The sequence below is a fragment of the Macrotis lagotis genome, chromosome 1 (genome assembly GCF_037893015.1).
Source record: "Macrotis lagotis isolate mMagLag1 chromosome 1, bilby.v1.9.chrom.fasta, whole genome shotgun sequence".
NCBI classification, from domain to species: domain Eukaryota; kingdom Metazoa; phylum Chordata; class Mammalia; order Peramelemorphia; family Peramelidae; genus Macrotis; species Macrotis lagotis.
In genome coordinates this window covers 129,263,174-129,335,262 of record NC_133658.1, presented here as the reverse complement: position 1 = coordinate 129,335,262, position 72,089 = coordinate 129,263,174, and the positions used below count along the sequence as shown (strand labels likewise).

The window sequence follows — 72,089 nt, the reverse complement described above, 5'->3', positions numbered from 1 at the left end:
TATTTTTGTGATTCTGTATAACAAAAAATTGAAATCATTTAGCTATTCAACATAACATTGTATGTTGTCAGACACTACCTCACACTTTAATGTTCTTATCAAGCTAAGTAACAACAGTCTTTCCTCTGATATATCTTTGGAAACTTTAAAAACTTTTAACTTGTCTATATTTTAAATGTATTATCTTGCAAGTAAATGCATTCATAAAGAAACAATATATTATTATTCCACAAGTTTTTAACAATTTTGATAATTATATTGCAACATAATTGGTTTCCTTGTAATTTTTTTTTATGTATTTAAAGCATGATTCTTAATAGGGATCCTTAGGCTTCTCTCAACTTTCAAAGATGTCATAACACAAAAAAAGATGAGGAATTCTTATTTGAAAAGTTGCCAAGGACACTAAGAAACTGAATCACGCTATCAACATGTAGTATATCTTTGTGAGAGACAGGACTTGAATTTCATCTTTCTGATTCTATAGGAGCTCCTGATGACTACACTATTCAACTTTTAAGAATGCTAACTAATATTTATATGTTAATTACAATATGCTTTGCATATGTGTTCTCATTTGATCCTCATAATATTTTTCATTTGTTTTTCCAGATACACATAACAATAGTTTTCACAATCATTTTTTTACATTTTTCCTCCTCCCTCCCTTCCTTCCCCTCTCCCCCGACCCAAAGCAATGTAATTTAGACTCTTCATCTATAACCATGCTAAACATAGCTCCATTATCATTCATGTTGTGAAACAAGAATCACATCCAAATTGAAGAGAAAAAAATTAGAGAGAAAGTGACAATTCATAAGACAACTTTTTTCACATTCTTAACATTTTATTTGTTTTCCAGTTATATACAATAGTAGTATCTACCTTTCATTTTTTGTAAGGTTTTGAATTTTACAATTTTCCCATAAGACAACTTTTAAAAAAAATAACATTTTGAGGCAGGTGATAGTATTCTTATTTTGCATTTAGGAAAACTGATGCTGGAACCTTTGGATTTTTTGGACACATTACTGGATTGTTAGATTAGGGGAATATTAAAGATGGAGTTGACAGAAATTTGAGCAAGATACTGGACACAGGCTTTCATGACATTTTGGGGGACAAGACAGATTAATGTTAGCTGTTTGATGATTATCTGGATTTGTGTTGTTGAGTTGTTTTCAATCATGTCTTACTCTTCATGACCCGATTTGGGATTTTCTTGGCAAATATATAGAAATGGCTTGCCATTTCCTTCTCCAGTTCATTTTAAAGATGGGGAAACATAGGTAAAGAAGTTTAAGTGATTTCCCTAGTGTCACACAGCTAGGAAATATCTGAGGCAAGTTTTCATGTCAGGAATATATGTCTTCTTGACTCCAAGTCTGGAGGTCTATCCACTATGCCACTTAGCTGGATTTATATGTAGTTAAATTGCTTTACCTCAAGAATGACCATTAGTGGCTCACTGTTAATTGACACAGAATGCTTTACAAATATATGAACTTGGCTTTATTCTTTTCAACGTTTCTGTCAGTAACTTGGAGTAATCACTTGTGATGATAAAAAGTCCGAGAAACAGCTAACACACCAAAAAGATCTCCAAAGTCTAAAATATTGGAGATTGAATTTAATAAGGTGAAATTTACTTAAACAGAAACATGAGAATTCAGACACTTTGGTTAAGCAAAATTTCACAAGTGCAAGTTTTGGGAGTCATGGCTAGAAGAAGATCTGGGTATTTTAGGGGAGGGAGCCAGAAAAGACCTTTTTTTTTTTACTTTAATCAAATCACATTTTAAGTACTTTGCTCAGTTCCACAGTATTTTATTTTATTTTATTTTATTTATTTATTTAGGTTTTTGCAAGGCAAATGGGGTTAAGTGGCTTGCCCAAGGCCACACAGCTAAGTAATTATTAAGTGTCTGAGACCGGCTTTGAACCCAGGTACTCCTGACTCCAGGGCCGGTGCTTTATCCACTGCGCCACCTAGCTGCCCCATCCACAGTATTTTAGACAGAAATCAGCCAGTTGTAGAGAATGTAAAGAAGAATGATGAGGATTATGAAAGGTTTTGAGATTATGGGAGGTTTGGTTGAATCAATCGACAGTGTTAAATCAGTTAGGCATCGAAGCAGCTTAACTAGCACAAGAAATGACCTCAAATCCTTACTAGCTGTGTGATCATAGGTCAGTTAATCTCTTGCTTTGCTTTACTCATCTACAAAATTCGAGTAATAGCACTTCCAAGATTGTTATGAAGATAAAATGATCTATTTTTAAAGTGCTCTGCAAATTTTATTTTGTTTTTTTTTTTAGTTTTTGCAAGGCAATGAGGCTAAGTGGCTTGCCCAAGGCCACACAGCTAGATAATTATCAAGTGTCTGAGGTCGAATTTGGACTCAGGTCCTTCTGACTCCAGGGATGGTGCTCTAGCCACTGTGCCACCTAGCTGCCTCTCTACAAATTTTTAAATGCTAAATAAACATTAGTTGCTGTTGTTGTTATTGTTATTCTGGAAAAGTGAAGACTGGGCAGAAAGATAGCTATTTTCTTTTTTCTTTTAATTTCATTTAGCATTTTATTTTCCCCAATTACAAGCAAACACAATTTTTAGCATTTGTTTTTAAAACTTTGAGTTCCAAATTCTTTCCCTTCCTCTCCTATTTGAGAAGGCAAGCAAACTGATATGGGCTATATATATGTATAGTTATGCAAAATATTTCCATAATAGTCATGTTGTGAAAAAATAGACCCCCCCCCAAAAAAACAAGAAAAATAAAGAAAGCAAAAAACAAATAGTATGCTTCAATCTGTGTTCAGACAGCATCAGTACTTTCTGCAAGGATAGATACATTTTTCATCATAAGTTCTTCAGATTTGTCTTGGATCATTATATTGCTAAGAATAGGCAAGTCATTCAGAACTGATTAGCTTAAAATATTGTACTTTGTAATAGTACATTATACTTGCAGCTCATGTAAGTCTTGCTAAGATTTTTCTAAGAGCATCCTGTTCATCATTTCTTATGGAAGAATATAGGAAAATTCCATCATAATCACATGCCACGGTTTTTCCAGTCATTCCCCAACAGATGAGCATTCCCTTAATTTACAATTCTTTGCCACCAGAAAAGAACTGCTATAAATATTTTTGCACCTATATCGATCCTTTTCCTTTTTGTTTTTTGTCTCCTTTGGGATACAGATCTAGTAGTGGTATTGCTAGTTCAAGGATTATGTCCTTGGGCACAGTTCTAAATTGCTCTACAGAATGGTGAAGAAGATGGCTATTTTCAAGTATTTAAAGGTTGTGATTTGGAAGAATTAGACTTACTTATTCGCCTTGACCCCAGAGAACAGAACAATGTTAAGTTACTGAAAGGAAGATTTCATCTTAATGTAAGAAAACCCTCATAAAATTAGAACTAGCCAAAAATAGAGTGGGGATAATTAAAAATTTTCCCCAAACCAAGAACCCTTCAGATAAGGAGAAATTTGTTATAATTTAGGGAGAATTCTCAGCTAGGCATCTATTAAACTTGTTATCTCAGATGTCTCTTCAACCTCTGGAATTTTGTGATTCTTGAAGGACTACGACAAGCCAGCTTGCCAAGGATGGCCCCCAGAAGACAGACCATCACAACTGTGATTGTTTCTCTAATGTCCCAATAAGGAGATATTTTGACACATTCAGTTCTACACTTGGGTTACATGACAGTTTTTGTTCAATTGGGGTCTTCAAGTAGGTTGCTGTAGGCACTGACCCAAGGTTAAAGGATTTAGCAGTTTGTGATATTGGAGTAATCTCTGGCCACAGAGACAGAAGAACTTCCTACTTAGTAAATTTTCAAAGTTCACATTTCTCTCTTGATTTCTTTTCCTCTTCAGAATGTATGGTATGGAATATTCAAGGATTTTCTAAGGGAGGTTAGGGAGAAGGGAGTTTGTCTCAACACTCTCTGCCACTCTAACCCCTTAACTCTGTATGTTTGTGTGTGTGTGTGTGTGTGTGTGTGTGTGTGTGTGTGTGTGGTATACCAGGGATGGCAGCTGTTCGCCTATGGCAATGTGAACATATGCTGCCTAGGTAATACTGAACCTGGTTCTCAAGCCCCCAGTTACCTTTTTGTGTTTCTTTCTCTGAGCATCCTCTCTGTGATCCTAAGAAGGATGCTTCCAGCCTTGGAGTCAAATCTCACATGGCTTTTAGGCCAAGAGCTCCCAGAGTTCCTCATTCATGACTAAGCAGAAGTAGGAAGAGGTTTCTGCAACTATACCTTTCTCAGAGAAGATGAGCACAAAGAAATGGTGAGTCCAAATCCTGGCCTGGATGGCTAGAAGACATGGACTTTGAGAGAGTTGTTCAGACAGTGAATAACCAAGGTGAAAGACAATGTCTTTTAAGACTCAATTAGGGGGCCGCTAGGTGGCGCAGTGGATAGAGCACCGGCCCTGGAGTCAGGAGTACCTGAGTTCAAATCCGGTCTCAGACACTTAATAATTACCTAGCTGTGTGGCCTTGGGCAAGACACTTAACCCCATTTGTCTCGAAAACACCTTAAAAAAAAAGACTCAATTAAGTGTTCAAGATTTTAATATATCAAGGAGAGTATACTTCCAGTAGAATATAATAGGAGTTCTAAGTTACCACTCATATTTCAGTGCTTGCTTGTGAGTGTTTAGTATTTTTAACAGCTTCTTTTATGTAGAGGAAATAAATATTTTTCTGATTCACATTGTACTTAATTAAGGATCTTTCTGTTCTCCCTTAGAGGAAGTTTCTAAATAGGTCAAACGTCAGTATTAATTTTTGCAGAGTCTTAGGGTGGGGGATAAAGAGCCAGAGGGTTTGAGAAAAGGAACCTAACCTTACCACTAAGGGCCAGTCTCCTCCCCAAGGACTGACTCCAGCCATTTTATGCAAGGATTCAAAGTAGAGGAACCCTTAGTGGAAAGGTGCAACTACCTAGCCCCTTGGTTCTAGCTGTGGTCATAACTGTCAGACAGAGAAGAAACTGGTACTCCCCAATAGCATGGAAAGATTATGATCCAAACCATTCTCAAAAAACTGCAGAGTATTCACAATCAAATGAAAAAATGCTCCAAATCACTAATAATAAGAGAAATGCAAATCAAAACAACTCTGAGATTGTATCTCATATCTTATAAATAGAGAAAGATGATAAAAAATGACAATAGGCAATAATAGAGGGTTGTGGAAAGATAGGCACACTAATATTGTTAGAGCTGTGATATAGTACATTTTAGGAATCAATTTGGAATTATGGAAATAAAGTAACAAAAATGTCCATATTGTTTTAACCAGAAATTCCATTACAAGGTTTGTATCTCAAGGAAGCTATCAATAAGAGAAAAGTTCCCATACACTCTAAAATATTTATAGCAATACTTTTTTGTTAGTTAAGAATTGAAAGCAAAGCAGATATCTGTCAATTTGGGAATGGCTAAACAAATTATGGTACATGAATACAATGGAATATTACTATACTCTAAGAAATATGTGATAAATATAGAGAAGTATGGGAAAATCTATATGAACTGGTGCAGAATGGAATCAACAAAGTCAAAAAAATCCATATATATATATATATTATATATATATATATATACACATATAAACATATACATGTATACAGTAACTATAATCATGTAAATAAAAGAATTTCTCTAAAAGTATTTTTTGTTATTTGGAATAGTTTCCTGGGAAAGGGAGAAGAAATACATTTGATAACTATGGTGATGAAAGAAACAGAAAATATCAATAAATATTCATTTTTAAAAGACTGTGGTCCTATACACCAGAAATGATTAAAGTGAGAATTTACTTTTGTTTAATTATATATATTTGTTATAAGGTTTTAGTTTTTCTTTTTTTCTCCAATCGGGAGTGGAGAAGTGGGAGGAGGAGGAGGAGGAAAGAAGAAAGGAAAGGAAGTAGAGAGAAATGAAGGAAAATATCTAGGATGTAACAGACATTATGCTGCTGCTACCTTGCATATCATATTTTCAGAAATTCATCTTTTTTTTAAAATAGCATTCACTCTGAAGCTGAGCTTCTCAGTGCCTCCTGACCCTGAGGCTCTTACTGGAACAAATAGAGGGTGAACACTGGAGACTTCCTCCCAGATCCTCCATTTAAGGAAGGGTCCAGGAAAGTCAACTCCTAATTTCTCACCTGATTGCTCTTTTGGGCATTATCTCCAGAAATTCATTTTTTCCTGCAAGAAAATGAGAAGCAAACTCATAATTTCCTATATGGTTGCAGGATTTCATCATGACCCAGTGTTCTATGGTATTCTCTTGACCACCTCCTGATTTTTAGTTTCTTTTTATGTGTTGTCTTCCCTCCTTAGAGTGTAAGCTCTTTGAAGGTAGGGATTTCTTGTACTTAATGAATGCTTATTGATTAACTGCCAAGTGCTTTTCAAATATTATCTCATCTGATTCTCACAATAGTTCCAGGAAAAATTACTTTTATTATCCCATTTAATAATTGAGAAAACTGAGGCAGACAGAGGTAAGTGACTTGCCCAAGGTAATGCAGTTAGAATCTGAGGTTGGACTCAGGTCTTCCTGGCTCCAGACTTAATCCCCTGTGTCTCTGATAGACATAGGGTGGAGGAAAAAAGCAAGCAAGAAATTGAGTAAAAGTTACAGATTGAATTTATTGTATATTTAAATGGAAAAGCAAGCTAAACATAATAGAGATTTGCAGTTTCATAAAGAGTTCTTTTCCCTTTCTTCTGTGTATATGGAAAACTAATTTTAGTATAGTGTTTACATTCAGAAAAAAAATTTTTAATGAAAGAATATGGTCCTAAGGACAAGATATGAGGATGATTCAGGCCCACCTGGAAAGGCCATGAATTCCTTTCCTAAGCAGTAGGTTGGGGAGGAACCTTAAAAGGAGAATAAAGCTATCAACTACTTATGTGTTTGTGCATCCCTGATGATCACCAGAGACTCTTCCCCTGGTAGGGATCTATTTATTTGTTTATTTGTTTATTTATTTATAGGTTTTTTTTGCAAGACAATGGGATTAAGTGGCTTGCCCAAGGCCACAGGGCTAGATAATTATTAAGTGTCTGAGGTAGGATTTGAACTCAGGTCCTCCTAACTCCAGAGCCGGTGCTCTATCCACTGTGCCACCTACCTGCCCCTTCACCTGGTAGTATTTAGAGAAGGGATAAGTTTTTAAGCCAGTTTTGCATTGTCTGAAGTGTGTCTACTCTGCCCAGTTCATCCTCACAAGAGAGTCAATGTTTATCGTGCAAGAAAATAGAGAAGTGAATAGTGGTCGAGTCTCGGAGAAGTTAGCTTAGCTCAGTTGTGACATTTCTGCTTGTTTCTCCTGTCTCCTCTGCCTCCAGAGAAGATCGTCAAGTTCTTATGTGGGTCCCCCACCCCTGGGGACTTGTACCCTCACGTATTTCATGCAGAGTTGTATAATTGGTCCTTTTTCTGCTATAATACAATGGACAAAAATGTATGAACACCCAAGAGAGGATCTGAGCCTTGAACTGCAGCTACAACTTGGGAACTTCATATCTGAGACGTTATGACAGGGAAACATTGTCCAGTGTTGGGCAGTTTCATGGGATGAGCACCCATTCTTATCCATACTCATCTCAACTCTGGGCTTCCCTGCTTTTGGGTCTTGACTTAAATCCTATCTTCTTCAAGAATTCCTTTCTTAGGGGCAGCTAGGTGGCATAGTAGGGGCGGCTAGGTGGCGTAGTGGATAAAGCACCAGCCCTGGAGTCAGGAGTACCTGGGTTCAAATCCGGTCTCAGACACTTAATAATTACCTAGCCGTGTGGCCTTGGGCAAGCCACTTAACCCTGTTTGCCTTGCAAAACTCTAAAAAAAAAAAAAAAAAAGAATTCCTTTCTTGATCGCCCTTCCACACATATACATATACACATATGTGTGTATATATACATATAATGTGTACTTGTATCTTTGTGTCTCAGTTACTAACTTCCGTAGTTTTCTGTTCCACAGCCTTAAAACTAAGGGTGTCATAAGAGCAAATCACATCTTCCCTTTCTTTCCATGAGTCCCCTGAATGAAAGCCTTTGTACCATTTTCTGGGAGCTGACCTTTGAATCAGTTCCTCTCTTTCCAGAATGAGAAGAACTACAAATCAGTGATGTGCTGGTTGGCTGTTGTCCTTCAAACTTGAAGAGGACCAAATGGTTCAGAATAGATGCTTATCTACATCACCAGATGTACCTGAGCTGGTGGTTTCTCATCCTTCCTCATCAGAGTGCTCAGCTCATAAAATAGGGAGCCATTCAAAGTTTTCACATTGATTTGAGTTTTGTGAAAGGAAGGCCTGTTTGTGAAATAACTGAATAGTTAATGTACTTACTTGGCTTAGAGACCAAACAAGCTGTTCCAGGGCAAAACCAAAATTAAGAAAGCCCTTTCTGTTCTATTACACACCCAACACTACCTCCTAGTGTTGAACAGAAAACCTGCAGAGATGGTTCACTAGAAACTAAAGGCAAAAACCTGCTCTAAAAATGGGCAAAAAGCACCAGAATAAGACCTTTTTTTTCTTTTTAGCTTCAAAGAGGATTTAACTAACCCTACAAGGTATAGGTCACGGGATACAAAATAAACAAAGGAGCTATGAACTATATTTGCATTTGCCTATGTCCCTTTAAGCTGAGAATTCCTAATGGAGAAGAAAGTGTGACTGCAACAGACTGCTGAGCTGACAGGAGTTATTTTTAGATGAGCTCAATTTAAATAAGAACACCAAGCTGCTTTTATATAAAAGAATTTGGAAACAACCCTCCCCCTTCCCATTGCCACCACACAAACACACACCATGGGACCAACCTCTTCCTTTCAGACTGAGAAAGCAGACAAAGCCCCCTGATGTCCCTTTTTAGAAGTGTTAAGAATGTATTTTAAGATTATTCTGGTCTGAAGCTTAGTATGAAAGCTACACTTTATGAGATTTTCTTTTATGATCAATTCTGAAACAATTTCCCCCTCTATCTAAATCAGCTACAAGAATACCTCCTCCTCCCAAAGAAGTACCTAGCTGTGTGACCAACAAGGAGAAGGACCAGGGGACTTTGATTGAAACACCTATTTTGAAGGGATTAGGATATTAATCAGAGGGAGAAGGTCTCAGATTATTGGAGCATTTTTTTTTGCTAGACAATGGGGTTAAGTGGCTTGCCCAAGGCCACACAGCCAGGTAATTATTAAGTGTCTGAGACCGGATTTGAACCCAGGTACTCCTGACTCCAGGGCTGGTGCTTTATCCACTGCGCCATCTAGCTGCCCCACTACGCCACCTAGCCACCCCGCTCTTGGAGCATTTTGAGGAGCCTTGAAGACAGTGATCAAAATGGGGCTGAATGATTTTAGAGGACAATTGGAGACCCCCAATATTGTGTTTATTGTTCAATTAGATGAAGTAGAATTTTTTTTGGAGGAAAAAGTAGAATTTATTTGCAAGATAATATACAAATTAATTTTAAAGTTATTTAAAAAATCATATAAAATATAAGCTATATTGGGCGGCTAGGTGGCACAGTGGATAAAGCACCAGCCCTGGATGCAGGAGTATCTTGGTTCAAATCTTGTCTCAGGCACTTAATAATTACCTGGCTGTGTGGCCTTGGTCAAGCCAACTTAACCCCATTTGCCTTGCAAAAAAAAACAAAACACCTAAAATATAAGCTATAACTTGAGGTTACATATAAATAAAGTTAAGCACCAGAAAAAAAATTTCCTTACAGATAGATATCTTTTAGAAATTGGTCTCAGTTGGCTGATATCTTGTGGTACCTGTTTGGAAATTCCCAAAGAATGTTTGTTGAGAGTAATGCCAAAGGCAGAGGAAATTTTATGAGATGAACATAATATTCAAGAATTTTGATTTCATCTTGTACAGGAGTGACAGAATCACTCAAAGTCTTTGGAATCAGGATATCTAGAAAGGAAGTGGATAAAGGGAAGAGGAAGTTTATAAACTGGAAAGACTTCATTTAACTATAAGAATTGTTTTAAAATAATTAACTCTCTTCTTTCACAAATTCAGCATCATTTAGAATTTGTTTGTTATTCTGAGTTTGGTAAACACCAAGAAATAAAGATTTCCATATACAAAGATGAACAGAAAAAAGTGAACTATACATGAAACTATTAAAAACAAATGTAAAATACATTCAGTATGTTAGTAGCAAAGCTATTCTGCTTTCTTACATTTCTCTGGGAACTTCCACTTTCAAAAAATACTTCATCAATGTTCCTATCATTAATTTTTTTTGATATTGCTATCATCCCCCATCCCAATTCTTTTTAAAAACATTACCTTTTACCTAATGAGCACAGTCAAGAAAAATACATGTATTAGCCATTTCTGAAAATGTATGTCTCATTCTTCTTACTCATCAGCTCTATGTAAGCAAGTTTCATCATCAGTCTTCTGGAATCATGACTGAATAACTTTTCTTCTTAATTTTTAGTCTTTGTATAAATAATTCTGGCTCTGCTCATTTCACTCTGCATCAGTTCATATAAGTGAGTCCCTTTTTCCCCTAAATCAATCTCATTATTTATTTTTTTCTGAGTTTCATCATTTATGATGAAATAGAATGTTCACCCCAAATTACTTAACTATGTTTTACAAAATTATGAAATTTTCCAAGTTCAGGTTCTATCAATGTATCTTCAAAATGACAGAACAATGCTTGGACTAGAATGCTAAAATAATATTAAATAAAAATTGTCTGTCTAAAATAAAGATTATATTATTAATATTTTTCTTTCAAAAACACAAAAGCCATGAAAATTGCCGTCCTTTGACTTGACTTCCTATAACTAGTAATATAAGAAAGAGGCTATTTTAAGAAAATGCTAATCTCGTCTCAAGTTGAGAAAACGTTGCTTAAATAAAAAACTTATTGTTTGCCATCATTGATGTCTGAAACCAAAATGAAAACCAAAAGTTGTGACTTGTTTAGGACACAGAATTTACATAAGTAGTGCTTTCAAGTTTGCTAAATGCTGTACATGTTACCTAGTTTGATCCTCCCAACAATCCTGAGAGATAGGTGAATATTATTACCCCCATTTCACAGAAGAGAAACTGAGACCAAGAGAGGTTAAGTGACTTACCTAGGATCACTCAGGTAGGATGCTTCTGAAGCTGGATTTGATTTCAGATCTTCCTAACCCAAGACCAATCCTTCATCCATTGAGCCCACAAACACAGTGACTAGTATTTTTTATATCCAAAAAATGTGTTTCTCAAACTTGAGAGGGAGGGAAGTAACTCTTGGGGAAGATTGATGGTAGTTTTACTGGTATTTGTTGGGAGCCAGTGTCTCTAAACTGTTTGACACAGTTGCAGCAAGAAGACTCAAGGCAATCACACTGGCTGGTGGAACAACATTTCCTTCTTCAATTACTTTTAAAGCAGCCTGTAATTTATCTGTAGTAAGGGACCACTGCTCCACCCATACAGGCTCATTAGATTTCCATGATATTGGGTCAGCAGTTAATTTTGGAACAATGGCTCCCCCTAAAAAAGGAGGTGGGATTATAGAAGAGACACTGACAACAGGACTAGTCTTCTGGGGTAGAAAGCACAACTCTCATTTGAGACAGGATGTCTCTACCTCATAGAGAGGTGGATAATGAAGGAATAACATAAGGCAGAAACTTCCCTGAGTCATTATCAAAAAACCAATTAAGCATTTGTGAACTTTGCCCTGCCCCCATGGCTTGTCCAATTCCAATCAATTTATTGGGGGTAGGTTGGACTGGCCATGAAGGAGATCAATCTTTTCCAGCTATACAAGACACATCCTCACCAGTGTCTAAAATGCCTTGTATATATTTTCCATTAATCCTCAGAGTTTTTAATGGTCTGTGTTTTCCTACAGCTTGAATCCAAAAAGCAAAATCAGACGAACCAAAGCCACGATTTCCTCTATTATGTTTTGTGGCTGGGCTCCCAACCTTAAGTAAAGGTATTAAAAGGAGTTGCGCAATTCTCTGCCCCGAATGAATTTGAATAGTTTTTTCCTATTGGTGGGGTAAGCATGATTTGAATCTCTTCTGTGTAATCAGAATCTATCACTCCTGGGATTACTGATATCCCCTGTAAGGATGTTGATGATCTCCCTAAAATTCAGGTTCCTCAGACACCTAAGCCTCTTTAGAGGTCTTCCTCCTTTGCAATCTTATTTGTCAATGATATGCCCATTCCCCCAGCAATCCAGATTCTGTTTTCACTTCCATATCTAAACATCAAGCTCGGCAGAGTCCTTTGTAAAGGTTTCTAATAGGGTTCTTTTCATTCCCACTCACTCTCTAATTGGTTCTTTTCTTATCTCTTTCAGTCCTGTATATCCTCTACATTTCCCCCTAAAGTAATGCTTTATGTCATTCCTTCCCCTCCCCCTCCAAAAACCTTATTTTTTTTATAGTTTATTAATGCTGAATCAAAGTTTTACACACAACATAGAAACCAAAGTTTTTAGGGGTAGACACTGTTTTCTTTTTTTGCTCTCAAGTCCCCCAGGGTCCTCAACAACGCTTTACACGTAGGTGATTCCTTCCTGGTTCTGAAATGCCATGATCCCGTAAGGATTTTTAGAAGATGGGGGCTGGAGACCATCTTTGTAAGGTGAGGTGGTATGACCACACGAGAAGGAAAACATGGAAGTCAAGAAAGAAGGGCAGCAAAAAAGAAGGAAGAAGTCTTGAAGCAGTGCTACATTTTGGCAACAATTAGTCAGCATATTGAAGCTGCAGAGAACAAGGGAACTTGTTCACAGGGAACAAGTGCTTTTTTTTTTTTAATTATTTTTTTCCCCAACTACATGTAGAGATAAATTTCAACATTATTTTTTTAAATTCTGAGTTTTAACTTTTCTCTTTTCTTCCCTCACCTCCCCAGACAAAAAATACACTAAAAAAAAACCCAAAACATAGAATGTTTTTATCTTCAGGGAATAAGTATTTATTAGGCATCAACTATGTCAAGTAATGTGCTAAATGACTTTAAAAACATCATTTTGTTTGATCCTCTGATTAACCTGGGAGAGGCAGGCAGGTTAAGAGAATTAGCCAGGGTTACACCAATAGTATCTGAAGCTAGATTTAACCTCATTTTCCTGATTAGGACTAGTGCCCTGTCCTCAGCCATCGTCTAGCTGCCTAGACTCATGGTGCTGGTCTTGATTCTTTGATCCCAAGTTTAGACCTCTTCATCATTCTGTGGGTTTCATAGAAAGAGTGGCTACATGGAAATGAGGCAATAATTCCAGGACTTGATTTTGGAGGGGTCAAATCCAACCCTCCATTTTATAGTTGAGAAAATTGATAGCTGAAGATGACACTTTGCTAGTAACAGAACTTGGATTTGAACCCAGATTCTTTGCCTCCAAATTTCAGAACCCAGGTAGTTTCTTTAGAATACCAGTGGATACTGGCACACGCGTGCACACGCACACACACACACACACACACACACACAAAATATAATCTATCTGTCCATCACATGCCCCTCTAAGACCCACAAACATGCATTCTCTGGTTGAATAGCTCAGGATTTTATACAGATACATGCCTTGGGGAAACTGGCTAGAATGAGTCTGGTTTACTAGATCAATGAAGAATCAGCTCAGCCTTAACAGTAAGTTTTGAATCATTCGCTCCTTTTTCATGAGAGGCAGCTGAGTGGGGCAGTGGATAGAGAATTGGGTCTGAAGTCAGGACTCATCCTAGAGAATTTGAATCTGGCCTTGGATACTTGGGCAGGTCATTTAACCCTATTTGTCTCACTTTCCTCTTTGTAAAATGAACTGGAGAAGGAAATGGCCAACCAAGAAAACCTCAGATGTGTCATTTAGAGTTGAACATGAACATGGACAACAATTCGTGTATGGTTCCTGGGGCTGGCAGCATTAGATTGAAGCAAGGATTGAAGAGTAGAAGGGCTGTGTTGAGAAAAGAATAGTGGTTCCTTAGGTGAGTATTTTTAAGCCTGCCTTACAGACTAGATTTGAAGAAGGAACTCTAAATCTTGAAGTACTATCAAAACATCACTTGCTACCATTTCTGTTGAGTCATGCCCAACTTCAAGGTCCTGTGGATTCTATTGTTCATGAGGTTTTCTTGCCACAGATACTGGAAGGGTTTCCTCCTCCATCTGCTTCTACAGTGGATTAAGGCAAACAAATGTTAAATGACTTGTAAAGGGTCAAATAGATAATAAGTGTCTGAAGGTGAATGTAAACTCAGGTCTTCTATTCAGTAAGACACTTAACTACCTTCTGGGCAAATAGAGGTTAAGTGACTAGCCCAAGGTCACACAGCTAGTTTCAAGGTTGGATCTGAACTCAGGTCTTCCTGACTGCAGATCTCTAGGATGTTATCCACTGAGCCATCTAGTTGATTCTGGTTCGCATTAGAGAACAACAAATTGAGAATAACTTCCCTGTTTCTGTTGAGGGCACCTTGGATTACAATCTTGGACTGGTCCTTGACTCAACCTCCCTCACCCCACCCCCATCCAATTGGTTCCTGTCCACCTCCACCATACTTCCCAAGTCTGTCTCCTCTCCACTAAAAGGCCACTACATTCACTAAGTTCAGGTCATCCTTATCTGGACTAATCTACTCTTCCTTCCTACTTCCAGTTTCCCAATTCCAATCTATCTTCTACACAGCTGTCCAAGGTATAACATTGACTGAGTCATTCCTTTTACTCCTTCAACTGCTTTCTGTGGTTTTGGGGACAAAGTGCACTCTTCTGCCTGATATTTATGACCTCCTAGACTGGTCTGTTCTTTTTTCATCTCCCACCCTTGTATACTCTGTTACAAACTGGACTACAATGCTGTTTCCACCCCTTGGGTCTTTGTAGTTTCATTAGTCATTGCTCAAGTCCAAAACGTATTCTTTTCTAATCTCTGCCAGTCAGAATCTGTTATCTTTCTTCAAAATTCAGATCAGGGAACATTTTCTTGTCAAGTTTTCTCTGATACCCTCTAGTGGTTGGAGCCCTCTCCTCCAATTCCATTGTGCTTACTACTGACCATGATATTCCCTCCCCCTCCCCAGTAGAATGAAAGTTCAAAGACATTTTATTTTGTATACCCAGGGTCTGGCATTGTGCTTTGCACAAAACAGGCATTTGATTGAAGTGAATATTTTGGAGCAAAAGTAAACCAGGTATAAAATGCATTAATTTCTGATACATCCTCAAAATTGAGCACTCTGCCAAGGAAAGTAGAGCAATGGGAAAGATAGCAAACAAATTATGAATCCTCCTACTCTTTAGCTCTAGTTCCTCTTAATTCTTTTTATCTTAGGAGAATTTCAGGGCTTCATTTCACTATGATCAATAAAAGAGGGGGGAAAAAAAGAGTAGAATGCCCAAGACTAAAAACCAAATTTTCATTGTCTAGTATTTGTATTTAAAGGGTATTTGATGTTTATCTAAATCCTGAGTAGTCAGTCTTCTATGCAATTCCCTTGAACTCCATGCCATTTTATTTTTTTCCAACAAAAATCCAGCTTTCTCTTCTACCCCATTACACATTAAGAATAAAAGAAAAATGTTTTAGCAAAACATTTATATATTGACCATATACAAAAATGTACACACACACACACACACACACACACACACACGTCATTCTACACTGTCATTCACCTTTCTATCAGGAGGTAGGTGACAAGTTTCTCTGAATTATGGTTGTTCATTTTGCAGATCAGAATTCCTAATTCTTTTTAAGTTGTCTTTACCATATTATTGTTCTTTATAAATTATTTTCCTAGTTCTGGTTCACACCACTCTGAATCACTTCATGTATCTTCCCAGGTTTCTCTGAAACTATCTCCATCATTTCTTGCAGCACAATTGTATTACAGACAGCTATGTGGCTCTGTGGATAGAGCACTGGGAGTAGAGTTATGAAGACGAGTTCAATTGCAGCCTCAGACACTTACTAGCTGTGTGATCTTTCAAGTCACTTAATGTCAGTTCTACCTCTATCATATGGGGATAATGATGGCTCCTAGCAGCCCAGGTTGTTGTAAGGATCAAGCAAGATATTATTTTTGAAGTGCTTTTCATAGTAGGTACTGTATAAATACTATTATTATTATTATAGTATTACATTATATTTATATGCCATAACTTGTCCAACTATTCCTCAATCTATAGGCACTCAGATTCCTGTTGTCATTTTAAAAAGTTTAAATATTTTTGCACATACTTTAGTTTGTTAAGTTTAGGAATAATTCCTCTCCTAAATTATGCTGCCACTAATTTAATCCTCTCCATTCCTCTCTTTTCTTGGAGAGTATTTATTCTTCCCTCTTTTAAGTAATCAGATGAAGGTAAGGCTCAGGATCAGCTGATTCTACCTCCCTCTTCTTTTTGTTTACTTTGGACTATTTCAGCACCCTCATTATTTTCCCTAAACTTACTCCCCACCCTCCTTCCATTTTTTTAGATCAACAAAATATGAGACTCATCCCCAGACTTTGTCTAATTAATCATAGGGTTCTGAGGGGATGCTTATATCATTTTCTCATCATAGAATGTAAGCAATTTATCCACGTTTAGTCCTTTATCTTCATTCATGTTTGCCTTTTTATGCCTGTCAACTCCTCTGAAATTCAAAGTTTCTCTGCAGCTCTGGTCTTTTATTAGATGCTTGGAAGTCCTCTATTTCATCACAGATTTTTCCCCCCTTATACTAAGCATTATATACTGTTTTGCTGGATGTTATACTTGCCTGACTGTACTTTCTCTTTTGAAATATCATATTGCAAAGTCTTTATTCCTTTACATTGGCGGCTGCTACAGCATATAATTCTAAGGCTCCTTGATACTTAAATTCTTCTTTCTAGTTGATTGCAGTATGTTTTTTAAACTGGAAACTTTAGATTTTGGCTTTACTGCCTGGAAGTTTTCATTCATATTTTCCTTCTTGAGGTAACTGATGTATTCCTTCTATTTCCATTTTACTATTGGTCTAAGAGATTTGGGCAATTCTCTTTTTAAGATTTCTTGAAATAAATTGCTTCAATATTTTTGGCCATACTTTTCAGGTTGTCTAATGATTCTTAAATTTTTTCTTTTATGTTTCCCTTTTTTCTTTTTGTTTTAAGTTACTGTCCATTTTCTTCCATTTTTTCCTTGTCCTATGAAGCCATCAGTTTCTTTTGTTCACTCTAATTTCCATTGTAGTAAAGAGAGCCAAGGCTGGAGTCAGGAAGACTGCTCTCCAGAAAAAAAAAAACACTACACAATTAACATCTTACCCAACTAGCTTTCATCATAGATTGGAATCATTTCTAGTTGCCTTTTACTGAACAAGTACATCATATAGGGATGAGGAGGGCAAAAATGTAAATGGTTGTGTGGATATACTGCAAAGGCATAGTCACTGAACTTGATAATTGACTGGATATGAGAGATCAGGGTGGGAGAAAAGTCAAAAGAAAATATCAAGGTTTAATATAGCCTAGGAGACTGAATAAACTCTGGTGTCATCAAAAGAAATAGTGAATTCAGAAGGAAGAATAAGTTTGAGGGAAAAGATGGTACACTCAATTTTGAACACATTTGAGGTGCTGATGGGGCATCCAGATATATCCTTTAAATTTAGAGGTCAGGAGAATAGTTGGGGCTAGTCATCTGCACAGAATGGTAATGAATATGATTGCCAAGGGCGATAGTGAAGAGGAAAAAAGGATTAAGAACAGACAGAATCCTAGATAATGTCCAATTTAAGGGGTTGGAAAGAATGTCAGTCAATAAACTAGTCAGTCAATAAGCATTTATTAAGTGCCTACTCTTTTCCAGGCACTGTGCTACATTCTGGAGATTACAATGTAAGGCAAGAGTCCCTGCCCTCAAGGAGCTCACAATCTAACAAAATAGGCAACAAACAAAATATTACAAACTACATACAGAATAGAAAATAATCAACAGAAGAAAGGCACTAGAAAATTAAGGAGGATTGGGACAGACCTCCTTAGAAGGTGGGATTTTAACTAGAACTTGAAGTAAGTCAGAGAAGTCAGGAATTAGAGATGAGGAGAGAATTTCAGGTATACGAGATAATCCATGAAAATGCCCAGTCTGTGATCATGTAGTATTTTGGATGCCAATGAGTTTTAGAATGAGCATATCCAGAAGAAAGGGGTGATTAAAAGTGTAAAATGCTGCATTGTTGGATGATTAGAACTGAGGAAGGGGTAATTAGTAAATTATTGATGACCACTGAGAAGACAGTTTCAGTAGAGATGAGACTAAAAGTCAAATGACAGGGGATAGAAAAGAGGAGATATTGAGAAAGGAGAGGCACTAAATGTAAACCACCTTTTAAAAAAGTTTAGCAGTAGAGGGGATGAGAAAGAGGTTAGTAGCTGGATGGAATAAAAGTAACAAGAATTCATAGGATTAGGAAGACCTGAACAATCAGAAAGGAGGAAAGGGAAAGATTATATATCACAAGAGCAAAGTTCTAGAGAAGGTAGGAGAGGAACAAGGGTATAGGTAAGGAGCATTACTTTCATCAAGGAATAGTGATATATCTTCTGAAACCAGAGGAAAAAAGGAAACAGAGAAATGATGCTGAATTTTGAGGGGTGAGAATGCCAAGTGGAAGGAGTTACCATTAGATGTCCTTGATAAGGAGCACTTACTAAACTTTTACTATGTGTCAAGCCATTATGCTAAGCATTCACAATGCAAAGGCAAAAATCAGTCACTGTACTCAAAACAGCACACATTCTGGTGAAGAAAACCTATGAATGACTACGTACTTACAAGATATATACAGAGTAGATAGAAATAATCTAGAAGTGGAAGGCACCAGCAGTTAGATATAGAAAATTCTCTTTCAGAAAGTGAGATCTGAACTGTGTTGAAGGAAACCAGAAAAACTTTGAGATAAAAGATAAGAAAGGAAAATATTCCAGGCAGCTAATGCAAAGGAAGAGAGGAGATGGTATCTGGTGTGAAAAATAGTAAGTAGGTCAGAAAGGCTGGATCAATGTGAAGAGCAAGATGCAAGAATTTTCAGGCAGGAAGTGTGCAAATGTTCTTCCAAAGGAGTGTCCATTTAAATGAGCAGAGGAATTTATAGTGGATCCTAGAGGTAATAAGCAGTTATTGAACTAATTTAGGAGCAATAACACTTATGCTTTAGAAAAATTATCTTGGCAAGTGAGTAGATGATAGATTGGAAGAGACTTGAGGTACAGTGGTATATGAAAAAGAACTAGAATCCAACTACTAACCTTTCTCATCAATTAGAAGGCTATTAAAGGAGAGAAGTGATGAGGGCCTGAAGACTAGAGCTGTATGAGAGAGAAAATGGAACTCATAAGAAAGATATTACAAGGGTTCACAGTTGTCTGCTATAAAAAGAAGTGGGACCTAGAGATATGTCTGAAAAGATGAAAAAAAGATTTAAAATTTTCATTGAGGGAAATGAGATAAGAACCATTGAGATCCCATTTCCAGTCCCATCTTTTCTCATCAAACCAGTCTTTCAATAAATGAAACTCCAGTTGAATCGTATTTTAGAAAAGAAAGTCTAAAAAGTAGACTAAGTTTGCAGTGGTATCTATTCAGTTTTCAAGCAGACATGTACAAAAATGAGAAGTGAGGGTCAATAAATGAGAAAGGTCCTATGAGAAGAGTGTTAGAAAATATAGAACCAAATAAATACTAAATATAATGAAAATGGCTTTTAAAGTTATGTTAGGGAGAAGATGAAGATAGGGGAAAGGATCCTTGTTTGAATTTGAAAGAGAAGATAGTAACAAGTAACAATGAGAAGGCAAAAATACTCAGCTTTTATTTTGTCCTTGTTTTCTTTTCCAAGATCAAGTTCTTCAGACTAGGAAGGATAAAACAAAAAAAGGTAAACAGTGAATTAAAACAAAGATAAGTAAGGATAAGGTAAGAGAGCATCTAGATCCCTTTATTAAGTCCAATAATATTAATAGCTAGTAGTTATATAGTAGTGCTTTAAGGTTTGCAAAGTGCTTTACAAGTTAACTCATTTGATCCTCACAACAACCCTGTGAGGTAGGTGTTTTTATCTCCATTTTACAGATGTATAAACTGAAACAGAGATATAAATGACTTGCCAAGGGTCATTTAACTATCTAAGGCTGAATTTGAACTCAGGTTTTCCTGATTCTAGGTATAGCATCTTAAACACTGTTCCACCTATCTAAGGGAATTCAAAATTGTAACTGCTAAACTGTTATCAATGACATTTAAACTAGAATAGATAGACTTTCTGGGACATTTTCTGGGACCAAAAAGTGGTCAAATATCCTGGTTTTCAGAAAAGCTAGATACCTAAAACCATAGTATGGAGATCTTCATGTTGATCTTTACAAAACTGTATGATGGATTATAAAAGGCATATCAAGCATATGTTTATCATGCCAATATATCCTCATTTTTTTCTCCACTGGGTAGTGAGAGTAATAGATCCTGGGAATGCCATAAACATAGTATATCTAGATTCCTTCAATAAGGCAGGTGATAAAAGTCTTTTTTGACGTTCTTCAAGAAAGCATCAAAAGGCAGGGATCGATCATGTGGGTTTGGAACCGGTTGTCCAACTAAATCCAAAGAGTGATGTCAAATTAGATAAAGTCCTTAATGGAGCCATTGTAAGTCAACGTACCTGGACATCTCTTAAAATTTGGAGGAAGGGATAAAAATGCTGTATTTATCACATTTGTAGAAGGAAAGTAGAAGGCAGTACTAATGTACTAGACAAATGAATTAGCATTGAAACAAAAAGATTGTTGATAGGTTAGAACTGGATGAAAGAAAAAAATGAAATTAAGAGACAAAGATAAAGTTACTGACAAGTTGAAAAAATTAACTCTACAGGCGGCTAGGGGGTGCAGTGGATAAGAGCACTGGCCTTGGAGTCAGGAGTACCTGAGCTCAAATCCGGCCTCAGACGCTTAATAATTACCTAGCTGTGTGGCCTTGGGCAAGCCACTTAACCCCACTGCCTTGAAAAATCTAAAAAACTGAAAAATTACCTCTCCAAGTACAGAATGAATTTATATGAAAAAGAACTAGCATTTAACTGACTGAATGAGTTCAATGAGTCAGTAATGTGATGCAATAACAAAGGGGGTAATTTGATCTTAGGTTTTTTATATATAACAGCATAATCACTTTCAAAGCAAGAAAAGTATTAAGTATATTATACTTTGTTCTGGTTAGATTTCATCTTCATTATTGTGTCAAGTTCTGGACACCATATTTTAGAAGAAACACTAACAAATCAGAATGTCTCTACAGGATGTGTGAAGGAGCTACCATAAGATGTTCTCAGTATTAGTGAAGTGTGGATGAGGGAACTTGGTATCATATTTTGAGTGGTTGAAAGAATTGATGTTTAGCTTACCCAGCTTAGATTAAATATTGAATACTTTAGAATTGAGAAAGAGGAAACAAACTTTGGACTTAAGAGGGCAGAACAATAGATGGAAATTACAGGGGAAGCATATTTCAGCTCAAAATAAAAAAAATCTTACTAATAAAATGGAAAAGGCTATGCTGAGGGAAGGGGTCAGGTAGTTTCCAAACATTGTCTTCAAGTAGAGGATAGATAACTATTTTGTTGCTGAGTCCCATGTTTTTGGCAAGAGTTAAAGAGATGGCCTTTGAGGGCCCTTCCAGTCCTTGACTTTGTAGTTCTAAAAAAATACATACCAGAACCTCTAAAGATTGCATGGATCAATGTAAACTAGGAAAAATATCTCTATTGGTTAATGGCAAGAAATTTGTATTTGATTCTATCTCATTCAATAATTTTGATGAATGAATGACTGAGGAAGCACTAAGCACTGAGGGAAAACACTAATATACCAGATGACACATTCATCTTTCCAAAGTCCCTCACAGGCAAGAATCATGAATCTAAATTATCAAGATGAAATGTAAGTGATAAACCTATACCAAGATGCAAATTAACAATAGGATGAGTGATATCTATCTTACTGGCCACATGTAGAAGAAAAAATGGATTTTTTTTCACAGATTCACAACTAGTTAAGAACTTAGAAATATTCAAGTCTAATATCTTTATTTTATAGATTAGAAGACTAAGGCATAGAGAAGCCAAATGATTTGCTCATAATCCCACAGCTAATAATAAGTATCTAAAGTGGGATGTCTTATTCACTGTGCCATGATGACTTTAGTTGATTTTAAGCTTAGAAAGATATAATGGTGTGACAATTCTGGGGGGAAAAGGGTATAAAACCTTAGGCTACATTAATAGAATATATATTAAGAAAAAGGAAATAGTACAACTATGATCTATGTCAGAAATCTGGAGTACCATTTTTAGGCATAAGCAATCACATTTTAAGAGTATTGACAAACTGGAGTACATACAGAGAACAAGAATGGGAAGATGTAGAAATTACCAAAGAAAGAAATATTTAGCTTGGAAGAGTGAATTGTGATATACAACAGGAATATTTGTTTAAAATATCTCAAGGATATCAGAATGTAAAAGAAGGATTACACTCACTACCTTTAGAGGGAAAAATTAGGCAGAACTGGCAGAAGTTACAAAGTAGCAGATTTTGCCTCAATGTAAAGAAGAATGTGCTGTTTTGTTGCCCAAATACTATCTTCCAAGTACTTCAAGCTCTTAACTTTTTGGTCGCCATCCACTGATCTCTTTCCCTGTCTATATGTCTAGGTTATACCATGTTCTACCTTTTCTTCTTTAGCAACATTAATTCCTCTCTAGTCTTTTTCTTTTTTGTATTTTTGCAAATTAAGTGACTTGCCCAAGGTCATACAGCTAGGTAATTATTAAGTGTCTGAGGCTGCATTTGAACTCAGGTCCTCCTGATTCCAGGGCCAGTGCTGTATTCACTGAGCCACCTAGCTGCCCCTCCTCTTTATTCTTTACCCTGACTCCATCACTTCTGAAAACAAGATTACTGAAAGGCTTGTCTAAAACTAAGAAACAAAAATTCTCAATTCTATTGGCCAGCTCCATTTTGGCCAATTTTTATTAATCCTTCTTCTTGAGAAGCCTTATTCATACAACAAGCATTTATGGATCACCAGGTCTATTTCAGTAGGCCTAGAAAAGAGATGAACAGTAAGATCTAGTTTCTTTTCATTAATCCTTGATTCAAATTATCCCCTTAATCAATTGGCCCTTCCTATCTCTCTCTCACTAGCTAACTGTTCTAATTTTCTAGCACATAGATAATGAATAACATAAACTATTCACCTCAGTCAAATAAACCTGTCACTTAACCTCTCTGGGTCTTGGTCTATAACCTGTTGGACTAGACTAGGTCATAGGCTCCTTTGGCTATCTGCTGAAACCTATGTCCCTTCTCAGAATACTGTCAAATACATTATATATATATATATGATTGCAAAGGAAAATAATTATATTAAAAGTTATCAAAATATTTTAAAAAAAAATTCAGATCCCAAATTAAGAATCCCTGCAAAAGATTTCTTCTATATCTTTCTCAGTACCCTTTTCACAATTCATGTGGTCTTCCTTCACAATAAGAATATAGCACTTTCTAATCATTCTTACATATATGATCTCATCTGATCCTCACAAAAATTTTATGAAGAATTTAGGGTGTTCCCATATTACAGATGAAGAAACTGAGGCTCAAAGAGGTTAAGTGACTTGTCTGAGGTCCTAATCCAATACAGCAATTATTATTATCAAAATAATACATATAGAGATATATCTATATCTATATATCTACATATACATATGAGAGAGAAAAAGAGAAAGAGGTTTCAAGGTTTATAAAACATTTTCCTCACAACAACCCTGTGAGGTAGGTAGTGCAACTATTATCACCCCAATTTTATAGATGAAGAAACTGAGGAGGGAATAAGTGACTCAGTTACTAATTAATGGAGTGAAAAGTTCAAGTCTAAGTATGGTGATTTCCTATCTAGTGTTACTTTCCATTCCATTATTGCATCACTTTAGTGACACTTCTTTCTGCTTTGAATGCTTCCTTCCTGCCAACCCTTGTCCCTCTTCTCTGCATAGGCTTCACATAACAACACAATCTGTTTTGAGTTTTCCATCTCTTCACCTTTCCTGAGCAGCTATGTTACTTTTACAAAATCAAAAGGGCCACATTTCTATGTGTAAGAAAATACATTTTAATATACTTCTATGGTTTTGCTTGTCTGCTCATATCTTTTTCATTTATTTCTTCCATTAATAAACTCCCTGAGGACAGAAATGGTGTCATCTGCTTTTGCTATAAATCAGAATAGTACCTAATGAAGTAATTTTCCCTTAGACTCAATGAAATGTTATTGACTAGGTCTTAGATGCTTAATGGTTAAAGACAAAACTATGATGGTTAGTGGAAAGAATAAAAGTATGGTAATACAAGGATCTTAGTCTGATAATTAACTTGTTATAACCAAAAGTCAAAAGTAAAGGGTTTATATTCTCTATGTAATTCATAGACTTAAATCCAGTATGATAATAAGTCTATTACAATGTCCAATATAAGGCACAGCTTTTACAAATAGTAAATCTAGAGCTCTGATTTTGACAATTTAATTTCTCTTAAATGTACTCACTCCCTGCAACAATGAAATAATCGGTTTACATTTAGCCAAGTTTAGACTTCAAAGGACCATTGAATCTGTATCATCCACATAGCAAGAAAACCACAATAATAGGTACTAATTAAGCAATTTTTTAAAAAAACACCCAACTAAATTATGATCACCAAACCTATTTTTCATAGGAAACAAGCAATCCTGACAATTGGTTTAAAAAAATCAGCCCTTAAAAAAGAATGATAAAAGCATGGAACATCCTGATCTTCAGAGGACAAAATGTCCCATGTAAAAGACATCAAATCTTATCAAAGATAAGATCTGGCAAAAGTATCAATAAAATGAAAAACTTGAAAATCTGATCTGAGACTTTCAAAATTCCTAATTCTTGTGTCACTTCAAAAAGCAAGTTAGAATCATTATGAATTCACTCTAAATTGACTATACTTAGTTTTATCAAGAAATATTCTGCTGGAAGACAATAGAAGTAATAGGTTGATGGGATAATTGAGTCATTTGGAGTTTTTCAGATAATTACTAACAAAATAAAATGAGACATATTGCATTTTCTATTTGACATAAGCCATACTGGTAAAACCAGACTACTTCCAAAAATAAAAACTAAAACAAAAACATTCAACTTAAGTTTGGGAGATTCAGTCTCTTTTCAACACATCAATTATTTGGCCACTTTCTCACTAAATTCTAATGTTTGCATGTATGTATACATATACATATATATATTTATTAGACAGTACTTCTCTATAACTCTGCAGATGATCTTTAAAGCAGCTGCAGTAAAAAAAAAAAATTCATCAAGATGAAGCCAACCCAGTGATGAATCTCAGACTAAAAAGGGTATGTCTTACAAAAATTATTTTTGTAGTGATTTCTATTACTATTTCCACAATTGCTTTGGAATGCTCGATGTGTGTGTGTGTGTGTGTGTGTGTGTGTGTATGGAAAAGCTGCCTCTTCCAAAACCTTAGGTCAGAACAGGTAAAGAAAAAGATGTCTTATTTCTCTAATTGCAAGCTCAGTTAATATCTTTGGGATGACCCCAGAGAGCCTGGCAATGACCCTGCTAAAATAACTACGGAACTAGAAAATCCTCTGCCCCACTTAAAATTTCCATGGGTTCAGCTTTTTGGTGCTAATCAACAGTAACTGTTTTCTTCTGAACCAAGGGAAAGTCTAGTCATCAAAATCCGGTATGTCATCATAAGAGTAGCCCCTGTAGCCTTTGGAAGCATAGTAGGCAATTCGCAAGTGGTAGAATCCTGGCAGGAATACCAAAATCCCAATTATCAAGACAGGAATGGCTCGGTCTGCCCCCTGGTGGTGGAAAAAAGGAAAACATTCATTTTAGTAGCTAGTTGCTAAATTTAGTAACATAAATAAGTATCATACCAATCACCAAACTTAGCAGCAATATATAAATGTATGTATTACCTTTCTAAATATACTTTAGATACACAGAGAACACTTGAGGAAAAGATTTATTTTTTATTTAAAAGGTAATCTTCAAATTTAGTGATTTTGGGTAGCAACCAGAAGTGAAGTCTTTTAGGGAAGGTCATTTACCACAATACAGTTTTAAATGGTTAACAGTAACATTTATAACATTTAAAGTTTATGAGGTCTGTTTTCATAACAACCCTAAGATAAAGATAACTCAACTACAACTATTTCTATTTGACAGATAAGGAAATAGGTTCAGAGGGAAAATGACAAGACTCAAACCTAGGTTGTTTTTTTTTTTAAGGCCAGCTATGAAAAGCACTTCTAGGATTTATCATTTCTTCAGTGAAAATGACATTAGAATGACATTGATTGTGAATTCTCTATAACTCCATAAATGTTTTTGGAGTGATTCTTTTATTTATTTTTTTTAAGGTTTTTGCAAGGCAAATGGGGTTAAGTGGCTTGCCCAAGACCACACAGCTAGGTAATTATTAAGTGTCTGAGGCTGGATTTGAACTCAAGTACTCCTGACTCCAGGGCTGGTGCTCTATCCACTTTGCCACCTAGACACCCCATGGAGTGATTCTTTTAACTATTTTCCCAACTGCTTCTAAATAATTCCAAATATCAACTATGGTTTAACAAATCTTTTCATTTCTATTTTCACAATATCCTTCATATACATACCCTTTTCTCTTCAGGTTTTTATCATCTCTCTCCTATAACAGTTCTAACTGTTCTCTCTGGCTCAAGTCTATTTTCCTAAAGTATACTACATCTGACCAAGTTAACCCCCTGCTCAATGAACAGTTCATAGTTCTCTATTATCTCCAGAATCCAATATGAACCCTGGAATTTAAAGCCCCTCATAATCTAGATATTTACCACTTTTCTAGTCTTATACCTTACATACTCTGTGATCTAGCCACAATCACTTACTTGCTATCTCAGATAGCCTAAGGCATCTATCTCCCATCTCTCCAAGTTTTTGACCTAGCCTGTTTGCCCCACTTTCATACCCCCCCCCCAACACTCTGCTTCCTTAGTTTTTCCTTGTTTTCCTTTAAGATAGTTAAAATTTCAGGTTTGACAGGAGGCCTTTTCAGGACCCCCAATTCTTCAGGCTCTACTTTCAGATTACCTCCATCTACTCTGCACATATCTTGGATGTTCATAGTTACTTGTAGGATTTCTCCTGCATTAGGATGTCTGCTTCTTGTGGGCAGGATTTCTGCCTTTCCCTGAACCCTCAGCAGTCAGCTTGTTACCTGACTTGGCTAAGTGACCTAGAGAAACAGACTAAAAGGAAGCATAACCTATTACTGTTCCAAATATCACTTTAAAAAGTACCAGTTCAGGGCAGCTAGGTGGCACAGTGGATAGAGCACCGGCCCTGGAGTCAGGAGTACTTTGGTTCAAATCTGACCTCAGACACTTAATAATTACCTAGCTGTGTGGCCTTGAGCAAGCCACTTAACCCCATTTGCCTCGCAAAAACTAAAAATAAATAAATAAATTAAAAAGTACCAGTTTCTGAATTTTGAAAATTTCCTTAAAAATGAAAAAAAGATCTTTTGAGTGTAATGATGGTCTAAAAGATAAAAGACACCACTTCCAGTCTCCTCTAGTTTTCCGGTTCCAAGGCAAATGTCCAGTCAACAGTTTTTTTATATCTCTAGACTTCAAACTGATATATCACGGGGGTTTATCATTTTTCCTTCAGTCTAGATTCACCCTCAAAAATTGACTCAGGGTGGATATAGAGATAAAATGAGAGTCAGGAGCCACTGATTAATCTGTCACTGATTGTTTGACTTCAGACGAACCGATTAGTTTTTTTGAATTTCAGTTTTCCCACATGTAAAAAAACAGGGAAAATAACACCCACCACCCAGCTCAGGAATTGTATGAGGATATATAAGAAATTCTGAGTTCAGTGGAAAATTAAATTTGCTTTCTTTGCTTCTAAACAAAATATTTGGTAAGTTTATTTGCTGATGCTTTACTTGCCAAAAATAAATATTTTTAAAAAAGGTTTTTTACAATTTAAATTTTACTGATGCTTTGTTTTTATATTACATTCAAATGTTACTCCTACTTCATGAGAAGTTTCTTGTAACAAAATGAAACAGTTAAAAATTAAAAACATTGTGATCCTGCCTGAAAGTTCAAGCAACATTTCATAGATGTAGGATTCTCCCATTTTGCTATTTTAAAAAAACTTAACAGAAATCCATTTTCTTTTACTCGTACCCACCACCTCACTGAGAAGGAAAAAAAATAAATTTCTTGTAACAAGTATGTGTGGTCAAGCAAATTTCCCCCAATGACTATATACAAACATTTACTACCTGTCATGGAGAGCATACTTCACTATTAGTCTTCTGGAATCATGAATGGTCATCACTATATTGATCCTAGTACTTAAAAGATTTTAAACTTGTTTTCTAAATGTAATGTAACTGGTTTTCCTAGTCCTACTTATTTCATTCTTCATTAGTTTATAATTTTTATGATTATTTTCTAATACTGATGTGCTGAAACTCACTTTACTTGGCATTAGTTCCTAGAAGTCTTTCCATGTCTTTTTTTTAGGTTTTTGCAAGGCAAAAGGGGTAAAGTGGCTTGCCCAAGGCCACACGGCTAGGTAATTATTAAGTGTCTGAGACCGGATTTGAACCCAGGTACTCCTGACTCCAGGGCCAGTGCTTTATCCACTACGCCACCTAGCCACCCCTCTTTCCATGTCTTTTTGAAATTATCTATTTTTCTTCATTTCTTCATTCCATTAACATTCATATAACACAACTTATATAGGCATTCCTAATAACCAATAAAAAAATTCCTTGATAATTTAATAGTTTCATACTTCCTAAAGACAGTGAAGTGACATGCTTCACATCACATGGACTTACCCCTTTGCTGATATATCCAGCTAACAGCAGAGCACCTATGACAATGAGAAAGGTGCCAATCATAAAGAGCACTATGGCAAGTGCTATAGCCTTGTATGGGATTTTGGGAGGGCTCTTCTTAAACTAGAAGATCAAGGGGAAAAAAAGACAGTACAGAAGCATTAAGATTTGAAATGGAAAAAATAAGGAACCAAAATATCTCCCTCCCACCCTCCCATTGACTCTTTTCCAACATACTTGCTCTCTTACTTTAGGGAAGAAAAAAAAAAAGAAGTGCTTTCAGAAAAGAAATAGTGGAAAGATTTACAGGAAATAACCCCTCATTCCTGAGGCACTGGGAACAATTCTAAGGAGTCAGAGCTTCAACTATTATACCAAATATTTAAAGGAGGTCCTGGTAAACTCTTTTCTCTAGTTCTTTATTTCATTCATAGACTTCCAGATTTCATCTAGTACAAGCTCTACCATAAACTTCCATTGCATCTGAATTTGTTTTTTTCCAATGCATTGAGATACTATACCATATACTAGGAATACAAAAACAGTCATGCCATACCCTGCTCTGAATGAAATATCCACCACTAATACATCAGTTGAGACAATGAGGATTACAACCAGGTGCAGAAAAGTGCTAGGAGAATTTAAAGGGGAGATTCTTTTTTGGCTTGTGGAGTGAGTAAAAGCTTCATAGAAGAAGCAGCATCTCAGCTACTTCTTGAAGTCAGGACTCTTAACAGATAGGGGAATAAATGGAAGGAAGTAAAGTCTACTCCAGGCATGCTTTTGGAGGATATTGTGAGCAAAGGCAACAAGACTTGGAAAAAAAAAAGTAAAAAGAGTGGATAGAAAGTAGGTCAATTTGCTTGGAGCACAGTTTGTGAAGGGGAGCAATCTGAGAGAAGGCTGTAAAGATAAGCAGAGCCAGATTGTGGGGGAGGAGGCGGCTGAATGCCAGGACTGAGACATTCTACTGTTTCCACAAGGGATGAGAAGCTACTGAAGGTTTTTAAGCAGAAGGAATAATGTGAATAGTGCATTACAGTTGTGAAGTTATTACATAATCCAAGTGAAAAAGTGTAAAAAGATTAATACAAAATGAGGGCTAAATTTGGGGGGAGGGAAACATTAGCAGTTGGTAGGATTAGGGAATGGTTCATGTAGGAAATAACACCAAAGTTAAAAGCCTGAACATTTGAAAGGATGATTGTGTCAAGAGAAATAAGACAAGAAAAAAGAACCAACAAATCATCCAGGTTTTTCTTGAGGACAAACTCACTCTTTAGACAATCTCTTCCATGTTTGAAATTTTAAATTATGAAGTAAATCATCTCCACATCAAGTCAAAACTGTAACTTCTATCTATTGGTTCTAGTTTTCTTGGGTGAAATAAAAAGTCTAATCACTATTCCACATTACCTCCCTTTGAATTATCTGACAGCAGCTAACATAATCCCCACAAATCTGTTTGCCACTTCCTTCAACCAATTCTAATAAGGCTTGACTTCAAGTTCTTTCACTCTTTTGATTACTCTCCTCTAGATAATCCAATTTGTCAGTGTGGTATCCAGAACAGAGTGCAAGAATCCAGAAGTGGTTTGACCAAGATTGTATTGGTAGTATTCCTCAGAAAGTTACTTCCAAGAAAATCTATTTTCTTCCAAAAGAAAAAATAATTCTGTAGTCTTCTATGATAAAATAACCCAGATCTCACAAATGATTACATACATTGTCAGAGATCTTCAGTATTCTGAAAAAAAGAGGGTTATCAAGGAGATACTTGTGTTGACAAATTTGGATATTAATGAAAGAAAAAGTGAATGATCATATCTCCTACTGCAATTTGCTTTCTTAGCAACTGCCAACTGATATTTATTGACCATTTACTAGATAAAGAATATAATACTATGTATTACAGACACACAGGCACACACATACAAATAAGGAAGTTTCCAACATTTGAAAGCAGTTAACACCTTTATATGTTCTGGAGATGGACTATAACAACTACCTAATATTTTCACTGTCTCACAAGGCAAATGTCCCTCATAATAACTTCAATTTGTGATAAGACCTTGAGATGACTCCTAGAGTTTTGGATCAATGTTTCTGAATAGATTTTTCTGGAAGTCTCCTTTTCAGTTTCTATTTTAAATACCAAAGCTGTAAGAATAATTCAAATTTATACAGGTTTGAGGTCATGTAAATCTTTAAAGAGCCAGCCCCCGTCAATTCAGTTTACAACTTTTTATATACTAAGGGAAAAGACAAGAGAAATGAGGCAGTAATACTACTTCTAATAACTATAATAACCAGTGTCGGACAGAGATTTAGAAATTGTTTTCTGTCTTTTTTTTACTATTTGCTAAGAAAAAAAAATAGTCCACTAAAAAAAATATCAGAGAAAAAAGCTATTTGTTTGTTGATGTCAGGAATGAAAATAATTGCTCCTATAATTTATTTCTATTTAAAGTTGGCTTTCCTTGCTTTATAATGTAGAACTATTTGGCTTTAATTGAAATTCATGTACACAGCAAACAAAATGCTTTAAAAAAAATTATAGCTTCAATAAAACACAACATGATTTCCCTGCTGAATTTTAAAATTTCCAATTTGCACAAATGCACCTGTCTGACTTTGGTGAATACTCTACTAGACATATTTATGGGAAACCACAGGAGAAATTGTCAAGACCTATGTTATGCTAATTTGACTTAGTCTCCCCCCAACCCCAATCTACAGTTTAAAGTTTCTAAATATAGATCCTAAGATCCTATAGAATGTAGAATAGATCTAACTATAGATCCTTTCACAGGTTTATAGGTTTAGAGCTGGACTGGTTGGTTAAAAGATATTTATTAATTTCAACACCCTCATTTTACAGACATAGCCCTGAGGCCCAGAGTTGTTAAATGACCTGCCCAGGGTCACAAAACTACTAAGTGTTTGAGATCAGATTTCAATTATTGGATTCCAAATCCAGTACTCCATTCACCCTAGCATGTTGCTTTCCTAGGTGGTTAAATTCTCTAAATATGGTCTTCAAAGGACTGTTACAGAAAAATTCCAGAAGCTATTTCAGGTTATCTCAATAGAAATGCAGACAACCAAGATTAAGTACTTTCTCCCTGTTTACTCACCTGCAGGTCAATGTAGCCTTCATCTGTGCTAGAAAGCTTGGAATATTTTACTTTACTACTGGGGATACCAGTAGTCACATTGTTACGGGATGGCATCATAACAAAAAACTTGTTTCCTCAGCTAGAATCTGAAAATAGAGAAAACCCTTGTTGAGTGCAAGGACAAAGTAATCAATCATAGAATTTTAGAGCTGGTAGATGCCTACTGATGTGATTTTAACCCCAAATATGAATTCTCTTTATAATATCCCCCCCCAAAAAAGATTTGTTTTTTGTTAATTTTCTTTAATTAGGAGAGGATTCAATATAAAGCAATAAGTTCCCATTTCAAGAAAACCAATATAATAAATATTATCCATGATTTTCAAAGTTACCCAGATTTTCCTTGTAGGTCTTTTTGTTCTCTGCTGTGCATTTTTTACTTTATAAGTCCTGCCACTCCTTCCCCCCATGGCCCCTCCCCAGAAAAGTTACAATTAAGCTTGGATATGTATATCTTAATGCAGCAGTATCTATAAACACACATATATATACACACACATATGTATGCTTATTTCCACTTGTCCATCATAAAACCAAGTCTTTCTAGGTTTTCCAAATCAACAAACTCGCCACTTCCTATACCAGAGCACTCCAACCATGTTACCTCCTGAGAGATTGTCTATGAAAATTTTTTCCCCAATTTCCCCAATTGCACTCCTTATACTCTTGCCCACATAGATTTTATACAAGAAAATTTATATTTAAATAATCAAAATAATTAATTTTATGTTTCAACGATGCTCTTACTTTTTAATATATCTCAAGGTCTAATGCTGCTGAATCTATTTCCTTTGTATCTTTTCCCATGGATTTCTTCAAAATTCCTAATCTTTTGTTTTCAAATGAATTTTATTATTTTTCTAACTCGGCAAAGAATTTCTTATTAAATAATTTATTTTTATTAAATAATTTAACTGGGATAAATTGGGTTAAATTTTATTTTTTATATTTTAATATTATCAACATATTTATCACATCTTTATCACATTGCTCCTGCTAATGTACAATAAGTATTACTCCAATTATTTAGATCTAACTTTATTTGTATAAAAAGTGTTTTATGTTAAATAATTCTTGTGTCTGGGCAGATATTACTTAGGCATTTTATTGTCTAGTTATTTAAAACAATATAGAATACTACTACTGAAAGTCTGCCTACTTTTCACTTTTGATTAAATCTATTTTAGCTTTAACTTTGTCAAAATCATGATTACTTGTCCCTGGTTTTTTGTACATAATAAGTTCTACTCCTGCCCTTTATTTTTGTGTGTCTCTCAATTTTATAGAATTTTCTGAAAGCAACACATTGTTGAATCCAAATTTTTAATCTGCCAACCATTTCCATTTTATGAATAAAATCATCCTTTTCATATTCTAAGCTATAGTTACTTAGGTATTTTCCTCAGTCCTCTGTCTTACCCACTACCCTACCCTCCTATTCCTGAACCTACCCACTGGCAAGTATACGAACTGTATCCTCTCCTCCCATCCAATTCCCTTTCCCTCTTATTTCTTTTTGAATTTAGGTTTTTATACCCTTTAATGGAGGGAGGGAGGGAGGGAGGGAGGGGGAGGGAGAGAGAGAGAGAGAGAGTTTTGCTACCTTTTTAACCTATTCTGGATGAGTAAAGGTTTCAGCACTACCTACCCTCCCCCACTAGCTTCCTCTGTATCAGTTTTTCCTCTTTTGCCTCATTTGTATGAGATAATTACTTTTTACCTCTCCCTAAAGTTTTTTTTTAAAGTATCACCCCATCATATTCAGTTCAGTCAAGTCTTTCTTTCAAACTACCCACATGACAGTAAAGAGTACTGATAATATTTTCATATATGAGGAATAAACAATTTGACCATATTATTGGTCTTAAATGTTTAACTTATACTTCTCTTGGGAGTTTTATGCCAAAATTTCCCTTAAGTTCTTCTGTTTTTTGTCAAATTACCAAAAATCATTCAGTTTTTTAAATGTTCATTTTTTTTCCATTCAGGATTATACTTAACTTTGCTGGGTAAATTACCCTTGGTTGCAACTCTGACTCTTCTATTCCTTGAAATATAAATACTCTAAGACCCACAGTTCTTAAATGTAGTAGCTGCTAGGTCTTGTGTAATCTGTTTCCAAGATATTTAAATTGTTTTTTTTCCTTCTTGCTTCAAATGTTTTCTTCTTAACCTAAGAATATTGAAATTTGGCTATGATTGTTCCTAGGAGTATCTTTCAGTTAATAATATTGGCAGATCTTTTTTTATTTGTGCTTTGATTTCCAGTTCTGAGAACTTTAGGGCAATTTTCCTTGATAATTTCTTTTAATATTTTATCAAGATTCTTTCTTTCATTGAAATTTGCAAGTAGTATGACTAATCTTTTATTCTTTCTCTTCAATCAGTTTTCTAGATTTGTTATTTTTCAGTTAAGATAGTTCACATTACTTTTTTTTTATTCTTTTCATTTTGTTTTGTTATTTCTTGGTGTTACAGAATGTCATTGTTTTTCAAGGAACTATTTTCTTTTTTAAGTTTTTGATTCTCCATTTCAAGTTGATTGACTTTTGCTTTTATTTTTAAAAATTTTTTTCTCAATCTCTCTTATTTGATTTTTAAAATCCTTTTTAAATTCTTCCAAGAACTCTTTTTTGTGCTGGAAATCATTTGACATTTCTCACTGAAAAAAGGAATGGTTTCTTAGCTTCATTATCTTGCTCTGATCCCAGATCTTCTCTAACCCCACAGGCAACTATCTTTGGCTGGGTTCTTTCTCCTTTGCTTACTCATGTTTGTTTATTATTTTGTTTTCAGCAGTTATTAGTGTAATCAAATTCTAATGCAGAGTTATGAGGAATGATGCCACAAGTCCTTCTACCTGTTATTTTGAGTCTGTTCTGGGAGCCCAACCTTGGGTTCTACTCTCCACTCCTAAGTCACAGTTAGGGCCTACTCTCTGAGATCTCTTCCCATGGCTGCAAACTATTGCTCTCAGCCCTGGAACTGAAACCAGAGATTCTGCTCTCCTGTGAGTACCCACACAGCCAGCAGGGTCCCTGCCCCTCTGCTACTGCACTTACAGGTTATGCTGGCTCCTTCTCCCTGGCGTCCCTGGATGAGTCTGGTTAGCACAACTGTGCTAGAAGTTCATTGGAAAGTCCTTAAAAATTTCTCCTACACAGTTCTCAAAGCCCTACACAGCCCAACCCCCAAACAGTCACTGAGATAAAATTTTCCAAGGCAAAGGAGGCCAAGTCCCCTCAACACCCCCCAGGGCTTGTTGGTTGTTGTTTCTGAAGAGTTGGAAGGAGGTTTATTTTACTTCATTTAGGCCCACAGCACCAGGAAGTAGAATTTTTCTACTAGAATTTTACCCCTCTTTTGCTTATTTTCTCTGCTCTACATTCTCTCAGAGAGGATGTTCTGTCTGATTTTGTAGAGGAAATCTGGAGAGCCGAAAGTTTTCTGCCCTGCTCTTTCATCTCCCCAGAATCCTCTTCAACAAACAGTCTTCTGAATTTTGTATCCTGCTTTTTATTCCAAGCTAATTGCTCCCTTGGTCAATCTAAAATTTTTTTTATAGATTGTTAAGAAGTTTTCCTTTTTTTAAAATTACATTTCTATAATTTCAATCCACTGGTGTACATTCTGAGACCAAGCTGAACAAATCTCATCCTTTTCACCATGAAAGCCCTTCAGTTATTTCAAGACAGTTACCATATTCCCTTTAAATCTGGGCCAAAAGGATATCATGAAAGAGTTTGTCAAAAGCCCTGATGTTATCCAAAAAGGTTAGGTTACATTAGCTGGGGGAAATGTATTAAGGGAATTGACTGTTACCTACTTACAGGCTAATAAAAAAGCTAAAACACATTTACATTTCCTGAGCAATAACTGAAGAGACATAACCAGAATCATAGAAAGTAAACTCTAGGTCATCCCCTTCATCAGAGTTGGTGCAATGGAAAGGGCTCCAGCTTTAGTCAGGACACAGACCCTGTTCATTTTCTACTTATGTAACTCTGGGTGAGTTTTACTCCACCTCTGGGCCTCCATTTCATCATCAATAAAATGACAGGATTAAATCATCTCTAAATCCCATGGTCCTGTGAAGTCATTTTAATATGGTATTCTAGGTTGGGAGAGAATCTAGGACCGGAAACCCAAGCTTCTGGCTGTCCAGAGCTTTCTACAAAATTTGCCAGAATTATTTTATCCTAATACAGGCACACACAAAGGGTTACAAACATTTATTCAGTGGATCTTCCTCAAAAGGAATTTCTGTTTACAGATAAAGAAAATGAGGCATAAGCATAAAGGATTCCCAGGTTTTAACCAGAGTTTTATGCCTGGCACCTATCAGAATTCTTCTCTGCTCAGATGGATTGCTCACTGTATTCCTACCTTCTTTTTTTAAAGCAAACACAAGATTGATGGTCTTTTTTTGTTTGTTTTTTGCGAGGCCATGGGGTTAAGTGACTAGCCCAAGGTCACATAACTAAATAAGTATTAAGTGTCTGATGTCAGATTTGAACACTGGTCCTGAAACTAATGGTCATAATGTGATTGGGATTTTTTTTAACTTTCTACACTCTGAAACAAAACTGAGGTAAGTTGAATAGAGAACACAAGTACGCTCACAATTATTCCTGTTTATATATATATATATATATATATATATATATATATATATATATATATATATATATTTTTTTTTTTATTTTTTTAGGTTTTTGCAAGGCAAATAGGGTTAAGTGGCTTGCCCAAGGCCACACAGCTAGGTAATTATTAAGTGTTTGAGACTGGATTTGAACCCAGGTAATCCTGACTCCAGGGCCAGTGCTTTATCCACTGTGCCACCTAGCCACCCCCCTGTTATTATATATTAAACTGAATATGCACATAATACCTAAGATATTGACAGGTCCTTTATAAAGGAAATCTTTGATATCTTTAACACATACCTCTGAATGGCAGTTCAGAGAAATGCCTGTGCTAGGGGATATCTTGGGGACTATAGATTGTGAATCTGTGCTCACAAAAGGTAAAGTTATATTCACAAAAAGCATCTCTTCCCAAGTCTGAATATCCCCCAAAGACTGTTGGAACTATAGGAACAACTAAGGTCTCATTAAAGACATCACCTAAGTAGTTTCCCTAAGGAAGTATAATTCCAAATGGCACAGTTCTAAAATTCATTACCTGAGCCTCAAAGGAAAATAGGGGATATTCAGAGACAGAAGTGAGAAGGGAGTAACTACAAGCCTCTAACACCTTCCCAGGGTTGTTGTTTTCACATATGTAAAGAACATTGCACAATTTAAGGAACTCTAGTGTTCCTATATTACTTTTTTAACATTTTAATTCTCCCTAGTCATATGGACCAATTCAATTCAACAAAGACTCATTCAATGCCTGCCATGAGCTAAGCACTGCCCTTAGCACTGGGGGCACAGATAAGCTAAAGACCATCCCAGCCCTCAGGAAGCTCACAGTCTAATGGGGAAAGAGGCATCTTGTGGAAGTTTACTCCTAACTCTCTCTAAGCACTGAATGTGCCATCCTCTGTCCTCCAGAGGGAAGTTGGGAAGGTTGTGAGCATCTCATGCTGAGTTAGTAGCATGGCAATGGATAGTTCTAGGGATCAGCCTATCCTGAAAGTCTCTTTTTCTGAGAACAGGATCCAAGACAGGGCCTGGGGAACTCATATGGTTAGTGGATCCAACACAGATGAAAAATGCAGTCGGACAGGTAAAAGAACCCAGAGGGAAGAGAATCATCAATAGTAGCAATCACTGCAGATAGATAGAGGGGGTGGTGAATGAAATAAAGTATATAGATATGGCAACTGAGAGATTAATGAGAAGCTTGGGTGAGGTAGGTTGAGGAGAGAATACACGTATGTTCACAATTACTCCTGTTATTATATATTAAACTAAATATTTATATTTGAATGAATGTCATTTGAATGAGGTAAAAAAAAAAACCATCCTGTAGAGGGTTGAGAAGACAGTGAAGAGAGAAAATGTAGGCTGCTTTTTCCAGAAGTCGAAGGGAGGAGGAGGAGCAAGCTTAGAGGGGAGAGGAGATGATAGGATAGTGGGGTTTGGGGGGAGACCTTGGCCTATCTATTCTGTAAGGACGGAAGGGATCAGAATATGTGAAAATGAAAATGAGGAAAGAGAAAAAAAAGATGATATTGGGAACAAACTGCTAGAGAAAATGGGAGGGGATGGGATCAAGGGCACAAGTTTTGCTACATGGCTCAGAAGTTAAGAGAGCCAGGTCTAAAGTCAGGAAAACTCATCTTCCCAAGTTCAAATCCAGCCTCAGACACATAACTAGTTGTAAGAATCTGGGCAAGCCACTTAATCCTGTTTGCCTCTTCATCTGGAAAATGAATTGGAAAAGGGCATGGCAAACCACTCCAATATCTAAACCAAAACACCAAAATGGTGTTAGTCTGAAAAAACTAAACAACAACAAAGGATCAAGGGTACATTTGTTTAAAAACTAAAAAAAAAGTCATCTCTTCATCAGACTGGAACAAAGAGGGATAGTGGGATGATTTAAGGGACAAAGAGGGTGTTCTCGATTTTTCTGTGAATTATAAGGAAATTTCTCAGCTTAGTGAGGTGAAGGAAGCTTTTGGAATAGTGCTGTTTATAGTGAGATTTTTAAAAAATCAATTGGCTAGAAGGATTGATTTGTACCATTGATCCATCCGTTTTTAGCATAATGGAAAGCTTTTGCCCTGATACAGAGGGAAAAAAATCCATTTGCAGATGATGAAAACACGGTTCTAGAAAATGATGAGAGGGGGGGCTAAGAGGACAGAGCACCGGCCCTGGTCAGGAGGACCAGAGTTCAAATCCGGCCTCAGACACTTAATAATAACCTAGCTGTGTGGTCTTGGGCAAGCCACTTAGCCCCATTGCCTTGGAAAAAACCTTAAAAAAAAAAAAGAAAGAAAATGATGGAACTGAGCGCAGGGGGCTGGGGAGAGCTGGATGTGGAGTCGGATGCTGCGGGTCTGATGCGTTCTCAGAGCCTGGACACATCATGCTCTCTCGGTGTGTCTTGTTCCTTCAAAGGACAAGAAGGGGTCCGGGGCCCTCAGCTTTAATGCGGGCATTCCGAGTGGGTGGGTGATTCCCGCTCCAATCTCTGCCAGCTCAGGCCCGAAGCAAAGCGCCTCACTTACCTTCCTCCTGAGACACATTACAGACAAGCACCGGCCCCGGAGTCAGGAGGACCCGAGTTCAAATCCGGCCTCGGACACTGAATAATTCCCTAGCTGTGTGGCCTGGGCAAGCCACGTGGCCTTGCAAAAAACCAAAACTAAGAAAATGACAGAGAAGCAGGATTAAGGGCCCAGGAGGCTCCAGGCCTGGGTTCCAGTCTCGCCTCTGACTCGGCCTCTCCCGGGGCGGCTCTGCTTCAAGGCCCTGGGGATGGCCGGCGGGAGGGGGACGCCAGTCGGAGGCTCCCCGAGGCCGCTCGCAGCTCGCCCGCGTCGCCCCCCGGGAGTCCTCGAGGGCCCGAAGCCGGGCAGCCGCGGAGCCCCGTCCAAGCCTACCTCCGGCCCAGGCCCATGTCTCTTCCCTCAGGGGCCCAGGGTGAGCAGCCGCGGACGCCCGCCGTGGCGAGGATGCGCCTCCGCCTTCCTCAGAGCCCCACTTCCTCCTCTCCCGGCCGCAGAGACTTCTGGGCCTTCGCCTCCATACAAAGCGCCTCCTGATTGGCCGGAGGGAAGGGAGCGGCGCGCCTGATTGGCTCCAAGGTTTGTTTATCTCTGTGAGGGCGTGGGGGATGCGCCTTGGCGATTGGAAGGAGTTAGAGGCGGGTGGGCGGGATCTTGGCTTGGAAAAGCGGCCGCTCTAGAACTTTGGACCTAGAATGTGGGAGAGGGGCCCTTGGACCCTAGACGACCCGAGCTTTTGGGGAACGGGGAACAGAGAAGTCAGATGTGGAAGGGAAATTAGAAACCTGCAATGGCAGTGTGGGAGGGGGCCTTAGAACACAAACTGAAGGTAGACTAGAACCTAGACAGGAAAGCTGGGAGGGGGCAGAGAACATGGCATAGCTGGTGAAGTACAAGGTCAATATTTGTGTAATCCCTGTATAGAAGGGGTCCTTGGCACCTTCCTGGGCCCAGAGAAGCTCCTCAGAAATATAATGCGAGGGGACACAAATGCTTGACTCTGGGGGTCATGGATGTACCATAAATTTTGTCTAAGATTCACAAAGCCCCCTTATTAGCCTCATTATCTTACTGTATCTGTCAAATTCCTGCTTCCTCCCAGGGCTGCCTCCCCTTCCCCATAAGATAGTAAAATTTCACTCCCTTAAACCTTTGGGAAGCCCATGAATATGTGACTCCCTCCGTGTCAGGAAACATGTTCAAACATAACACAGAGACCCTGAAGCCCTTTCCTACTCTGTCTAGTCCCCTATGTTTACATATGTTTATGACAAGACAATATAACTAACTGCTCTTCTTGGCTTCTGTAACCTGCTTACTCTCAATACCCCCCCAAAAAAAATACTATTAAAAACCCTATACCCTGAACACTCAGGGACTGTCTGATTTGGGTACTCTTCATCTGCAGGTAGTACCCAGGAAATGAAAGATCTCCAAATTTATCAAATTTTGGTCTCCATCTTGCTCTTTGAGTTCAGCATTTGGAGGTCCCAGCGAGATCTTGATGTTTTGTGTCACCACAGGAGCCTCGAGTTTAGTTTCAAAACGAACTGTCTCTCCCTTTCCTAGGGGAGCCGGCCCCTGATGATGTTCTATGGCCCCAGGACTAGGTAGACATAGCCTTAGTATGAACCTCTTCTCGATTCGGCCTAAGTGGAGATCCTGTTACACCTCCAGAGGTAAGCTTATTCCGCTATTAGGTTGCAGGGGAATTCTATATCAGATGTGATGTCCAGGTCCCCTCTTTTGGGTGCTCCTTGCCATACCAAGGAACACATTTGCTTGGCCTTTGGGAGAGAGAGATTGTCAGATGTGACACGAAATCTCCCCTCACAGCATCCCTGAGACGTCAGGAATTTGCCATTGGCCTGTGTTGGTTGACATATATTGAAATTGTCAGTTTGGAAAATTCTGTTGTGTTTGTGTGATCTGTGCTTGTGCCTCATCTGTCTTTATGTGTTTAGATTGTCTATTTTTTGTGTGTTTGGGTTCCTCTATTCAATTGTTAAATGGGGAGAAAAGTTCCCCTAAAAATTTCCTTGGGTTGCCTCATTTTTAAATTGCTGCTCTTAAATTTTTAGGCATTATTCATCTAATACCCTCACTGGCTCTCCCCTTGAGCCTGCTTCCTGCCTGTATTACAAGAGGTAATATGATCCCTCCTTCACTCCTGCATTGTCTCTTGAGCACTTCCAAGAGGGATTTTTTTATTTTTATTTAAAAAAAGGAATGGATTTTGGTGTTAAATTGACTGAGGCCAAACTACTCACCCTGTTATTTTACTATTATGAGAAGCCCCCCCCATTCCTTGTTTATGTTCCCTTCTCCATGATTCTGTGCTGCCAGAGTGTTTCTCCCTCCCTCCCCCTTTTAGGAGAGAGAGTTTACTTCAGGAAGAATTAGTAAAGTAAGTGTTAAAAGGGACCTTATTGTGAATTTAAAGAAACAGGAAAGAGACAGCAAATATTACCAAATATATTAAACAAAGAAATCATAGAAAGAAATGCTATTTTAATTTGAAAAGAGGGAAAATAAATTTCAGAAAGACAAGAGAGTCAGGTTAATCCTAAAGTATATAATATGGTTACCAAGATATGCCCATAAAGGGGAAACTAAATAGTTAACCTTTTTACTGAATGATATGGCATCATTAGAGCTTCAGGAGTTTATCAATATAGATTCAGATATTGTTAGTTATTACAGAAAATTATGGGACATGTAAGGATTTAAGAATAGAAGATCAATGCCCCCCCCCCCAAAAGAATCTGGGATGGTCTCTCTATAAAAATTATTCAGTTTACTCAATTTGAAGAAGGAGGGGAAGGAAATATTCTAATTAGTCTATTAGACTAGGGATTTTTGAATGACTACCTTCTCTAGGGTTTTAGCAACTATAATCAAGAAGTGTTAAATAGGGGGCCGCTAGGTGGCGTAGTGAATAAAGCACCGGCCCTGGAGTCAGGAAGTACCTGGGTTCACATCCGGTCTCAGACACTTAATAATTACCTAGCTGTGTGGCCTTGGGCAAGCCACTTAACCCCATTTGCCTTGCAAAAATCTAAAAAAAAAAAGTGTTAAATATTAAAACCTTGGAATGGAAAATGTATTGTGAAAAGTGGAATCATATTTGTGGTCTATATAGCTGTAAAAGCTATGTGACTACTTCAGAATAGTATGAATTAAAATCAAGAAGAGATAATGAAAAGGAATGGTGGTATATTGAGGGAAACTGTGAGCTTTATAGTCTGGGTTAGAGGTTTGGAAAGAACTGTAAAGAAAATCTAGACATAGAGACAATTGGCGTTTTTGAACCATTTGTTAAGTATAGAAATTGGTAAAAGCATGTAGACAGAAGGTTTGAGCGGGGTTGACTTTGTACACCAAAGATGGATTTTGGGAACTTTGGAAAATGATTTAAAAATCATTGTAAGAAAAGAAAAAAGTATACAACTATAAGTCTATAGGGAGATATGTGTTTATATGAGGTTGGGATGATTTAAAAATTGCATTAGATTGGTACTTTTTGCAATGTTTGGCAGTGAATTGACTGGAAAAGTAATAAACCCCATAAAGTGAAAAGTTTGATATGAAAGCAATTGCTAGGAAAATGTTAATTGTATTATGTTATTATTGATCCTATAATATGCTAATCTAAAGATACATGTAAATTGAATTAAGGGGTTTGTAAAAATGTTTAGGTTTTGATTCTGATGTTTTATGGCCCCTCCAGAGTCATGGGAGTCAGGACAGACTTGTGAGTTCTTAATCAAACTTTAGAATTACTAAACGAGGGAAGGTAATATTTCATGTATTTGGGAAAAATCTGGAGTGAGTAAGTGATGATAAACAGTAAAGGTAAAGAATTAGTACATATTACTTTGATATCTCAAATTGTGGGGAATCTCCAATTCTCAGAACATAGAATGTTCTAAATATTAAGAAATGTTGGACAGTGAGGATAGAAAGCTGTTATAAGTAAGAGCACTGAGAAGTTAGAATTGCACTGATAAAGATAAGAAAAATTTACGAACTTTTTAGGCTTTTGAAAAGATAATGATTTAAGGCTAATGTGAATATGACTTTTAGAATTTAAGAGAAGTATAAAGAAAAATTTGTAGTTATAAGAAAGAATTTTTTAGCAACAATTGGTCTTAAGAATTCTTTGTATTTTTTTTCCAAGGCAAAAGGGGTTAAGGGGCTTGCCCAAGGCCGCATAACTGGATAATTATTAAGTCTCTGAGACTGGATTTGAACCCAGGTACTCCTGACTCCAGGGCCGGTGCTTTATCCACTATGCCACCTAGCTGCCCCGAGAATTCTTTGTATTTTAAAGTTTTAGGGAGTAAAGAAAGCATATATGTGATTGAAATATGCTGTGTACAATTAGTAAACTTTGTATAAGAACAATTTAAGCTATACTTTTTGGGATTTTAAAATTGTAATAACAAATATGAATGAATTGAAGTTTCATCTATCACATTTGTAAATATTTTGTTATGAGGGAAAAAAAAACTAGAGAACACCTTGCCAGCACGGTTGTATTGGTCAAGTTCTTTTTGGCCCAGAAAATTTGTGAAAGGCTTTGTTTTTCACCACATGTTTAGGAAAGGGAATATTGATATGTGAGATCAAGGTAGCCTATTTATTATCTGTTAAAAAGAGGATATTATACATATAACTGTAACACTGTCATGGGTAATAAGTGTACATTGGGCTTTTGAAATTATTGTATAAAACTAAAATTGATAGAGGATCTTATTTTCTTTGAAAATAGAAGTGTATTTGGAAGAGATTTTATAAAGCAAAAATTCAGAAGAGTTTTGTGTGTAAAAGATAATTATAAGGTTAACTTTAAGAGAACCTGTTGTTTTATGTTGCTTTAAGAGAATGAGATATCAGCATGAAAACCTTATGTTTCATGTAAGTTAAGAATTTAATGTTTACAGTATGTCTTATCCACAAGATACCCTTTCCAATGATATTGAATAAATGTGAGAGGCTTTGGAAAATGCTTAGGAAATTACAAATTATGTAACCCTAACTAGATGACTTATCAATAAATAAGACTGAAGGGTGTTATCAAACATGTGATCTGCTTTTGGAAATATAAACTATTTTACTGTAATGATGTCAAAGCTTGAATTAATGATTGATTGCTTTAATGAGGGAAATTATCAAAGGTCATGACGTGTTGGACTTGCTCTAGATCCGTAGGTCCAGGTATAAATGTAATAATGGAAAGATTATTTTGTGAAATTTAGTTCTTAATGTGTTACACTCAGCACCTGAATTCCCAAAAATCTCCCCACCCCTGTCACCAGGTCCTGTCTGTTCTCCTTTGGAAGATTCTTTCGCTAGATCAAAAGGGGGGAATACAAGAGCAGGGAAGGTAATGAACATTCCTAGACAGAAAAATCCTGTTCTGTTTCCCCTTCCCTCTGAACCAGCCTACTCCCCCTCGAAGATTCCTTCACTGAATAAAAAGGGGAGAAGGCAGCAGGAGGATGGTGGGGAACTGGCAGAAAAATCCCTATCTCAAAAACAATAGAGGCAGTAAAAATGCCTGCAGCAGGTTTTGAGTATCTCTTGGTTTTTGTTGACACATTATCAGAATGGGTAGAAGCTAATGAAACAGCCTTAGAAATAGTTTTAAAAATTCTGAATGAGCCCCTCCCTGATTTGATCTCCTGCTAGGAATTAGGTCAGACAATGGCCCTGCCTTTACAGCTAAAATCTCTCAAGGAATACTCCAGATTCTGGGGGAACTTGGCTGCTTTTTGAATGTTTAGAAAGTAACCCTATTTAATGTGTTCTGATGACAGGGACACTCAGAGTAGATATATGTGATAAAAGTGTAAGGAAGGGAGCTGATTGTGACCCCCCCCCCATCTAAATTGTGAAGTGGATTCACTTGGAGATCTAATTAGGTAAAACAACTATTTTAGATCATGGGGCTTTTAATCAGTTTTCTTTTTATATCAGATATATGGTCAGCAAAAGGAAATGCTACTGGGTAAATGTCATGTTCTTGCAGCTAAGGAAGCCAAGATGTCAGGTGACAGGGATGTGCAGCCAAAGGGGGGGCTCCTCAGTATGGCCTGGGTTGGACCCTTTTGACTTGAGTTCCCCAAAATGACATTTGGATAATGTCTCACCTGGAAGAATAAATCTTGCTTAAGACATTTGACAATCCACACGACCTCTGCCTGGACACTGATATTCAGTACTTATATCTATAAGGAAATTTTCTTTTGATGGCCTGGATCTGTATGGCTACTAAGCAAAACAAAACAAAAAAAAGTTTTGGGTGAATTGGATCTAATAGTCAGAGATAGGTTAGGTGTGTTAGGTATGTGGCTCTGACACCTGCTAACAGCTACATGTTAAGATAGGAATTAAGTTTCTTTAATTTTTAGAAGGGATATTTAGGTAAGAAGAGGAATGGGAAATTCTTAGGATAATTACAGTTTTAAGGTCTAGCTTAAGGAAAGGAATGTGAATCAGATAAGTATATCAAGAAAAGGAAAATCAATGGTGTGTTTGGAAATATTTTGTTCCCCTTTTTTTCCTTCCCCCTCCCTTTCTCCATCCCCCCTCCCCTTCCCCTTTTAATACTTGAAAGGTTAGATGTTTTTTTAAGTTAACTGAGTATGTGTGTAAATTGACTTTAAGCCAAGTCTGATGAGAAGAGTATTCAGGTGTTTCTCATCTACTCCTTTCTGATGTTTGGGAATATTTTGAAAAATTTCATTTTGGTTAAGGATGTTTGAGCCATTATTGTAATAAGAGCAAAGGTTAAGATTATTTTATTTTTAAACCATACACTGGGTACTCTGAACTAAGATTATAGTTGAATGTATGTTATGAGTTTAAGTCAGTATAATTCTCATTGGGAGTTTGCTCATATAGTAAAACACTAATGAAAATTTATTGTGTTAAAGTGAAGTATGTGCATCAATATGGCAATAAGGCAAAATGTAAATTGTGATAAGCTCCAAAAATCTCATTGCCTTGTGATTAAAATATGTGTTTTGATCTGAATAAAATGTTAAGCAGTTTCTTTACTAGAAGACAAAGTCTCAACTAGTCACCTTGAACTGGAGAGAACTTTTTGGAACAGATTCAGAAGATGCAGAAGGACATCAGAGGTCTCCAGGAGAGAAGAGAGGAGAGACACTGGACCAGTTCATCTCTACCATTTCTCACCTATGTATACATAGTTAAGGGATCTGTTTTTGTAACCTCCCCTTGATTCTGTAAGTGTGACACCCCTACTTATACCCTTCTCCTTATGAAAAGGAGGAGAGGCAGGGTGCAGATGTTCTCCATTGAAAGAAAAGGAGGGAGACTATTGAGTGGTATATTTATACCCTTTCTAAGGAGAGTCTTATCTCTGATTTAGCTGGACTGTACAACTTAAAGAGACAAGTGAATTGAGATGTAAGGATGATACCTGGATGCTTTGTAAAGATGCTTGTAGTTCATGCTTACCCAGGTTATGAAGATGATAACTCAAGGGTTGGAGTTATTTTGAAAAAAAGTGGGGAATGAAGTACGATATCAATATTTGTGTAATCCCTGTATAGAAGGAGTCCTTGACACCTTTCTGGGTCCTGAGAAATCCTCAGAAATATAACTTTGGCTAGGCGCCTTTGGGTCTGAAAATAATCTGACAGGACCTAAATGCTTGACTCTGGGGGTCATGGATATACCATAAATTTGTCTAAGATTTACAAAGCACCCTTGTTAGCCTAATTATCTTTTTTTCCTATTAAAGATTTTATTTGTTTTACAATTTTCCCCCAATCTTACTTCCCACTCTCCATCCCCCCACAGAAAGCAATTTGCCAGTTTTTACATTGTTTCCATGGTATACATTGATCCAAATTGAGTGTGATGAGAGAAATCATATCCTTAAGGAAGAAACATAAAGTATAAGAGATAACAAGATCAGCAATAAGATATCAGTTTTTTTTTCTAAATTAAAGGAAATAGTCCTTGGACTTTGTTCAAACTCCATGGTTCTTTATCTAGAGATAGATGATATTCTCCATTGCAGACAGCCCCAAATTGTCTCTGATTGTTGCACTGATGGAATGAGCAAGTCCATCAAGGTTAATCATCATCCCTATATTGCTGTTAGGGTATACAGTGTTTTTCTAATTCTGCTCATCTTACTCAGCATCAGTTCATGCAAATTCCTCCCATCTTCCCTGAATTCCCATCCCTCCTGGTTTCTAATAGAACAATAGTGTTCCATGACATACATATAACACAGTTTGCTAAGCCATTCCCCACTTGAAGGTCATTTACTTGATTTCCAATTCTTTGCCACCACAAACAGTAGCCTAATTATCTTGTTGTATCCATAAAATTCCTGCTTCCTCCCAGGACTGCCTCCCATTCCCCAGATGTGGCTGGAACCATAAGATAGTAAATTTCACTCCCTCAAACCTGTGAGAAGCCTGTGAATATATGACTCCCTCTGTCTCAGGTAACATGTTCAGACATAACAGAGACCCTGACCTTTCCCACTCTGTCTAGTCCCCTATCTATACTGAACCATATGTTTACATATGTTTGCAGTAGTATGACAAGAAAATACATCTAACTTCTGTCTTTGCTTCTGTATCCTGCTTGCTCTCAGTACCCCCCCCAAAAAAAAAACACTATAAAAACCCTATCTCTTGAAAACTCAGGGACAGTCTCATTTGGGTACTCTTCATCCCCAGGCAGTCCCTGGGAAATTAAAGATCTCCAAATTTATCAAATTTTGGTCTCCATCTAGCTCTTTGGTTTTAGCACTGGGAGGGACCTTAAAACGGAACACAGGATGTCAGAACTGAAAGGAGACTTAACAGAACAAAGTAAAACCCATGGAGCCAAGAGTAGAAGGAAAGCAGAAAATGGAAATTTTTTTATAGTTTCTTGACTAAGGTCTCAAATATATAGAGAACTTTGTAAAATTTATAAGAATATGAATCATTCCCCAATTGATAAATGGTCAAACAATATGAACAGGTAGTTTTTGGAAAAAGAAATCAAAGCTACATATAGTTATCTGAAAAACGCTCTAAACAATTAAAGAAATGCAAATCAGAACAATTTTGAGATATTGTCTTGCCTATTAGAATGACTACAATGGTCAATGAGGGAAATGACAAATGTTGGAGAATTGGACAAATGTTGGAAAAATTGGGACACTAATATAATGTTGGCAGAACCCTATTTTGAAGAGCAATCTGGAATAATGCCCAGAGAATTATAAAGCAGTTTATCTCCTTTTTCTAAGTAATACCACTATTAAGTCTGTTACCCAAGGTAATCAGGGAAAAGGTAAAAGAAACTATATATTCTAAAAGATTTATAAAACAAAATGGCTAGAAATTGAAGGGATGTCCATCAATTGAGGAATGACTGAACAAGTTGTGGCATAGGGTTGTGATAAAACACTACTGTGGTGTAAGAAACAATCAGTTTGATTTTTGAAAAACATGCAAAGACTTGCATGAAATAATGAAGAGTGAAGTGAGAAAAAAACCAAACTATATACAGTAACAGCCATACTGCTTAAGGAGTAACTATGAATGACTAAACCATTCTGAACAAGATAAATCAGCTACAGAGGATCTTCAAAGGAAGATGCTAGTCACCTCCAGAGAAAGAACGGCAGTATGTATTATATGGTTTCACATATATATCCTAAGGTCAGCTAGGTGGTCCAGTGGATAGAGCATTGGCCTTGGAATAAGGACAGGAGTTTGATTCCAGTCTCAGACACTTGACTCTTAGCTGTGTGACCTTGGACAAGTCATTTAATTAACCCTGATTGTCTGGCATCCAGGGCCATCTCCGGTTATCCAGATCCATATCTGGCCACTGGACCAGGTGACTCTGGAGGAGGAAGTGAAACTGGTGAGCCCTTCTCACTCAAATCCAATACACATGCTTGTCATGGTATCACCTCCTGATGTTGTAGTCTTCTTTGAAAATGAAGGACAAACATTATTATATATCCTTGTCAAATGTTAGCCTTCTCTAGTGCAGGGTTGGAGGGAACAGAGACAGCTCGAATCTCAAAACTGTAACAATAAATAAATAATTTTTAAAGGAAAAAAGAAAATAGAATATTAGAGCTTAAAAGACCTTTAAAACACAAAAATGACTGCCAGCAAAGAGTGGGGCCTAGACCAGGTTAAAATGTAATTGAGAAATATTTAACAAAATAAAAATAAAATACAATGCAGATAATAAGTGCCGATTTGTGATTTTCTAAGTCCGTTTTAGCCTCCAGGGATCCATTTCTATTTTATTTTAACTTTTTAGAGCATAAGATATTAGAGCTGGGAAGCTCTTCTGAACATGGAACAAGAATGATATGGTTAGAAAAGGTTCTACAGATCACCTAGTACAACTCCATAATTTTACATTGAAGGTTGCAAATTCTGCCCTTGACCATCTGGTCCATCTTTACCTGAGAAAGATAAGATGATGTAGAGGAGAGAACCATGGACAGAGAAGTAGGAAGTCTTGGATTCAAGTCTTAGTTCTTATATAGACCTGGGTAAATCATTCACCTTCTCTGAGTCTGTTACTTTCAATTAAAAGAAAGGAACTATTTGTCCTCAAAGGTTCTTCATAACCTGAAGACAAGACATACTATTTCAAAATGTTGGGGAGCAGAAGATCCTTGCATTTGTCATTTGATATTCTTGCCTTTGCATCACCTGGAAGTATCCTCATCTCATGCATAGGTGGCTCAGTGGATGGAACCCTGGGCCTGGAGTCAGGAAGACTCATCTTCCCAAGTTCAAATTCAGCCTTGAATTTAATAGCTGTGTAACTCTGATAAAGTCACGTAACTCATGTTTGCTTCAGTTCATCTGTAAAATGATGTGGAGAAGGAAATGGCGAATCACTCTAGTATTTTTGCCAAGAAAACCCCAAATCAATCATGAAGAACCAAACACAACTGGAAAAACAACTGAACAAATTTAGTGTAATGTACTTTGTAAGGGAATTAGGAAGTGTTTTATGAATCAAGAAGAAAATGTGTCAATAAAAAGCCAGTTTTGAACATGGAACCCCGAAATTAAATGACTAAGGTAGTATTTGAAGAGTTTTGGCTTTTCAGCACTGAACCTCTCAATTAACAGTATCCAATGGAATATAATAAGGGCTAGAGGAAAGCAAGTTTTGTGAAAGGTGAATATTAACCTTGGGGCTGGTGGAACTTCTGCTTTCATCCATCTCTTCCTAGCCTCCCAGACACAAAAACAGGCAGATTTATAGCAACTAGTAAACTATCAGATTAAGTGACAGCAAAGTAGTAGAAGAACACTGGACTCATATCCAAAATAAAATTCATACTTTGCCTTTGGCCATGTGATCCAGTCACTTAACCTAAGCCTCATCTTTAAAATGGGATAATTTTACATACCCCAAAAGGTTGAGGTAAACGTATTATAAAGCTTAAATTGTTATATAAGGGTTCTATTTCAAGATCCTGGATTTCAGTTATTCTCCCTCAATGCTATAATTTAATTGATGGTTTTAAGAGAGTGGCTGTAGGAAAAATTATTCAATGGGTAGTCAACCTGGAGATGAGCCTGCTGTAATTAAGTGGGTCATCAGTCAGTTAAGACTTCGACCCATATTTGGAACCTTTCCAGTAGCTTGGACTCTGTTGGTATAACCTTTAAAGACTCAGGTCATCTTGAATCAAGATGGGGTACTTATGACAAGCATGTGTATTGGATCTGAGTGGGGGGGGGTCACCAGTTTCACTTCCTCCTCCCATTTGGAGACATAGGGATAATACTGTATGTACCTCTTCCTCATCCTAAAACATTTTATCTTGCACCCAGAAGTCAGGGCTATGAAATATCACCTAGTAGTTAAAAAAGAATCTTAGGAAATGCAACAATTCTATTCTTAGATACGAATGTGAACTAGGAATGAATGGACCTAAATTAGCTAAGGTATGCCAGTAACTAGAGAAAAATTAATTTTCCCTCTGCTGCCAGAATCCATACACTGGAGTAGGAGGCCTACTAAGAATGAGAACCTGGAGTAATCTGTGACTCTTCCCTTCATTTCTTAGAATCCTTGCATTTCTGCCAAAATTTGACTCAAACAGCATCTTTTTGTTTACTGCTACTTCCACCTTCTCTCCATCAAAATAAACTTGTCTTATTTTGTAATATTTTTATATAGTAAGTTCCTGGAGGGTAGCAGCCCCAGTATCTGACCCATAGTAGGTGATTAATAAAAGCTCATTGATTCCCCTCTTTGCCAACAATCAGTTGGCAATTAGCTCTACCTCCATACTTCCTCAAAATTTTCTACTTAAATCACCCACCTTAAGGTCAGATAACCCATATTATAGTTTGGGGAAGAGTTAACGTAGAATTTGATTGTTGAAATCTTTTTTAGTTTTTGCAAGGCAATGGGGTTAAGTGGCTTGCCCAAGGCCACATGGCTAGGTAATTATTAAGTGTCTGAGGCTGGATTAGAACTCAGGTACTCCTGACTCCAAGGACAGTACTCTATCCACTGTGCCACCTAGCCACCCAGATTGTTGAAATCTTAATGGGGACAAGTCAGGTCCACACCCCTTCCTTACTAACAAAGTATAAAATACTAAAATCTAGTTTTGCTTGTCAAACAGTATAAACTTAAAAAAGATATATTTTTAAATTATTTTATATAAATTTTACATTTATAAGATTTTTTCAAAACAGGGCTCCCTAGACTGGTGGATCAAAGAAAGTATAGGGTAGGGAGTAGGGCAGACTTCCAGATTAAGAATTCTTTCTATAGTGCACCTATATGGATTTTAGACAAGCACTGAGTTTCATATTATCCTCAAAGAAAACATGAATACAATAGTCCCTTTAGATGGAAGTGGAGTAACATCTTATTTCAGAAGTCATCCTAATGTTGACTTGAATCTCTAGTGGAGTACTCTAGGAATTTATGGTTGGACTTCATTTAAATCAACAAACTATTTTTAGATGACACAAAGTCAATATACTAGAATATGTTGAATCTAGTAAAATGAAATTTAATAGGGTTCAATGTGATTTTGTTAATGAATGAGTATAAGATGGAAGATAGATGACGACAGCAGTTTGAAAAAGTTGAATCTGATAAACAGTGCAACTCTGTGATAAAATGGACAGAAAAGCTAATGGAATGTTGATATATATATATATATATATATATATATATATATATATGCTTTTCTGTCCATCTTACCACACTATGAACATGGTGTGTACAAAATTCTGCTGCTTCATGTCCTGGTCAGACCATGTCTTGGTCTCTCATTTCTCACCCAGATGCCAATGTTGGGATTTCTCTACCATGTCCTGCAGAGTTCATTATAGGGAAACCCTCCTCACCCTCAGTATTCTACCTCATCACTACCTTTAATTCCTCAGTTGGAGGATGAATTTAAAAATCTCAGCTAAGGGGTGGCTAGGTGGTACAGTGGATAGAGCACCAGCCCTGGAGTCAGGAGGACCCAGTCCAAATCCAGCCTCAGACATTTGATATATTTGCCTGTGTGGCCTTGGGCAAGCCACTTAACCCCATTGCCTTGCCAAAAACAAAAACAAACAAAAAAAAACCCTTAAATAAAAATCTCGGCTAAGAACAAGTCATCTCTTAATTGGCTACACTCCTTAGGGCCTTCAATGACTTCACCACATCCCTGCTTCAGGAACCTTTTTTATTTTTAAGTTCCTTTAGGGTATTTGTATCCTTAGAACTTTATACCAGACTTGGTCCAAAAATTTGACTCAGGAATAGAACACAAAAATTAAGAACATTCCAAACACAGCAGACTTGGGATTTCAACCCAGGTCCTGATTCTGAACTCCGTTCTTTCTAATTGCTCTACAATGCTCCAAAATTTTATGTCCTAGAGACAGGAGGGTCTTTAGTTACTGAAATTGTTTCTTCCATTTTTTTGGCAAGGCAATGGAGTTAAGTGACTTGCCCAGTCACACAGCTAGGCAAATAAGTGTCAGGCTGAATTTGAACTTACTATCCACTGCACCACCTAGCTGCCCCCCAAATTCTTTTTCTATGGAACCTAGCCATCTACATAGACCAACTCTTTAAGACACTTTCTCCAATACAGAGAAAATTGCTGTTGAATGAACTACATGCAATTTACATTTCATCTTTTCTCAATCAGACCACCTACCCACTATTAAGGTGGAACAGTTCTTTGCATTTTTGTTGGAAGTTTCTAAGACAAACGAATTCTATTTAAGAGCTAACTAAATTTACTCTTAATTGTAATATAACTTTTTTAATAGCCTGGACTTCTACACTTGTAATGAGATTAAATGTTATGCTTTCAGTGTTTTGGAATTCATTATTGACCTAAATTTTTATTTGACAAGAGGGAAAGGCCTCTGATTTTAATTCTCTAGAATTTACCTAGAGTTCAGGTAAATGGAGATAATAAGATCCTATGGAACAGTAAACTCATCAAAGATTGACTTTAGCTCTAAGTAAGCCTGAAAACAATAAACATTTTTCTGGTTACTTTATAACTGATTAGATCAATCCAAAAATATAACAGATATCCTATTATGAAAGTATTTTTAAAATGATTTGAGAATTCATGATTAAGAGGCTTACTTTTAATCCATACAATATATATCAAAGGTCACATCCATTACAAGAAATCAGCACAAAAATAAATTTATTTATGCAAGTTGAAATTAGAAATATTAGCTGTTAAGAACTAAGGACATTCTCAAATTGGAAACATGTAAAAGACAAAAAACAATATCTTTTTGTCCTGTAGTCCTAGATCTAGAAGCAGAAGGGATCTTAAAGAGATCTTCAGTCATCTAGCCCAACTCCTTACCTTTATGGATAAGGAAAGAAGCCCACAGAGTTTAAGTGACTTTACATAGTGAATAGCAGATCAGGAAATGGAACTGACTAATCTCAATTCATTACTGCACCTTATTATTCCATGACTTAAGTTCTAATTCCTTGATTCTTATGGCCAAAGCTAAATGCTACTGAAGATGGGTGTTGTTCTATTTGGTTATGAATAAAAGCATACAGGATTAACTCCCTTCCCACCTGCCTAAGTCTGTAAACCATAGAAATGTACAGAACTTTAAAAAGCTTCTCAGTCATCACTCTATGTAAACATTTATGTAAAAACATCACACTCAGAACTAATATTTGAAATATCCTTTTATTGCTATTTCTGCAATGCTTTGTTTTCAATATCTCCAGGGCAAAAAATAAAAATATTGGCAAGTAATTTTACATTAACAGCTATAGTTGAAAATCCACGAAGATCTTTACAGCAGTGTCCTGTTTGAAGGCACTGCTCTGTGAAGAGTTCAATTCCTATATGTAAGGTTATTTAAAGTGAAGATCCTTGTTCTGTTAGAAATTACAAAAAGAGTTTGTTGGTATAAAAACATCTAAAATAGACTTTCTAAATAAGGCATGGTCTAGGATAATAGTATCAAGATACAACTTTGGACTTTTTAAAACAAATTTTATGTGGAAAGAAGTACTATATTTACAAAAAGTTATCTACACATATTAATTATGTACCTAGAGGTACAAATTGAAAGTTAAGACTGAAAAGACTTAACAGTTAAACAATATTATTGAATATCTCAAAACCAGTTCTCTTTTCAAGAGCTTTTTTCCCTTTATCTTCTTAGAAATGAAATGTTTAAGATCCTCCTTCATCCTCAATCTTGGGAGCCAGGTAATATTTTAAATGTCCCATATCTGCAATCTTATATTCTACAACTAAAAAAAAAATGGGAAAAAAAAAAGATGGTTATTATTTGGAAGCATTAAGGTACATTGTATAAGTCTATTGATTGAAGATGAAGTAATTTATTATCTTACCAAGTGGTACATCTGCAGACATACTGAGTGTTACTGTAGGAGAAAGTGGAGTGGCTTTGGTAAAGAAATTCAGGTATCGAAGTGCAAAGGTTAACTGAACCGGCTCATTCATTTCTATTGTAACCTAAAGGAATAGAGAAATTTTAGAAATAAATCTGTTTTGATGTTACAATACATTCAATCAGATTATTGACTAGCTACTTTTCTTTGAGCAATTCTTTAAGATTTCACATTATAAGACAGGCTGAATTTTTGTGGTAAAGAAAAAGATGTAGTGATTCTTTTATAGCTCTTTGAAAAAGCACACTGTTAGTATGCTGATTTTCCTACAACCCTCCAAGTAAGAGTCCCATCCAATTTGCTGGATATGAAAGTTGAGCCTGATAGCTATTTTGATTTGCAATTCTTGTAGGAAATTTGGATAATTTTTCATATGATCTTTTATAATTTATGAGAACTATTTGCTTATATCCTTTAACTACCTATAACTTATATACATCTAGGATATCAGATCCTATTAGCGATGTGATAAAACATTATTCCTTAGTCAACTTCCCTTTTTACCTTACTAGCATTAAGTTTGTTCATGTAAAAAAAACTCTTCAAATTTTATGTGAACAAAATTATGCTTTATGTTTTTAATCGCCTCAAACCCTTGTTTGGCTAAGAACATTTCATGGATACAAAATGAATTAAAGACAACCAGGAAAACAATATTCACAAAGACAATAATGTAAACATGAAAGAAGAGCAGAGAAATTCAGAATGGTTACTGTGAAATTAGATAGCTTCAAAGAGATAAGTAAAGGCCTCTCTCTCCTTTGCAAAGATAAGAATTATACTGTGGATGTGCAACACTATAGATAACACCAAACTTGATTAAATTAGAATGGTTTAGACTCATTGGTCTTTTTCTCTTATTGGCTATAAGGGATGACTTAGTAGGAATGGATAAATATTATATTGGAAAATGAAGGTTACTAAAAAACAAGATAATAATAGCCAAAGCATTATATTTGGCAGTATAGGTATTATACTACAGTGGCAGTCCTTATAAATTGTACAAGGATTTGAATGATTTGGGGACTCTTGTTCATTTCCTCAACTTAAAAAAATACATTTTGTTGAAATTTTTTGAAATCTATTGTCTGTTTTAATGCGTAGAGTATAAAGTAGAATTAGGTATCTAAATGATAGACTGAGCATCTATATGAAAAGCAATGTCCTAGATGCTTATATTAATACAAAATACTATAGGATATAGATTTGTACTTAAGGAACTTAAAATCTTGTGGAATGTGGTCAATTTTATGAGTTGTAATCACAAACTACACTGAATCCAAGGTAAGTAGAAGAGTGTTATTTAAAGTATACTGAAGACAAACCAGAGGATCTGATTCTCATAAACTAGCCAAACTATTAAACTTGACATTAGACAAATATCTTGATAAGTTTTAGTCTCTTCATGTATAAATAAGGGTGCTGGTTCCAACCAAATGCAATAATTCTATGTAACTTACCATTACCTGGATTCCACAATGAGCTTTAGCAACTAAAAAATTCCAATTATCTGACTTTATAAACACCCCTTCCTTTCAGAAAATGATATAGATGGAGGTCAGAATGAATTGTAGACAAGGAATTCTGCCTCTAATTCATTTCAAGATGAGTCTCAAAACTAGTTGCAGGGTGGCTAGGTGGCGCAGTGGATAAAGCACCGGCCTAAGAGTCAGGAGTACCTGGGTTCAAATGCGGTCTCTGACACTTAATAATTACCTAGCTGTTGTGGCCTTGGGCAAGCCACTTAACCCCATTTTGCCTCGCAAAAACCTAAAAACAAAAACAAAACAACAAAAAAACTAGTTGGTCAGTCTCTTCCTGTCTGACCTCAGACAAATCTCTTAAGCTTGGCTTGTTTTTATAGTTGCAAAAACAAGAAGATTATTAGCCTGAATGATCTGTAAAGTTCTTTTCAACTGCAAATCTATTATCTTTTTTACAAATTTCATTATCCCAAAGTAAAACTGGAAAATACAAAGACAAAATAAGTCTCTATCAATGACTCATTTAAATGGAATATATTCATTTGATATTTAGAATTTCAATCTATTGTTTTAGAACAAACAAGGTTATTTTGTTTCAACAATATCATTAATTCATTGCACTTAAATATCCTCAAGGTCTAACTTTGACTTACAGCTTCCTCCTCTTTGTCAACATTACTTGTCTGTGAAAGTTTTACATTTCCACTTCCCAATTCTCCACTGGCAGAAAACTTTACACCATCTTTTGCACAGGAAATTACAACAGCATCTCCAATATGACTGAGATCCCGACAGATTCGTGCAAATTCACCAGAAGGCATTTTCACTACACAACTGTATTCTTGCTCCTGTAATATAAAATTTTGAATATTTAGGAGTTTTAATGGTTTAGATTTCATATATATATATACACATACACACACACACATATATCTTAGTTATTAAAAAATAACTACAAAGTTGTATTCTTCTGAGTATCTACTCCAAAAAGATAATTTTAAGTCATAATTAATTTATTTAGCTAATGGTTTAAAGCTTAAGAGTACAACTGTTTTTCAAGCAATATTTTATGTGAAAGAAAATAAGTGAAAAGCACATTTAATACTATTTTAAATAATAATTATGAACAGCCAAATTGTCTTTCTTGAATGTATTCGGAATGACCAAGAGCTTCAATTCCAGTTACCTTACTTAAATACTAGGTTATCAACATTAACAGTTTTAAGAGATGCATGAAGGTGCATAGAAAAGCTTATAGACAACTATGTAATTTACCTAACTTGCCTTCCAAAAACAAATAAATTATTTTTATATTAGAGAATTTGATATTCAGTCATTGTTATACTGATGTAGATAACAACCCCCCCCCCGTACTAGGAAAATACTTATAAACTTATTAATAAAAATTAGTTACTAATATTATAGCAGAAAAAAGATCTGATGAGGGAAGTTAAGAGAGCAGGTTACCTAGTGATGGAAATTAACTTGGATTTTGGAGACAAGACCAGATGCTCAAACCTTAACAGTTAATTACTAACTGGTGTAATGCTCAAGGCACCATTTAACCTTTGCTGTATTATGGTAGGATGCCACGACCCTTAAGGTGGCTTCTAGCTTTAAATCCTAACTGCATTTTTTTAGCTGTTACTAGGCATTAATAATCCAAACACAGGAAATAAATTTATGTTCTGATTTTAAACCCTTATCTTAACCCCGTACTAAGTAGTGCACATTAAATTAAAAGGAATGCTCCTTTATCGAAAATGATTTTTTTTCCCTCTTGCCAAACATCTTCTTTACCTAATAGACCTTCAAATATGTTAAGTATTTCCAACTGGCTCTGGTCATGTTATTTGGCATATTTTACTTCAGTATTCTAATTAGATACATAGTGAGAAACTTTGATACTTACTGGAATTCCAAGTTGTTCAACGTCTAAATCCATTAATTTCATCTCATAGTCTGAAACTTTTTCCTGATCTAGAAATAAAACATAATACGTCGGTTTATATTTTCATCGATCAGGGGCTGATTTTATAAGTGGGCAGTGAATGTACCGACAACTTACTTGGTGCCTCGAATATTAGTGCAAGTGTGTCTGCGTTGTCTTCGGCCCTGAGGGTAATGATATCTTCGTTGCTGGCACATTTTAGTATTTTGGACATGCTAGAAGGTGGAGAACAATAAATAAATCAAGATGCCTCTCTAAGGGCCCCTCGGGGCAGGCGCTTGTATCTGCGTGGCTCTCCGCATCAGTGGAGTCGCCGGGTGACAGGAGACAGAGCCGCCCTCCGGGGCCCGGGGGTCCCGGGGGTCCCGGGGCCTTGGTGGCGGGGAGCACGCCCGCGCGGGCCCCAGGGCCTTCCCCCGGAGGCCGGCATGCTGCTTCTCCAGCGTCGCTCCCGGGGCCTTCCCGCCGGGGCCTTCCCGCCACAGCCTCCCGGGCCGCATTGTGAGCTTGGCGCCCAAATGACGTTGGGCGGGAGGCGGCCGGGGCGCGCTTCCCCGGCCCCAAACCGCGCGCTTCGGCCTGGTCCCGCCCCGCGCGGCCCCCGCGACCAATGCGGTGCGTCCGGGCCTCTCGTCCCGCCCCGCCCCCCCCGGCCGCCGCCGCTACCCCCGCTCGGTCGCGCTCCCCGCCAAGAACTTCGGGGAAAGCTGGGGGGGGCGGGGAAGAAGACCTCGCCCCCCCCAAGTCCAAGTTCGCGCCCGGCCCGCGTACCTGGTGAGGTTAACGCCCATGGCCAGGTTGCGGTCGCAGCGGTAGGTGTCGAAGCCCTCCGAGCGCAGCGTGAGCTGCACCAGGGAGATGTGCGACGAGTCCATGCTCTGCAGGTTCACCCCGCCCGAGCTGATGTCCCAGCAGGCCTCGTTGATGAAGTCTTTCAGCGCTTCCAGCACCTTCTTGAGGATGGAGCCCTGCACTAGCCTGGCCTCGAACATGGTGGCGAACAAGGAGCCGGAGCAGAGACGAGGGAGGACGCGGCCGGCCTGGGCTCGAGGGGAAGACGGCGGCCGGAGCTGCGCACGCGACAGCCGCCTCCAGCCCAATGGGGCTCCGCGTCTCCGGCTCGCGCTCTCGCCGACCGGTCGCCGTGACGTCACGGCGTCACGGCCCGCCTCCTCCGCGGCGCCGCTGGCGCTCTGCCGGCCAATCCCATCGCCAAGGCTTCGCCGGGGAGCCAATCAGAGGGGGCGAGCTTGCCCCGCCTCCCGCCGTTGCCCGGGCTTGCCCAGATCCTCCTCCTCCGGCTCGATCTTTGTGGATCGATGGGGGCCGTGTGGGAATCCTCCCGGGCGAGGCGCCTTTTCCCTCGGAGAGGGCCCCGGCAGATCTTCATTTCATCCCTTCGATCGACGGATGAGGCCACTGCGGCCCCCGCTCCGGGCCAAGGCCAGGGGCTCCCGTCGCCGCCTCCAATTGCGTTGGGATTAAAAAGCCCGTCCGAAGTTGGCGTGATCTTGGCACCCGGGAAGCACTGGATGAGTGCCGCTAACTTCGCGCCCGGCGAGTGGGCGGCAAACGTCTCCCGCAGCTCACCTGCCGCCCGGGCCGCGCTTGTTAGAGATGCATCCCTTCACTCGCTCGGCAGTTATTAGTACATCCAACACCTCCTTTTTAATGACTCTGTGTGTTTTGGCCAATTTGTGGACGGGTGGCTTTGCCCATAACCACTCTGTTCTTGGTGAGTTGTTCCCAGCTGTCGGTTGAAAATGTTGTATCGAGTGAGGAAGGTCCTTTACATTAGTGAGCCCCCCCCCTTTGATATAAAGAAGTGGAAGCCAAGAGAGAGTCAATGACTATTCCTAAGTAAAAGAAAAACTCAGAGGCAAAGAGAGTCTGTTTTCAATATTCTCCAGTGTCTTCTCTCTCCATACCCAAGTTCTCAACCTAGGGTATTTTGACTCTTAGGGATTACAAGGGAAAGGAGTTTATTTGGTAAATAACTAACTCTTATCCTTTTGAAATATTCCTAAAGGAGTGTTAGTGGGGGGGGGATTATCATTAGAGAGAAAATAACATTTCTAAATGGTATGTATGGAATAAAATTTTCATTATGAAGAATTAATCTCTTGATTTTGTTTTTATGTACATATGCATAGTAAATAGTAGCACTTTTTTCCTTTCCCACTCAATAGGAGGTACACAAGGATTTATTGAAAGCCAGCTATAGGGCCTGAAAGAGGTTGGGAATCCTTGCTTTATATTCTCTTTCTTAGTGACTCAATTAGCTCTCATGGATTAAATTTTTATTTCTGCCAAGATGATTCATATATATACATATATATGTGTATATATATATATTTTTATAATGTATTATTTCAAACTCCTTCCCTTTATCAGCAACTGCCATTGAACATTTCAAATCAGATACCCTAGAGGCATCTCAAACTCAACACGTCTTAAACAGAACTAATTATTTTCCCCTCAAAACCCACCCCTCTCCCAAACTTCCCTATTTCTGGGGGTGGGGTGGGGTGGGGAGGTACTATATTAACTTTCTAGTCCACTCAGGTTTTCAATCTTGGGATCATCCTCCATTCCTCACTCAACATGACCCCCATATTCAGTTAACAAGTCTTTTCAGTCAGACACTTGCCAATTCTGGTCCTTGTCACTTTTCATCTGGACTATGTTGCCCCTTTATATCTTTGGCATGACTGCTAAAGCTATGTGAAATTTTTTTTAAGAATCTAGCATTTATTTTTTTTCTCTCCTCACCTCCCTTAATGAAAAAATAGAGAACACATTCAAGCATTACATTCAAGATAGTTTTATATTTTCCTCCAACCTATTTTCTTCTTTATTCCTCAAACTCACTTTGAAATTCTTCTTTAACCTATTCATGATCTCTTCTTTAAACTTAGATTTTGTTTTATGGTCAATCCCTCCCTTGAATCTACCATTCTTAAGTCTCCTTTCCCTTTTATTGTTACTTACTGCTTAGCTATTGGGTTGAATGTATTCCTAAACAAAAACTGGGACACTAATGAATTGTTAGAGTTGTTAATTGAACCAACCCATTCTGGACAACACCGGAACTATGCCTAAAGGGGCTGTAAAACTGTGCACATCTGAACCATTGCTAGGTCTATATCCCAAAGAGATCAAAAAGAAATAGAAATTGAGGGGATGCCTATCTACTGAGGAATAGTTAAATAAGCTGAGATATATAACTGATAAAACACTATTGTACCATAAGAAATGACAAGGGAGCTAGTTTTTTTAAAATATAAATTTTGTTTTCCAATCATATACAATAGTAGTTTCTACCTATCATTTTTTAATGTTTTGAATTTGACAATTTTTACCCCAGCCTCCCTTCTGCCCCCCCACAACAGAAGGCAGGCTGATAATCTTTACATTGTTTCCATGCTATATATACATTGGCCAAAATTGAATATTGAGAGAAAAATCATATCCTTGAAGAAAAAATAAAAGAGATAGCAAAATTATGAGTACATGAGACAACTTTTTTTTTTAAAGGTAATAGTCTTTGGTTTTTGTTTAAACTCTACAGTTCTTTGGATATAGATGGTATTCTCCATTGTAGATAACCCTAAAATTGTCCCTGATTATTGCACTGATGAAATGAGCAAGTCCATTGAAGATTGATTATTACCCCCATGTTACTTTAGGGTGAACAGTGTTCTTCTGGTTCTGCTAGTTTTTTTTTTTAATTTTTTTTTCTGGTTCTTCTAGTTTCTAAAAAGCTTAGGAAGACATATGAACTGAAGCAAAGAAGAGTGAGCAGAACCAGTAGAACATTATACAAAATAACAGAAATAAAATTACTGTGACCAATGGGAAAGACTTAACAACTCTGATCCAATTCAGTCCTGAAGAACTCATGATGAAAAATACTATCCTTCTCCAGAGAAAGAACTGATGAACTCTGAGTGTAGATTGAAGTATAATTTTTTTCACTTTATTTTTCTTGCCTTTTTTCTTAACATGGCTAATATGGTAATATATTTTGTGTGATTTCATGTTTACTATTGTTATATTACTTGCATTCTTAATTGAGGGGCAGTAGGGAAGGAGAGATTTTGGAACTCAAAATGTAAAAAAAATGAATGTTAAAATACATTTGTTTGAAAAAGAAAATGACAAGGAGAGGTGAAAGTGAAGTATAGATCATAATAATGAAACTTAAAAAATAAGAATATAATTATAAAAGTTAAAAGATTAATTTATCCAAACATTCCTGAGTAGTCAAAAGATGCTTTGTTTTTTGTAAGATTGAATTGCTTAGTCTAATTTTCTCCAAGTTTTCTAACCTGTACTTATTTCCTCTACATGCCTAACTCAGAGAGAAGCTGAGGTCTCTCTCCTTATAGGTTTGTCTTTCTCTTCTCATCGGAAGGCCATTCAACAAGAAATAGTCAACCCAAGAGAAGGACAGGTTTTTGTTAACTAGTGTTTTTTTCCATGCATCTCATTCTGAACTATGGAACACAACCAGTTAAAAACTCTTCTATGGTAAGCAGACCAGAACCAGTTATAGAATTTCTTTTTCTTCAGTCTTTGTGGAGATTACTTCAGAAGCACCTTGCATATGCTCATAGGAATTGGGACTTACTGGCTGGTACCATGGTACAACTTATTTTTTTAAATTTATTTTTATTAAAGATATTTGAGTTTTACAATTTTCCCCCCAATCTTACTTCCCTCCTCCCACCCCACCCCCATGGAAAGCAATCTGTCAGTCTTTACTTTGTTTCCATGTTGTACATGGTATAACTTATTAAAAAAATTTAGACTCGAAAAATGATCTCTAGGATTTCTTGCAACTCCAACAGCCTACAAATTGGTGAACAATACAAAACAGGCTGTTTCCCAACAGTAGAATGCTAGGTTTTTGAATTCATTGACTATTTTCACTTTTATCTATATTTTCTCCAACTCTTAGTGCATTCAAATGAGTGTATTTTAAAGGCCCCTTGCTTTGAAGCAATGGGTTGGTCTCTCTCTACACTTTCTGTAACCTCATCAGCCTCTCCTGAGTTTAATTAATTGTAAGAGCCTCTAGCCCCAGCCTGTCCTTGAACTCCAGTCCCTCATCAGTGGTTGCTAATGAAAGCTCTTCACCAGCAGGCTCCAATCTCTCCTTCCCTCCTTTATTCTGCCAAGCTGGCCTTTGATCCCTTAGTGAGTTTGCCCACCTTTTATTTCTGTGCCTGGCGGATCTAGAATCATTCCCTTGTTCTTGGTACCTCAGCATCCCACTCTTCCTTTAGTTCCAGGCCTTCCTTATCTTCCATAAGCACTACCAGTGCCCTCCCTGCCTCCCAAATATGCTTTGTATTTAGCTACTTCATATTTATATTTATTCACTGCATACTGATGTCCTGTATTCAGCCAATATGTATTTGTTGACCTCCCCATGTAAGGTCCTTGGGAGAAAGATTTGTTTTATTCTTTGTATTTTGACCCCCCCCCCCCCCAAGCTTCTAGCAGTGCCTGGCTTAGTTAGGCTTGCCCAAGGCCACACAGCTAGGTAATAATTAAGTGTCTGAGATTGGATTTGAACTCAGGTACTCCTGACTCCAAGGCCGGTGCTCTATCCACTGCACCACCTAGCCGACCCTTTCTCCTGCCTTTTGGAGAAACATTCTAGGAAACAGCCATAACGATAGTAAAAGGTTCACTTTGGAGAAGAGTGTGTGACTTCACACACTGAGTCACATGATTGTTTTTTTTTGGTTTCCCAGTGCATATAAAAGTTATATTTATATAGGTATACAATAATGTTATGTCTGAAACAACATGCTTTATCACTAGAACTCTGCTGACTATCATCTGAACTTTTAGGGTGTGGTGATCTTTTATCTGCTAGAGGGCCTTGCCTCGATGTTGATGGCTGTGGACCGCTCAGGGTGGGGGGGCTGGCTGTGATAGTTTCCTAAAATAAGACAACAATGAAGTTTGCTGCATCAGATAACTCTTCCTTCCTCTTGAACACTTAGAGGCTGTTGTAGGGTTACTAATTGGCCTTATTTCAATATTGTGTTTCAGGGAAGAGGGCTTGAGACAGTGCAGGACTGGTCAGAAGATAATGGCATTTTTCAATTACATTTGCTATCTTAAATGGCACCCCATAACAATTATAATAGTAACATCAAAGATTGCTGATCATAGGTCTCCATAATAGATTGAGTAATAATGACAAAGTTGGAAACTGTGTGAGAATAGCCAAAATGGGATACAGAGACCCTGATGTGAGCACATGCTGTTGGAAAAATGGCACTGATAGACTTGTTTCATGCAGGACTGTGACAAACTTCAGTTTTTTTTTTTTAAAGCAATATCTTTGAAATGCAAAAAGCAAAAGCACAATGGATTGAGGTGTACTCTCTCTATATTATTTTATTGGAGAGTCATTGTGATAAAATGGGACCCAGTAATCCATTAGGACAATTTTTTTCAAAACTTTTTAAAATTGATATTTAATAAGCATTTACTGTATGCCCAGGGACCATGATAACCACTGGAGATACAAAGGCAAAAAACAAACTTTGCTCACAAGGAGCTCATAGTTTACTAAGGGAAACAAGATATCAATAAGATAATTTGGGAGATAACTTGGAGGGAATGTTTGCAGATTAAGGAGAACTGAGAAAGACTTCTTGCAGAACATGGGACTTTAGCAGAGACTGAAGGAAACCGGAAGGCAGAGATGAGGGGAGAAGAGCTCAGGTCTGTGGAGGACAGTCAGTGAAAATGACCAGAGTCTGGAGGGGGAGCATCTTGTGAATGTTCTTGTTCTTGAGTAAGGAGGGCAATTTTCCTAGGAGAGGAATAAGTTATAAGACTTGAAGGGTAGAAAGAATCTAGATGACTAAAGGCTTTAAAAACTAAACAGAAGATTTTATATTTTATCCTGGAAGTAATAGCATTGGAGCCACTAGAGTTGGTTGACTAGGGATATAACACACAGTCAGACCTGTGCTTTAGGAAGCTGTTCATCCTCAGCTGACAAACTGGAGTGGAGAGAAAACTTGAGGCAAGTAGAGCTCCAGCTAGTCATTTTATGAGATGAGGTCTAGAAGAGATGCTATAAAGATAGAAAGGACAGAACTGCCCCTAGATTGGCTGTGAGTATGTGGGCAAGGGAGAGAATGAGGAGATAAGGGAGGAAACACCTAGGTTGGGAATGTGGGTGACTGAGCATGGAGGTTCTCTCCACTGTAATAGAGAAATTAGGAAAAGGGAAGAATTTGGGAAGAAAAGTAATGAATTCAGTTTTGAATTTGTTGAGTTTAAGATATTTAAATGATACCCAGATTAACATGTTCAGTTGATAGTGGGAGATAATACTTTTTGTTTTCACATTATTTTGTTTGTTTTTTTAGGTTTTTTGCAAGGCAAATGGGGTTATAAGTGGCTTGCCCAAGGCCACACAACTAGGTAATTATTAAGTGAGATTGGATTTGAACCCAGGTACTCCTGACTCCAGGGCCTGTGCTTTATCCACTGCTTTACATTAATTTTTAATGCATCCTTTTCCATTTCTCTTTTCAGTGAACCATTTATTCCTTGGAGCAAAAATGTTAAAAGAAAACAGTTTAAGGGGTGAAGGAAGAAAAGGATAAGGACAGGAGAGCAATTTAGCACAACCAATCAGCACACCTTTAGTTTTCTTCTTGCTTTACTTTTTAAAGTTTATTTTTTTTTATTAGGATTTTGCAAGGCAAATGGGGTTAAGTGGCTTGCCCAAGGCCACACAGCTAGGTAATTATTAAGTGTCTGAGATCAGACTTGAACCCAGGTACTCCTGACTCCAGGGCCGGTGCTTTATCCACTACACCACCTAGCTGCCCCTTTGCTTTACTTTTATTCATGAAAATGTTTTTCAGTTTCAAGGAATCAAAATGGTCCCCTTTTGTATTTTCCTTTAGCTCTTGTTTATTTAAGAATCTACTCCCTACTCAGAACTATGAAATAGTATGACTTAGATATTTAGCTCATGTGTTTATTCTGAATTTATTGTGGAATATGCAGTAAGATCTTTGTCTGATTTGTTTTTCCCATACTGCCTTTCCCAGAATTTCCCACCATTTTGGAAGTCCTTTGCTCCGTAATTTTTCAGATTTGTTAAGACATTATTTCTTATTCTTCCTTGTCTAGATTATTCTATTAATAGATAATTATGAATAATAATTAATTCTTTCCATCCCTCTCATTTTAGACATGAAGAATCAGAGAGCTTGTTACTTTCCCAGTATCATACAGTAACAGAGTTGGAATTTGAACTCAGAACCAATGTGTTCTTTCTACTATTCCAAACAGCCTCTCTCTGCTCCTGACATTCTTAATTCTGAGAGCCATTTCATTTTCATGAGTAAACAGGAAATGTTCAAACTTCTCCTTTTCCCCAGAGTGCAGATGTGTTTTTATTCTCAACATCCAAGGAAAGGGGCCTGGCTAAGAAGATGGTACTAAAATGACTAATTAGCAATTAGCTTGGATGGATATCTTGGTTTTTATTGTGGGTTATTATACTGTGGAGGCCTATAGAAAGAATTGTCCAACTATTGGATTATAAAGTGAGCAGAACGGTTCCCAGGTAATGAGTGAATTAAGGTAGTTGAACTTTGAACTTAATTTCTCTGCCTTGAATTTGTCATCTTGTTTACTTTTGATGTTAAAAGATGAAAGGTATTATCAAGATTTGATAGGACCTGAAGAAGTGACTTATAGTGAGAATGAGGGGTCTATTAGATAAGAGAACATGGATAGTCATTGTTCTACCTAGACATTTTTTGAAAACAGAGGAACGATTCTAATACTTTAGTAAAATTTTTAGTGGAGGATTTATTTATTGTTTGAGAGAGTGAGGAGGGGGAAGGGAGAGAATATTTAACCTGATAAGATCAGTTTTCCCTTACAAGTTTCCCCCAGATTGCTAATTGCAATTGCTTTTGGTTTATTGAAAGTGCACTGTACTACTCAAACAATAGGAAGTATTTATCCCAGAGGAAAGATTTGGTGGGGACTGAGGGAGGGGAAGTAGTGGTGTAATTCTATGTATTTGTATTGAGCTGTGTTCTTTTTTTAACACTTTAGTTCTGCATGTGAGAATAGTTTGATGTGTACTGTATGAAAAACAATGAAAACTCTTGACCGGATAGATTTGGTATTGACAATTTCACAGTAGCAGGGTTGGAATTTGAACTTTGAATTTGGTATTTCTGAAAGATCCTCCCATTTAGATGCTGGGGCTCTTCCCAGAGAGCCATGTGACCAGATTTAAGCAGGTAAATTGTTGAATATTGGCTTGATCACATGTAAGACAGTAAATAATTAAGTTCTTACTATGTGAAACACATGTTATTACTAAAAGAGATGTGACAAAGGCTGTGACAAATTTCTCTAGGAATTTGTAATCTAATAGGATAACTTTAAGTATAGTTGTAGAAGTGCATAGGCTTAAAGGATAAAAAATGGAAACTCACTGAAACCAGTGACACCATATGTTGAGGAGAATGAAGAGTATGGAGCTTTGAGGCAAAGATGAATAACTGGTTCATAGTTTTAGAGCAGGAAAGGGCCTTATCAATCATTAGTTCAACCTCCTCATTTTATGCACGAGAGACAGAATTTTACAGGTTGAGAAACATGCCCATTAGCATACAGTTTACAAGTGACCTAGTTGGGATTTGAATATAAGTCCTGAGAATCCAATTAAAGTTTATCAAATACTTTTTCATACCCCCCCCCCACTTAGTAGTATTTTATTTTTTCCAATTACATGTAAAGATAGTTTTCAACATTCATTTTTTGGTAAGATTTGGGTTCCACATTTTTCTCCCTCCCTCCTTTCCCTTTCTTCTCCCCTCCCCTTGTCAGCAAGCAATCTGATATAGATTATTCATGTACAATTATGTTAAATATATTTCCACATTAGTCATGATGTGAAAGAAGAATCAGAACAAAAGAGAAAAACCATGAGAAAAACAAAAGAATTGTGTTTGAGCTATATTCAGACTCTAGTTCTTTTTGTTTTGTAAACAAACTATTTTTTAGTATTTGATATTTTCAATTGCTTATAAAGATAGTTTATAATATTCACTTTTTGTAAATTTTTGTAAATTTTGAGTTCCACGTTTTTCTCCCTCCCTTCCTTTCCCTTCCTCAAGCAACAAGTAATCTTATTTGGGTTATGCATGTTCAGTCATGTTAAACATATTTCCTTATTAGTCATATTGTAAAAGAAGCATCAGAATGAAAGGAAAAAATCATAAGAAAGAAAAAACAAAAAAAGTGTGCTTCAATCTACATTCAGACTTTATAGTTTTTTTATAGTTCTTGCTCTGGATATAGATAGCATTTTTTCATCATGAGTCTTTTGGAATTGTTTTGTATTATGATATTTCTGAGAAGATCTAGGTCTATCATAGTTGATCATTGCACAATGTTATTGGTACTGTATAGAGTGTTCTGGTTCTGCTCACTTCACTCAGTATCAGTTCGTGTCACTCTTTTGAGTTTTTCTGAAATCATTCTGCTCATCCTTTCTTATTGCATAATAGTACTCCATCACATTCATATACCATCACTTATTCAGCCATTCCCCACTTGATGGGCTCAATTTCTAATTCACTGCCACCTAAAAAAGAGACACTATAAATATTTTTGTACATGTGGGACCTTTTCTCTTTTTATGATCTCTTTGGGATCAAGTACTCTCTTTCATATCAGATAGCCTCCATATTATGCCTCTAGTGAAGCTCTTTAGTATGGTGATGACCTTGTCTTCTCAGTGGTTCTGCCAGGGGAGCATGAGCTTTGGAGTTTCTGCCAGTACAGCTTTGAATATGGAAGACTGAATATCTGAATTCAGAGAAGTTTATCACAAGAGGGTTAACCATGGGGATGAGTTTAATTGAGCTTAAGGTATTCATTAAATTATCTCTTTGAGGCAGGGAGGATTTCTTCTGTTTTTTGTATCATGTATCCTTTAGGCAGTCTAAAGCCACTGGACCCATTCTCTTTTATTATTATTATTATTTTTTATTTTTTAGGGTTCTTTTGCAAGGCAGTGGGGTTAAGTGGCTTGCCCAAGGCCATACAGCTAGGTAATTTTTAAGTGTCAGAGACCGGATTTGAACTCAGGCACTCCTGACTCCAGGGTGATGCTCTATCCACTGTGCCACCTAGCCACCCCTGGACCCATTCTCTTAATGTTTTTAAAAGCACAAAATAAAATACATAAAATCACAAAGGAAAATATATTGAAATATAATTATCAAAATATAAATAAATTTGCAGATCCCATGTTAAGAAGCACTGTACTAAGGTATGAAATGGCTTGTTGTGATCTACCCAGATCTTTGGAAGAAGTAGCTGCACAATTAAATCATAACTCTTTAAGTACTGAAGAAGAAAAATTTACCATGGGGATGATTATCATTTTATTTTCTGTCCCTGTAAATCTTCAGTTATTGGGGGGTGGGGATTAATACCTAGTACTAGAACATGATCAAGGGATGGTGAATGAAGGAATTATTAGTGTGTATTTCTTTTTATTGAGTAATGGATGGGAGAATGAGGCCGGAATTGAGGTTTGTGAACAACTCTGAGTTGGTCCCCCTGCCATTTCTCATTTGTTTTGTGAGGCAGCATTGGCAAGATAGAGTCCACATATCATAGAATCAGAGATTTAGATTAGAAAATACTTTAGAAGTCATTCTTTATTTTACAAATGAGGAAACTTAGGCTGAGTGGTTATGTGACTTGCCCAGGATCAGATGGGCAAGTATAATTTGAAGCATGATTTGAGATCTTCTGACTTCAGTCCATTTCATCTCACTGATTCCAACAACTTTGTTCTCTTCTGATGCCTGGAGATAACCTGCTATTTCACTAGAAGTTCAGCATGAGTGGGGGAAGGCCCCACATTGGAGAAGTGCAGTAGGTACTTGATTTTCTCATAAAATATAAATTCATCTTTGGGTATTTTTAGGGAAAAATTGTTGAAATGTTTGTAGTTTTTTAATCATGATAGTCAACCTTCCAGTTGAATTATAATAGTAAGCATGTTAGGACACTGGGAAACTATCTGGACTTGTGAATTTAATGCCAGTGGAAAGGGACAGAGTGCAGAACTGAAGAAAAAAATTGAGATGAGGAAGGGATGTTAGCCATTATCTTCCATGGCCTCCTTATTTTAAACATGTGGAAGTGGAGACCTAGAGAATTAATAAGTGCAGAAGTAGGATTTGACCTTAGATCCTCTGATTCTCAATTTAATGTTCAATTCAGATATACTAATGCATATTTCATGTTCCTAGGCCCCACGTGGGGAATGGGAATGCTTTCTTTCTATCCACATAGTCCTTGAATTAGAATGGCCAACCAAGAACAGCAATTTATTCTTTGATGTGTACAAATTATTATACTGCTATACCAAGTTTTGGTGATTCTGATAAAAACAAAAATCATCCCTGTCTTCAAGAACCAGAGCATAAACCTTTGCATTCAGTAGCCAGAACTCAGAATTTCTCTCCTATCCCCTTGTTGCTGTGGATTTCCCCTGTCAAGAAAATACTTTGTCCTGAGCATTTTATCTTCTCATTGAACCTGGTCATTCATTGGAAATGTACACAAGTCTTCACTCAAAGACTCATTCAAAGTAACAGCAGGACCTTATTTGAGTTATTACTTCATTTCTCTGAGCATCAGTTCCCTCCTTTATCAAACAAGGACAATAATCCTTGCCCTGTCTATCCCATTGTATTGTGAGAGAAGAGATGTGAGTCACCCTGTGACAATAATTGTACAGTAATTATATTTGGAAACTTGCTTGTTAGCTGGATTTATATATGCCTCTTAAGGCACAAAGTTTACTGAGACATTAGGGGTCTAAGGTGGAAGAAGGAGAAAGAAAAAGTAATCTTAGAAAAACATCTGTATGTCATACAGTTGGCATCATTAAAAAACAATAATTATACATGTATAATATATTAAATTGTTATCAGGGAGGGGGAGGGGAGGGGAGGGAAGGGAAGAAGGTAAAGAGTTGTGGAACTTGAAGTCTTATAGAAAAATGAGTGCTGAAAACTATCTTTGTATATAGTTGAAATAATAAATAAAATTTTAAAACAGCAACAACAAAACTCAAACTCTTAGAACAGGCCTTAGTATGGTTACTAATGTTAGGGATATGAGGTTAGTAACATACTGAAGGTCCTCTCTGTTCTGCAGGACTTGGAATGAAAAAATCTAGTA

At 37.0% G+C, this 72,089-nt stretch overlaps 2 protein-coding genes across 3 annotated transcripts; both read right to left on the bottom strand.

The window, feature by feature from the left end:
- Window positions 1-17,843: 17,843 nt before the first annotated feature.
- On the bottom strand, window positions 17,844-39,889 carry TMEM230 (transmembrane protein 230). 2 transcript variants are annotated; one of them, XM_074208007.1, is made up of 4 exons: window positions 39,777-39,889; window positions 32,174-32,301; window positions 29,037-29,159; window positions 17,844-25,992 (listed from the first exon to the last, which is right to left on the bottom strand). In XM_074208007.1, the coding sequence occupies exons 2-4, from the start codon at window positions 32,270-32,272 to the stop codon at window positions 25,852-25,854; spliced, it is 363 nt and encodes a 120-aa protein (XP_074064108.1). In that variant the 5' UTR covers window positions 32,273-32,301; window positions 39,777-39,889; the 3' UTR covers window positions 17,844-25,851. The 2 variants fall into 2 exon arrangements, with proteins under 2 accessions (XP_074064108.1, XP_074064118.1); XM_074208017.1 differs by lacking the exon at window positions 39,777-39,889 and adding an exon at window positions 39,402-39,589.
- A 14,227-nt stretch (window positions 39,890-54,116) lies between these two features.
- Window positions 54,117-59,915, bottom strand: PCNA (proliferating cell nuclear antigen). Its single transcript, XM_074207994.1, has 6 exons — window positions 59,577-59,915; window positions 58,923-59,020; window positions 58,767-58,834; window positions 57,508-57,702; window positions 55,311-55,434; window positions 54,117-55,208 (listed from the first exon to the last, which is right to left on the bottom strand). Exons 1-6 carry the CDS (start codon window positions 59,795-59,797, stop codon window positions 55,129-55,131), a joined length of 786 nt encoding a protein of 261 aa, XP_074064095.1. The 5' UTR covers window positions 59,798-59,915; the 3' UTR covers window positions 54,117-55,128.
- Between the last annotated feature and the right edge of the window lie 12,174 nt (window positions 59,916-72,089).

Excerpts from the sequence above, each read along its gene's own strand:
- TMEM230 (XM_074208007.1), bottom strand. The coding sequence starts at position 32,272 with ATGATGCCATCCCGTAACAATGTGACTACTGGTATCCCCAGTAGTAAA. Across the intron at positions 29,160-32,173 it reads AAGGCTACATTGACCTGCAG|TTTAAGAAGAGCCCTCCCAA; the intron begins GTGAGTAAACAG and ends TTGATCTTCTAG. Across the intron at positions 25,993-29,036 it reads CTGGATATATCAGCAAAGGG|GGGGCAGACCGAGCCATTCC; the intron begins GTAAGTCCATGT and ends TTCCACCACCAG.
- PCNA (XM_074207994.1), bottom strand. The coding sequence starts at position 59,797 with ATGTTCGAGGCCAGGCTAGTGCAGGGCTCCATCCTCAAGAAGGTGCTG. Across the intron at positions 59,021-59,576 it reads ATGGGCGTTAACCTCACCAG|CATGTCCAAAATACTAAAAT; the intron begins GTACGCGGGCCG and ends TCCACCTTCTAG. Across the intron at positions 57,703-58,766 it reads TTGAACAACTTGGAATTCCA|GAGCAAGAATACAGTTGTGT; the intron begins GTAAGTATCAAA and ends TTTATATTACAG.